The 51,793-nt window shown below is 50.4% G+C and overlaps 3 protein-coding genes across 4 annotated transcripts; 2 read left to right on the forward strand and 1 right to left on the reverse strand.

The window, feature by feature from the left end:
• Positions 1 to 471: 471 nt before the first annotated feature.
• BSDC1 (BSD domain containing 1) lies at positions 472 to 33,138 on the forward strand. 2 transcript variants are annotated; one of them, XM_084787885.1, is made up of 11 exons: positions 472 to 495; positions 890 to 950; positions 4,465 to 4,581; positions 10,575 to 10,742; positions 12,917 to 12,971; positions 15,283 to 15,398; positions 15,789 to 15,857; positions 16,049 to 16,127; positions 17,380 to 17,850; positions 27,779 to 27,882; positions 31,782 to 33,138. In XM_084787885.1, coding segments are annotated over exons 1-11 (1,275 nt in total). In that variant the 5' UTR covers positions 472 to 493; the 3' UTR covers positions 31,815 to 33,138. The 2 variants fall into 2 exon arrangements, with proteins under 2 accessions (XP_084644011.1, XP_084644010.1); XM_084787884.1 differs by lacking the exon at positions 472 to 495 and adding an exon at positions 558 to 629.
• Positions 33,139 to 33,482: 344 nt separating this feature from the next.
• On the reverse strand, positions 33,483 to 34,972 carry TSSK3 (testis specific serine kinase 3). The gene is made up of 2 exons (XM_084787887.1): positions 34,826 to 34,972; positions 33,483 to 34,308 (listed from the first exon to the last, which is right to left on the reverse strand). The coding sequence occupies exons 1-2, from the start codon at positions 34,968 to 34,970 to the stop codon at positions 33,647 to 33,649; spliced, it is 807 nt and encodes a 268-aa protein (XP_084644013.1). The 5' UTR covers positions 34,971 to 34,972; the 3' UTR covers positions 33,483 to 33,646.
• Positions 34,973 to 35,533: 561 nt separating this feature from the next.
• Positions 35,534 to 36,336, forward strand: FAM229A (family with sequence similarity 229 member A). Its single transcript, XM_084787892.1, has 3 exons — positions 35,534 to 35,687; positions 35,767 to 35,913; positions 36,072 to 36,336. The coding sequence occupies exons 1-3, from the start codon at positions 35,551 to 35,553 to the stop codon at positions 36,172 to 36,174; spliced, it is 387 nt and encodes a 128-aa protein (XP_084644018.1). The 5' UTR covers positions 35,534 to 35,550; the 3' UTR covers positions 36,175 to 36,336.
• The last annotated feature ends 15,457 nt before the right edge of the window (positions 36,337 to 51,793 follow it).

Consider the following 51,793-nt stretch of genomic DNA (forward strand, 5'->3'; position numbering starts at 1 on the left):
AGCTCATGTCACATCTAAGCTTAAGCTGGGCCACCGAGTAGTGATGACTGAATGCGCCTCTCCAAAAGATTACTTGGGAGTGGTGGCGGTTGTCACAACAAAGCTTGAAGCGGCCTCTGAATTTTCCCCACAACCCTCCAAACTGTGGCTCAGAGGCCCGCGGTCTGAGCTTGCTGAGTCAGCCCGATAGAGAAGACCCAGCAGCTGTTACACAGCTGGTTTCACAAAGGGGGGAGGTCCTTGCCTTGCGTTCGAGCTTGACGCTCGAGCTTGACGTTCGAGCCCAGCCAGCTCCCTCCTTTTCTCGCCTCACTGCCAAGCTTGGCCCAGAGAGGCCACTGTAGTCAGGGGCTACCAGGAAAGCTAGTGGTTAGTAGGTGGGACCTGAGGACAATCTTGAACAGGATTGGATCCGAAAGTTTAGAGGCGGAACTAAAAAAAAAAAAAAAGAATCAAAATCGGAACTCGGATTGGACAAAGGAGGGCATATTTGATGTAAGGGGCGGGGATTGGGCGGAGGGCTAGGATCGGGACGCGCTTTTGGGGGCGGAGCCTGAGGGGGCGGCTCCGTGTCGGAAGTCAAAGGTCGGTAAATAGTGGTGATGTCATGCGGGCAAGATGGCGGAAGGGTGAGCCTGTCGTTCCGCTCTCTGGCGTTGGGGCCTGGGTTCTCCCAGGGTTGGGGTACTGAGCCAAGGTGTCCCTGTTGGGGACAGGTTACCAGCGCGGGTGCGGATCGAGCTGAAAGGGCAGAATGGAGGCGTGGTGCGAGGGGGTGGGGGTGGGGAAGCGGCCGGCGAAGCCTCCCTCCCTCCCCCGCCGGCCGCAGCGGAGGCTTGGGCTGGAGTCGCACGGCTGGGCAGCCAGAGATGTATCTTGTCTTCCACAGGGAGGACGTGGGGTGGTGGCGGAGCTGGCTGCAGCAGAGCTACCAGGCAGTCAAAGAGAAGGTAAGCCGGCGCAGCACCCGGTCTTCTCTCGACAGGGCCGACTTCCTTGCAGCCAAGTCTGCCTGGCCTTGCCAGGACATCTTGAGCTTCCGTGAGGCCGTTTGAGAGAAAAGGGCAAAACGCCATCACTGGACAGCACCTTGCTCTCTCAGCAGTCGGTACTCTCAGACAGGTTGGGAGGATACAGACCTTCCTTAGCCTGGCAGTCAGTCAGTCTCGGGCCTCATAAAACTCAGTCTGCTTGCGGGAGGCAGTCAAACAAAATAGCTGCTTAGTTACTGTCGGAAATCCTGCGAAAGGAGAGTACCTGACGTCTGTTCTTAGCCCAGGGAGTCATGAGCCGGCGGGGAGGGTATAGCAAGGAAGGTGAAAAACAAGAATCTAAGTAGAGATTAGGATCGCCGTACACACTGGTGCCTGGTGCCTATCTGAGTGATTTGCAAAGGGACCGGGGCCGGTGGCCAGAAAGTGGAGACTTGGGGGGAAATGGCTGGCTGAGTAATTCCTGATGCTTGACGCTGTAGTAGGCGGCGCCAGTTGCGCGTTCTTGTTTTCTCCCACATTACCTTGTTTTTAAAACCAACTCAGCTAAGTCGTGGAAAAACTAATTACTATTTACCACCTCAAGCAAAAGAAGTGAGTCCTGCTTCAGGGCAGACTCCAAGAGGCTTCTGATCCCAAAGCAGCCCAGTCCTTTAGGTGCAGGTTTGTTGTTGTTGTTGTTGTTGTTGTTTTTGTTTTTCCCTCCCCCTGGCCTGGGTATCCCTGGAGAGCACCCCCCCTCAAGCTACAGCCCAATACAGTGAGAATTCGCTGAGCTGTTTGTTTTGTTAAAGGAGGAGACTTTATGCTAAGGTTTAATATGAGATCTCACAGTAACATGCTTCCCAGAAGGAAGGTATGGAGGTCATGTCAGCAGGTGCCACACAAGGGCTTCCTGGGTCAGCGTCAGTAAGAGAAGACGTAACTCTCACCCGTTCGTTATTTACACGTATGGGAACCGGGGCAAGTTATTCTTCTTCTTTTTTTTTTTTTGTCGGTTTGTTTTGTTTTGAGACAGTGTCTCATTGTGTGTGTGGCCCTTGGCTGCTCTGGAACTCATATGTGTAGACCAGGCTGGTCTCAGACTCACAGCGATCCGCCTGCCTCTGCCTCCCCAAGTGCTGGGATTACAAGTGGACGCCACCACCTTTGACTCGGGCAAGTTCCTTTTTATGCTTCCTAGGCCTCATTTCATCACCTGCAAAGTGAAATAATACTCCCTAGCTAGCGGGATGTCCCGAGCATTAGACGTGATCTGTAGAGCGCTGTGGCCGTGGATAGCACTGAGAGTACTGTACGAGCATCCACCCTCTTTATCAGGTGCTATAGGTAAAGTCTGGTCACCATTTTTTCCTTCTGCGTTTCTCTTGCTCTCTTGCTGCTCTCCTTACCGTTGCTTCCCGTCCTGGAGCCTCTCGGATCAGTCACTTCCCTGCTCCCTCAGCCTGTATTGCCCCTGCCACTGTGAGAGGACGGTGTACCTGGCCTTCCTCTGCCTCCTGCCTGCTCCTGCCCTGAGCCTCCTGTACATCCATCTATCCTACGCCCCCAAGTGCAAGCGCAGACGCAGGGTTAGAGAAGGCACCGTTGCTTCTTGTCTTCACCACAGATGCCCTGGTCCCTCCGAGTCTGGGCACACCATTTTCCCTCCTCTTATTTCTTTTCTTCCCCTTGATTTCAGAAACTCTTCTCTCAAGTCTTTTTTTCAACAGCCTCAGATACTTTAAAAAAAAAAAATGAAGTCAATAATCTTGATCTCGCCTCCCTTGCTCCCTGCCTCTGAAGCCACCACCTATACACTTATCTGTAATGACACTCGCCAGCTCCACTGGGTAGTTTTTAGCCCTTATCTTTCTGGAACTTTCTGCAGCAGTTGACACTAACGTGCTCCCTACCCCACCCCATCACCCCCCCCTTTTTTTTTTTTAATTCACTCTTCTGACTTTTGTGATGTAATTCTTTCAGTTCTCCACACACTCATCCGGGGTTTCCTTTACTGACTGTCAGGCTCATGTTTCTCCCCCTGCCCTTTTAAAAATGGGGCTCTGGGGATCTTTGTCCTCAGCTCACAGCTGTGTGGACTCGGCAGACTCTTACTGTGCACCTCTCCTTAGGGGCGATTCCTGTTTCTATTCCTAGAGCCTTTGGTGCTTAAGGATAGGTCTCACCTGACAACTACCCAGATATCCCATGGCCTCCTTGACTCTGAGTGCCTAAAACTATGCCAGTCATTAGAGTGACATATTAAAAATGAAAATTTCGCCAGGCGTGGTGGCACTTGCTTATAATCCCAGCACTTGGGGAGGCAGATGCAGGTGAGTCTCTGAGTGTGAGGCCAGCCTGGTCTACAAAGTGAATGCAGGACAGCCAAGGCTACACAGAGAAACCCTATCTCAAAAAACAGAACAAAACCAAAAAAATGTCATTGTGTCCCATCTGCTTCAGCCTTTTGGTGGGTTCCTCATGGTCCCGCTCAGTCATGCCAGGGCAGTAAAAAGTAGGCAGACCCATCCTAGGAAAAACAAAAACACGAGGACTCAAAAACATGTTTTGGCTGGGCATGATTGTGCAGATCTGTAATCTCAGCACTCGGGAGGGAGGCAGAGGCAGAAGGTCCAGCCTACATAGTGAGCCTTCTCAGAACAAAATGAGAAAGTTCAGATGGCTGATCCCAGGTAAAATGAGAGGACGTGCGAGGTGGAGTGAGCACTGATGCTCCAGGAAGTCATTTTTGAGTTGGTGAGCATGACATAAGCAAGGCAGACACAGAAGGCAGCAGAGGACCAGCTGGCTCAGGCTAGCTTTCAAACACAGTCTATTCTTCCTTGGATTCAAAAAAACAAAAGCCAAAAAAAGCCTTTAATCCCAGCATTTAAGAGGCCGAGGCAGAGCCGGGCGTGGTGGCGCACGCCTTTAATCCCAGCACTCGGGAGGCAGAGGCAGGCGGATCGCTGTGAGTTCGAGGCCAGCCTGGTCTACAAAGTGAGTCCAGGACAGCCAAGGCTACACCCTGTCTCGAAAAACAAAACAAAACAAGGCCGAGGCAGAGGCAGGTGACTCTCCAAGTTCAAGGCCAGCCTGGTCTACAGAGTTGAGTTCCAGGACAGCCAGAAAAACCCTCTCGTGTGATGGGGAGACATATCAAAGCAAGTTTTCATTCACGTGTATGTTCATAATGCCATTCTGCATTTGAGATCATTTGACAGGAGAGAAACAGGGACTCAGTGAGAATCCCCCTGCGCACACTTCTGAGATCCAGGGCTGAGTCTTAGTTTGTAGGCTAAATAACAGGCGTTTTCCTCTCTGTTGACAGGTAATCCCAGGTTACGGAATTGGAACAACTCAGCATTATTTTCCAGCCTTGGCTCTTACGTCCCTTGGCATCTCCATCTACCTGTTTGGTGCTGAAGAAGCCCAGACACATGGAGTGATGGAGCCTGCCAGCTTTGTCATTTTTCTCTGTCTTCCATAGTCCACCGAGGCTCTGGAGTTCATGAAGCGGGACCTGACAGAATTTACCCAGGTGGTACAGCATGACACAGCCTGCACCATAGCCGCCACGGCCAGTGTGGTCAAGGAGAAGCTAGCCGTGAGTATGGCCCACACCTTGCCTGACCGCCCTCACAGTCAGGTCTGCCCTGGGAACCTAGTGGGGGCGTCCCGCTTTTCTTTCATTAAGTGATTATATTTTTCTGTTGGTGGGGAAGGGATATTTTTCCTTCTACTTTTTGAAGGAATTGTTTGTCAAGCAAACAAGCTATAGAGTAATAATTTCCCACTTCTATATTGTTTTAGCAAACGTTTTCCATTAGCAAATCATGTATTGTAGAAAATGTAGGTAAACTGTGGTGTATGTGTGTATAAAAGAAACCGTTCCCATGACGGTAACTATTGTTAATATTTGGGTGATAGCTCCTGTGTATACTTTCTTTAGGAAAAAAAAAACTGGGGCCAACTAAATACAATTAAAAAAAATCGTATTCATAAATATGTATGTTCTTGTGTGTATATACATGTGTGCCAGGTTAGAAGGCAACGTGTGGAGTCAGTTTTCCCCTGATTCCAGGCTGTCAGGGTTAGCACAATGTGTCTTTACCGCCCACTGGGCCTTTTTGCCAGCCCTGAATACTAATATATTTCTTTTTTTTTTTTCCCCGAGACAGAGTTTCTCTGTGTAGTCTTGGCTGTCCTGGACTCATTTTGTAGACCAGGCTGGCCTCGAACTCACAGAGATCCACCTGCCTCTGCTTCCCAAGTGCTGGGATTAAAGGCGTGGGCCACCACACTTGGCCACTAGTATATTTAACTTATATTTACCCCTTTGTTTTCTTTTGTTTCCCTCTCCCGACTCACATTTCAAATGTCCTAGAGTAGTCTCACACTGGTTGTGTATCAGCGAATGGCCTTAAACTCCTGATTTCTCCCGACCCTAGCTCCAAAGGCTAGGATTACATGCATGTACTAACACACCTGGCTCTTGACTTAGTTAAAAATGTGTGTATGTAGCCGGGTGTGGTGGTGCACACCTGTAATCCCAGCACTCGGGAAGCAGAGGCAGGCGGATCGCTGTGAGTTCGAGGCCAGCCTGGTCTACAAAGCAAATCCAGGACAGCCAAGGCTACACAGAGAAACCTTGTCTTGAAAACCTAAAGAAAAAGTGTGTATGTGTGTGTGTGTGTGTGTGTGTGTGTGTGTGTATACATATATAATGTGTGTGTGTATGTATCTATTTAAAAAATATGTAGGTATTTTGCACGTATGTATACCTGTACACCACATGCCTATGGAGGGCAGAAGAAGGTGTGAGATCTTTTGGAACTGAGTTACAGATGGTTGTAAATCACCATGTGGGTGCTGGGAAGGGAACCCAGGTTCTCTGGAAAAGGACTACTTGACTCCTGAGCCAGCTCTCCAGCACCTTAAGTTAACGGTTTTACTTAAATCATTGCAGGCCTCATTCTACAGTGTCCTAGACGTCAGTTAGGTAAAATTTAAAAGCCCTCAGTTGTCTATTGCACTTCTGGTATTGTGTACAGATCTTCAGTAATGTTATTCTTGTTAAGATTTTTGCCTATTGGGGCTGGAGATGGAGCACTGTCTGCTCTTCAGAGGTCCTGACTTCAATTCCCAGCAACCACATGGTGGCTCACAACCATCTATAATGAGATCTAGTGCCTTCTTCTGGTGTGCAGGTGTACATGCAGAATACTGTATACATAATAAATAAATCTTTAAAAAGAAAAAAGAAAAAAGATTTTGCCTATTGCCATATGTTGGAAAGAGTCAAGGATAAGTATAGTTTTTGGCTTTTAATATCTTTTTATTTTTTGTTTTTGTTTTGTTTTGTTTTGTAAAGAAAGAGAAGAGAGAAGTGCTAGTGTGTTGCTTCCTTGTCTCATTACTGTGATCAGATGCCTGAGAAGAGCAGTTTAAAAAGGGTTATTCTGGCTCACAGTTGGAGGCTGCAGCTCATTGTGAGGGGGTCATGACAGCAGGAGCGTGAGGAGGAAGCCGGTCACATCACTGTTGCAGTCAGGAAGAGAGGGATGGACACTGGTCTCGGCTCAGTGTCTCCCTTTACTCAGTCCAGGACCCCAGCTCCCAGCGCAAATCTCAGCTACGATGTTCTTCCTGCAGGCCTAGCGTCCAGCCTAGTTCAGATAATCCCTCCCGGGTGTGACCAGAAGCTTGCCACCTGGGTGATTTTAGGTCTCTTCAAGTTGGCTGTCCATAGTAACAAGACAAACTAGGCATGGTGGCTCATATCTGTGGTTTCAGCACTGCACTGTAGTGAGTTTGAGGCCAACCTGAGCTATATGAGACACTGCCGCCCAAAATAATTAATTTTTAAAACACAGACACAGATGTGTGTGTTTGTATGTGTGCCAACAAGATGGTTTAGCAGGTTAAGAACTTGTCACTGAAGCCTGACAACCTGAGTTGATTATCCAAAGCTCATGTAAAAGTCGGAGAACCAAGCCTCTGACCTCTGACCTCTGACCTCCACATGTTCATCATGCTACATACAAAAATCCCCCCCACATCACACACAATAAAATTTTTTAAATTGAGTGTATTATAGGTTTCAAGTATGCGTATTTTGTGCCAATTTATCTTCTCATGGCTCTGTTTTGTTAATCTGAGATGTACAATGAAATCTTCTGTAGGCGTTAGATTTTAAAGTCAGTATGTGTTTTTATTACTGTGATAAAACAGTATGACACCAGGCAGTGGTGGTGCAAACCTTTAGTCCCAGCACTCAGGAGGCAGAGGCAGACAGATCTCTGAGTTTTAAGGACAGCCTGGTGTACAGATTGAGTTTCAGGACAGCCAGGGCTACATACACAGAGAAATCTTGTTTTCACAAAACAAAACAAAAAACCGCTATGATACCAAAAACAACTTAGGCAAAAAAGGGTTTGTTGTTGTTGTTGTTGTGTGTTTGTTTTGTTGTTGTTGTTTTGGTTTTCTTTGGGACATGCCCAGCTCAGCCTGCTTTCTTATGGAACCCAGGACCACCAGCCCAGGGGTGACCCCACTCACAGTGGGCTGGGCCTGCTCCCTTACTGGCTTTCTCTGATCATACAGAATCATTTTTTCAATTGAAGCTCTCTTCTCTCAAATGACATTCTTGAGTCAGGTTGACGTAAAACTAGGCATCAGAGTATAAAAAGCAAAAATACTGTAGGAGCAAAGATAACCTTGTAGTTTGTCTAATTGTCTAGGTGTGTGTGTGTGTGTGTGTGTGTGTGTGTGTGTGTGTGTTGGTGGTGGTGGTTTGGAGGCCTCATCTCACTATATAGCCCAGTCTGGCTTCAAGCACATGGCAATGCTCCTGCCTCAGCCTTCCAAGTACTGGGACTACAGATATGACCCACTATTTCTAGCTAACATGCTGCCTTTTATATACAGTTTACAGTTTTTCCATTAGTCTAGAAACAAACTAGTTTCTTCATTTGATCTCTGTCTAAATCATCGCCCTGAGACCAGTAGAGGCCATGTTATAACAAATTGAGCTGGATCTGGCTGTGTGGTTGTTTTCCCTGTACAAGAGGCTGAGGTGAATCTCCTGCACCTAGACACTCAGACCAGCTGGGGCAACATACATAAAGCCCCTCTCATATGTCAGAGAAGGAGAAGGGGATTAAGAATGGAAACAGGTGTGGTGGCGCCTTTGATCCCTGCACTCGGGAGGCGGAGGCAGGTGGATCACTGTGAGTTCGAGGTCAGCCTGGTCTACAAAGTGAGTCCAAGACAGCCAAGGCTACACAGAGAGACCCTGTCTCGAAAAACCAAAAAGAGGGCTGGAGAGATGGCTCAGAGGTTAAGGACACTGACTGCTCTTCCAGAGGTCCTGAGTTCAATTCCCAGCAACCACGTGTGGCTCACAACCATCTATAACGAGGTCTGGTGCCCTCTTCAGGTGTACATGCAGGCAAAACATTGTATACATAATAAATAAATAATTTTTTTTTAAATTTGTAATTTGTAAAGAAAAACCAAAAGGGGGGGGGGAACAGGAAAAGAAAGAAAGAGGGCAAGTTTGGGGGCTTTATTTATAAAGTCCTCCTTGCTTACTGTCGCTGTTGACAGTCACAGATGACACAGTGGGTGTGGTGGCACATGCCTGTAATTCTAGCACACAGGAGACTGGGACATGAGGTTTGGACATTCAGACCAGCCTGAGCTGTGAAACAACAACCAGGCCAAAAGCGTGAATGACAGTTTGTAACTTGATGAACTCCTGAGTCTAGCCAGCAACAAGCACCGCTTAATTCATTTACTTATTTATTTTCCATTCAACAAATATGATTGTACCCTTCTGTCAGCATGTGTGGTAGGCACCACGATCGATTGATTCTAGGTTGGAGATGCCTAAATACTGCTAGCAGCTGGAGAGACAGCTCTTCCAGGGAACCTAAGTTCAGTGCCCAGCACCCGTCCTGCAGCCCAAGTCCAGGGCCTTCTGACCTCTTCTGGCCTCTGTGGAGGACACCTACACACACACACACACACACACACACACACACACACACACACACACACACACACACAATCTTTTTTAAAAGGAGAGAAAATGTCAATGTAATCCCAACACTTGGGAGGTTGAGGCTGGAAGACTTTAAATGTTAGGCCAGCCTTGGTTACATGGGAAGTTTTAGGTCAGCCTGAGCTACATAGCCCTGAAGACATAGCAGAATCCTGTCTCAACAAAGCAAAGTCAATATTATGGTTTTGCATGAGATTTTTGGAGTCTGGCCTGCTTCTGAGTTCATCAACCATGCCAAGCAGAGGCGTACTGACCCATGATGTGACGTATTGTTTGTGTCACCTGACAAGCCAAGGCTGGCTGTCCTCATCCTGCTTATTTTCCCCAACATCTGCACAGAATCTGCTTCCTTAGCAATAATGCAAGGTTGCGTTACAGTGCTGCTCTTTGTTTGTGTCAGGGTTGGCTGTGTCTTATTCATCCACATTTCACAGAAGACAGACTCAGAATACTGTGGTCTCATAGCCCACCAGTGTGAGACCTGAGATTCAAAACCACCACCTATTTCCAGGCCTGCTAAAACGACATGGATCTTCCTTTGACTGTGTGTGTGTGTGTGTGCGCGCGCACATGCATACATGTTCATTGTGGGCTGGGCAGTATGTGTGGGTTGGGTTCACACAAACATGCTTGGCGGTTCACATGCATCTAGAAGCCAAAGGAACAGTCTCAGGTGTCGTAAGCATCCACCGTGTTTCTTTTTTTTTTTTTTTTTAAGATTTATTTATTATCATGTATACAGTGTTTTGCCTGCTTGTACACCTGCAGGCCAGAAGAGGGCACCAGATCTCATTATAGACGGTTGTGAGCCACCATGTGGTTGCTGGGAATTGAACTCAGGACCTTTGGAAGAACAGTTAGTGCTCTTAACCTCTGAGCCATCTCTCCAGCCCCCACCGTGTTTCTTGAGACAGCACCTTTCACTGGGCCTAAAGCCTGTCATTTGGCTTGACTGTGCCCTCTCCCAGCAAGCACCAGGCTCTGTCTGTCTGCCTCCTTGCCTCTGTCTCCACACCTTGCTCTTTACACGAGTGCATGGGATTGAACCCGGGTCCTCATGCTTGCACAGTGAGCACTTCTTCCCACTGAGCCATCTCCCTGGCCCTCCTACCTTTTTTTTTTTTTTTTTTGCCCCCCACCCCCAAGACAGGTTTTCTCTCTGTAGCTCTGGCTATCCTGTACTCACTCTGTAGACCAGGTTAGCCTCAAACTCAGAGACCCGCCTGTCTCTGCCTCCAGAGTACTGGGGTTAAAGGCATGCACCACCACACCTGGCCCCTCCTGCCAATTTTTGATCATCCTAGATTACCTTGCTGTTTTGATGTACTGACCAATGGAAGCTCTCCTCAGGTCCACCTTGGCCCTGTTCTGCATCCACACCTGGGGCAGGAGGGCTCTGCCTACCTCTGTCTCCAGTCTGAGATGCGGAGAGGGATTTTCGCATGTGTCTCATCCTGGCATGTAGTCTACCCCTCTCCTGATTGCACCCTGCTCCTAGGACACTGTCTTCCTTTCTTTGGTTTTCTCTGCAGACCGAAGGCTCCTCAGGGGCAACAGAAAAAATGAAGAAGGGATTATCTGACTTCTTAGGGGTGATCTCAGACACCTTTGCCCCCTCACCAGACAAAACCATCGACTGTGATGTCATCACCCTGATGGGCACACCCTCTGGCACAGCTGAGCCATATGATGGCACCAAGGTATTTGCTGGCAGCCTTTGCTAGAGATTCAAAGCTTTACCTACCAACCTTTAATCACAAAAGCCATATGTGTTTAGGCTAAAAATATAGACAAATTTGTATAATTAGGGAACATCAATAAAAAGTAGATAATTACTATGTTTCTCTCTCTCTCTTTCTTTTTGAGCCAGGGTTTCTCTGTGTTCCTCTAGACCAGGCTGGCTTGGAACTCACAGAGCTCCTTGTACCTCTGCCGCTGAGTGCTGGGATTAAAGACTCCCCACCGTTGCCCGGCTGCTGTGTTTCTAATCCTGTGACCTCATTACCCAGAGATACCTCTGGTTCCTTCTTGTCTCATAGCCTTCCATATTGTTGCTGTTGTTGTTCACAAACTTGAGTAAAGATAGTTTGAGCTTTTTCCTTTTAAACAAACAGACATTTGTGTGTATTGTTTCAAAGAGCTATATAACAAACTGTCAGCATCTTTCCTAACCGCTTTCCTGCAAATGAGCACAGATGGAATCATTTGTTCAGTCACGTTCTGGTGCTACACATTTGGGTCCCTTTCCACTTTGAACATGTTTGGCACGCCTGTAATCCCAGCACTTGGGAGGTAGAGGCAGGTGGATCTCTGTGAGTTCTAGGCCAACCTGGTCTACAGAGTGCATCCAGGACAGCCAAGGCTACACAGAGAAACCCTGTCTCGAAAAACCAAAAAAAAAAGAAAAGAAAAGAAAGAAAAAGGAAAACAAAAGTACTAATTTCTGCTAGAAGTAAATGCACCCATCCGAACCCGTGAGCAGCAACCAGAGCAGTATGTTTGTGCGGCTCTCCTGTCCGGTGGTCAGTCTCTCTTGAATTCACATGGGCATATCATGGCATTTGGGCCTTCTTATCATCGGATTTCCATCCCAAACTTTGATCACTGGCACCTTTTACCAACATGTGCCAGAGCGTTGAGGTATTAAGTGAATAGAGTCTAAGTTATCAACCCCCACGCTCCCGTGCAGCCGTTCCCGTGCGGGCAGCCGTGCTGTGCGGGGTGGGGTTGACCGGCTGAAGTCTAGCTTCTGTGGCCCCAGTAAAGCATAGCTTTACAGTGCATTTGGTAGACTGGCTCTAAAATTGATTTTGTCTTTTCTCTTTTGCTGGGCCTAACTTTGTTCCCTGCTGTATTGGCCTTATAGATGCTAAGCAAGTGTCCTACCACTGAATTGCCTCCCCACTTAAGATATGGTTGATGAAATAATCATTCTTATATTTTTACATTACAAGTTAATTAATCATTATAATTATGTAATATTAACATTTTTAATTATATAAAATAATTATGGCCTGGAGGGATGGCTCAGAGGTTAAGAGCACTGATCTTCCAGAGGTCCTGAGTTTACAACCAGGACAAGATAAACCTTGTCTCGAAAAGCAAAACAAAGACAAACAAACAAAATAAATAAATAAATCTTATTTTTAAAAAAAATCTCATTTTTAAATTATGCTATTATTGTTATTATTATTTGGTTTATCAAGACAGAGTTTCTCTATGTAGCTTTGGCTGTCCTGAAACTCGTTTTGTAGATCAGGCTGGCCTCAAACTCTGAGATCTGTCTGCCTCTGCCTCCCAGGTGTTGGAATTAAAAGCCTGTGCTACCACTGTCTAGCATTGTTGATGGGCTTTTAAATTTTTTTGCTGGGGGGAGGGGTTAGGCATTAAATTACTTTTATTTTGAGACAATCTCACTGTATAGTATTGGTTGACCTGGAACTCAGTGTCTAGATCAGGCTGGCCTTAAACTTAAATAGATCTGCCTGCCTCTGTTTCTCAAGTGCTGACATTAATAAAGGTGTGCACGACCACTCAGCCTTGTTGGATTTTAATTTGGGGATAATTACATTATCACAATTTGCCCTTAAGTTTGGACTTTATTAGCATTAATTGCAGTTGACATTTTCTAAATCTCCCATATTTCAGAAGGAGTTCTACATACAGTTTTACACCCCGCTTGCTATAGTTTCTTAGTTCTCAGGGTGGGAACATGGGGTAAGAGACTGCTTTGCCGAGTGCCACTCTAGTCACCAATAAGTGCCCTGTGGGCTTTGCAACCAACAAGGGTGGTAACTGATTTGATATACATGAGGGGATTTTCTCTGCATCCACCTCCCCAGAATTTCTGTTCTCTTTTCTCTGTTGCTTACAGGCTCGCCTCTACAGTCTGCAGTCAGACCCAGCAACGTACTGCAATGAACCAGATGGTGAGGGGCAGCAGTGGGGCAGTTTGTGGGGCACGTAGATGGAGAGGATGTGGATCATAGGTGTCGCAGACCAAGCAGCTCCTGCATCCCGGGGACAGAGTAGTGTCTGAACATACTCCTTGTATCTGTAAAGCAGACTCATGGTGCCTCTTCCCCACTGAACCTCAAGTATCTGCCCTAACTCTGTTTCTTGAAGAGGCTTTGCTCTTATTATGGTCTCTCTGCTCTGTTTAGCTTGTCTGCCACCCCTGCTGCTCCCCCACCCCACCCCACCCCACCCCACCCCCATTCCTGTCCACTATGCCCAATTCTGGAAACTAGAGACCAGAAATTAGTTAAGCCGTGAAACTCTCCATTCCTTCAGAACCAGGTGCAAAGAGAAATGGGAGACAAGGAATCAAACAGAGGTAGCAAAGAATGGATTGATTCTTTCTGTAGAAAGGTGGGCAGTGGGCGTCCAGAACAGTGCACCTCACAGAGCCTGTGGAGCCAGAAGCAGTGCTCAGGAGTGGAAGGTCGTTCAGGCAAGGGCCAGTGTATATCTGAAAATCAGAAAGAACAGGGAACCCCTGTTTGGTGACACTAAATTAGAGTTGATGAGGAAGTGAAGGCAGCCCAGAAGCAGCTTATGTTTGGTCGTGAGGGGCTCGTGGTAATGGTTCTGAACTTTTCCTTAGTCATTAGAGGCCTTTAAAACTCTGTGAACAGGGCCGGGCATGGTGGCACACGCCTTTAATCCCAGCACTCAGGAGGCAGAGTCAGACAAATCACTGATTTCGAGGCTCACCTGGCATGCTCTATAAGGTAGTCAGGATAGCCGAGGCTGCACAGAGAAACTCTCTTGAAAAAGCCAAAAAAAAGGGGGGGAGGGGTGGAATCCTGTTGATGGACAGGTTCTTATAACACCAGCTATTTGGAGGATGAGGCAGGAGAATTGAAAGGTTGGGACTAGGCTAAGCAATATAATGCGTTCAGAGCCAACCTGCACAATTTAGCAAAACCTTGTATCTAAGTAAAAATAAAAAGGACTTGGCATATATTTGCCTAGCCGACACAGGCCCTAGGTTCAATGTCCAGTACCAGAAAAAGAAAAAAACCAAAACCAAAACTAACAAAAAACCTGATCAAAATGATGAGCCTGGTTTTGGCACACGCCTTTAATCCCAGCACTCCCGGAGACAGAGGCAGGGGGATCTCTCTGAGTTTGAGTCCAGCCTGGTCTACAGAGTAAGTTCCAGGACAACCAAACCTACACAGAGAAAGCTTGTCTTAGAGGGAGAAAAAAAGATGAGTCTTCTATAAAATGTTATGTGCAAGGCCAGGTGTCCTAGTGCATGCCTTTATTAATCCCATGACCTGGGCAGCAGATGTGAGCATCTCTATGAGTTTGAGGCTGGCATGGTTTACATAGCAAGTCCAGGCTAGCCAGGGTCATATAGCAAGATACTAGCTACGTATGTATGTATGTATGTATGTATGTATGTATGTATGTATGTATGTATATTGATATACTGTGAACCCTAGCTTTAAAAGCTCACATTGTAGAGAAGCTCACATTGATCAAGTTTTGCATTTTGTAAAGTAGCTGTGAGGCCATGTTATAGTGGATGAGAGAAACGGAAGGTGCTGTAGGGCTGCCTAGGGATCCCATGTCAGAGATACGGCCAGAGCCTAGGGAGAGGCAGGCTGCTTGAAGAGGAGAGTATGCAGCAGGGAGGCTGAAGAAGTAGAGCCAGAGCGGGTGGGTGAGGAGGGAGCTGGCATGGCGTCTGGGTCTCTAGCCGCAACTGAGTGGGTCCCGAAAGAGCTTGTGTTAACGACAGCAGCTGGGTCTGGAGCCCAGGGTGGGCTCTGGGTGGCAAAGAAAGAGGAAAGGTCAGAAGAGGAAGCTAAAATGATTGAGGAGAGACTCATGAGGAAAAACAGAGTGAGGAAAGGAGAGGAAAAGGAGCAGCCCAGGCAGATCTAAAGTGTTGGAACGTTCAGAGGAGGAGGAAAGGGCAGAGACACCCGTGGGCTCTGACAGTGTGGGTCCACATTGAGCAGAGCTGTTTCAGTAGCCGGGTACAGAGGACTGCAGTGGCAGCAGAGATAGACTTGGAAGACTGTAGTCCTTTCTAGAGAGCCTGATCCTGGACGAGCCCCCCCAGTCCTTTACCTTGCCTGATTCTTTCCCCCTTAGATGAAATGGCTTTGAAAAGAACCCTTAAGCTTTCTTTACTATTCAGGTCCAGGCTTAAGTGTTTTCTCTAGACCCAGTGTTCTTTCCCTAGACACAGGGAACTGACCGTCAGTGTCTGTCCCTCTGCAGGGCCCCCGGAATTGTTTGACGCCTGGCTTTCCCAGTTCTGCTTGGAGGAGAAGAAGGGGGAGATCTCAGAGCTCCTTGTAGGCAGCCCCTCCATCCGGGCCCTCTACACCAAGATGGTGAGGGCCCAGCCAGCAGGACCTCAGCTGGTTCTGAGCCTGAGGTGTTGGGGAGTGGGAGGGACGTGTGTACTGGGAGATCCTGCAGAGCCAGATGGGCTATGTGCTGGACCAAGAAGCTACCAGAAAGAAGCTGCTCTGCCAGGCTCTGGCTGTCAGAGTGGTGGGAAATGTAGATACCAGCAAAGTCCTTATGGGAGTTCTGTTCCCCTTTCTTGGCCACGCTGGGCCTGGAAGATGGGTCTGGTTGAAATTAAAGTGGGTGGAACGGCTTTGATAATTAATGTAAAGCCACTTCCTGTGCCGAGATTCTGGTGTGGCTGGGAACAGACTGATGCAGACTCCACATGTCGTTCCCAAATTTTAACCGCCATTTTCGCCTCCCTCCAGGTTCCAGCAGCTGTTTCCCACTCAGAATTCTGGCACCGGTATTTCTATAAAGTCCACCAACTTGAACAGGTATGCTGGTCTAGCCTGAGAAGACAGCTCCATCACCCCACCTTACCCCAGCGTTGGGGGAAACTGGCTAAATTTTTGTCAAGGCAAGCAAGAGTTGAAGATTGTAGTGCTTTCTGGGTATGCTGAGGGTTCTAAGGTCAGGACCAGTGGAGGGTAGCCTAATTTCCTGGTCATCACTCTCCCACCCTCAGGAGCAGGCCCGGAGAGACGCCCTGAAGCAGCGGGCAGACCAGAGCATCTCTGAAGAGCCTGGCTGGGAGGAGGAGGAAGGTAAGAGGTGTTGAAATGAGATGGGGATGGACTTGTTTGTGGTATTCTAGAAGGGCTGGAGAGATGTGCTGTGCCTGGGAGAAGTAGGAGTGGGCGCCATGTGTGCGCTGAGCACTTAGAAATGACAAGGAGCCCGTCACGCAGGGCTCGTAGGACCCAGAGTTTGGGTCCAGGAGTCACATGTGCCAGTTGGAGCAGATTGCCATGTTACACGTGAGCTGCTTTTATATAGTTACAGAGGAGCACACTAAAATCTAGATTCTTGTCGCGCAGTGCCCTTCTCTATGGGACTACAGGATTGTGGCTCAAGGGCCTGGCACTGGAGAGGCAGACAGGTAGATCTCTGTGATTGGAGGGCAGCCTGGTCTACATCGTGAGTTCTAGGTCAGCCAGGGCTACATAAAGAGACTCTATCGCAAAATAAAATTGAAAAGAGAAAAGGCAGGACTGTAGCTCAGGCTATGTTAAATACTTATGCTGTGTGTCCAGTCTTGTTGGCACACGCCTTTAATCCCAGCACTCGGGAAGCAGAGGCAGGCAGATCTCTGTGAGTTCAGAACCTGCATGATCTGCAAAGCGAGTCCTATTGAAAGAATCTCTTATGTACTGTGTGGAAGCATCACCTGTTAATAAAAAGCTGATGGCCTGTTAGCTGAGGCAGGAAACAAGGGGTGGGAGTTCCAGGAGAGAAAGATGAACTCTGAGATAGAGTCAGAGGGGAGATTCATGCAGAATGTGAGGATGACAGGATGACAGACACATGAAACTGAGGATCGGTGAGCAGCCATGTGGCACATAGGATAGAATAAACAGGGAAAGTAAATTAAGAGTGAGCCAGAGCTTATAGCCTAGGCATTTATTCATAAATAATACAGTATCAGAGTCATTCTTTCAGGAGCTGGGGTATGGGTGGGAAAGCCTGAGATTTCAGTGGGCAGCCCTTAGCAGAATCCAAAGAGGTAGCAAGTTGAAAGTAAGTACTGCCTTGCATAGGATGGAACTTCAGCCAGACCAAGTCTTGGCTTTCCTGTGGTTTACAGTGTCTCAGGCTGTTGTTAGCGGTCTAGCTTAGCCTCTGGAGGTGAGACCAACTAGCAGGGAATGTCTGCAAAAAACGTGTGCTGGAGAAGCAGGGAGGGACACAGGCTAGTCTTCACTGTAGTGAGCACAGCAGGATGTGCACGTCACAGGGCTGTCTTGTCTTGATGCTAAGGAGGGCTGCACTCTTTTCGCCCCACTTTTCTCTCCACAGAGGAGCTTGAAGGCATTGCGCCATCTCCAGAAGAGACAAAGATTCCAAAAGAGACCAAAACTTCCACGTCCCCTAAAGATGGGCCTGGGCCCCAGAGCCCTTGTGAAGAGACTCCATTGGAGCCCCCTGCAGAGGTGACCCCATCAGAGAGCAGCGAGAGCATCTCCCTCGTGACACAGATTGCCAACCCTGCTGCTGCACCCGAGGCACCAGTGTTGCCCAAAGACCTGTCCCAAAAGCTGCTTGAGGCATCTTTGGAAGAACAGAGTCTGCCTGAGGATGAGGGTGAAACTGGACCCCCACCCCCAGTTCCCTCCAAGCCACTAACTCCTGCAGGCCGAGCCAGTGGCCCAGAGCCCAGGCCTCCAGCCAGAGTAGAGACCCTGAGAGAGGAGGTGCCCACAGACTTACGGGTGTTCGAGCTGAACTCAGATAGTGGGAAGTCTACACCCTCCAACAATGGCAAGAAAGGTAGGTCTGAAGACCTGAGTGCAAGGGGCTGTGTGAGCAGGGCAAGCAAGAGCTGCCACCTTGTGTGTAGATGTATCTTGTCCTTCAAGAAGATCCTGGGACCAGATAGCCTTCACCTGGGGTGACGGGAGGAGAGCTGCGTATATATTCCCACACTTTATTAGTTAACATTGACATGGTCTTTGCCTGAAGGATGAAGCATTGGGAGATTGTTGGGGTCTTCTTGTTTGCCTTGGTTTTGCTTTTTGTTGTTCGGGTTTTTTCCATTTATGTTTTATCTGTGTGTACTGTGTGCATGTAGTATCCACGGAATCCAGGAAGGGCCATTGGATCTCTCCTGGGACTGCAGTTACAGGCCATTTTGAGCCACACTGTAGGTGCTGAGAATCAAACCCAGGTCCTTTGTTAAGAGCAGCCAATGTTCTTAACTTCTGAGCCATGTCTCTAGCCCCTGGCATTGGGTTTTTAAGACAGGACCTCACTATATAGCTCAAGCTGGCCTTAAGCTATGTAGCCTAGGCTGGCCTTTAACTCGTGGATCCTTACCTTCCCAAGTGGTGGAACCACAGGAACGGATCACTGTGCAGCATGGTAGGTTTCTTAAAATCAACAAAATGGCCGGGCAGTGGTGGTGCATGCCTTTAATCCCAGCACTCGGGAGGCAGAGGCAGATGGATCTCTGTGAGTTAAAGGCTGTGAGTTCAAGGCCAGCCTGGTCTACAAAGATAGTTCCGGATAGCCAAGGTTACACAGAGAAACCCTGTTTCAACAAAATGGAGCCAGGCATGGTGGCACACGCCTTTAACCCCAGCACTTGCAAGTTTGAAGACAGCCTAGTTTACACAGAGAAAGCCTGTCTCAAAAAACAAAAACAAACAAACAAAGCAACAAAACGAAGCTCATGAGAGGTCCTATTCCAAATGTCACAGGGTTTTCTTTATCTCACATGCCTCAGGTCCATATTATTGTCTCTTTACAGATGAGAAAAATGTCTAGAAATGTTAAGTAACTTTTTCAAATTAATCTGACTGAAAAGTGGAAAGCCTCACCTCAGACCCAGGCCTGTGTGCCTTGAGCCCACTGCCATGCCCTTTACTTTTGGCCCATTTGGAGCCTTTTCAACTTTGCCCATGTCGGGGATCCCTGTGGCGCTGCTGTTAGAGGTCTTCCCCCTTGTGGAGCCCTGGGAAAGTCAGCTTCTCTAAGCCTTGTTATTATGAACCATGGAGACAAACCCTGGACCTGGCTCCAGGGGTGGTAGGGGTGCCTGTGAACTGGGTGGCCAGCTTCAGCCGCGGGGCTCCAGCCCTGTCTATGCGATGGAGGCTTAGGCTGGAGACTGTTCATGTGAAAGAGCAGGAGGAGTTAAAGACAAGGGTAGATCTGTCAGCTTTCAGTGTCTCCCAAGATCCTGCCGCAGATTGCCAGCCCTTCACAGATATGCTGCCGTAGAGCGTGCCCTGCAGGTGAGGCCTGGCCTGCAGCTTCATGACAGTTTGCTGCAGGAGAAAATGGGCTTGCCACAGCCTCTGTCAGGTAGCGCAGGTGTCAGCTCCCTGACGGAAACTTCCACATTCCCAGGTTCTAACATGGTGCTTCTGTTCTCCTTTGTTCAGTGAGGTCATCCGTTGAGCTCCTGCCTGCTCTTTCTGAGACACTGAGGAGGGTGGGGCAGAAGGACAGTCTCTGTGATGAAACTTGAGCGGTGTGGGGCAGGTCTGACCCTGGAGGCACTCAGAGAAAGGAGGGCTGTGATGCGATGACAGCAGTGATTCCCCAAGGACAGAGAGGCAGAGAGTTGGGGCAGGCGCTGGGGAGGTCAGAGCAGCTTCAGGGCCATGTTTATGGGCTTGTGACTAAAGCCCCCTTCCCATAGTTCTCTGGGGTAAGAGGCACAGAATAGTGGAAAAATTGGTTCTCTTTTTGTTTGTTTGTTTCGAGACACGGTCCTGGCTGTCCTGGAACTTACTACACAGACCAGCCTGATCTGGAATTTACAGAGAGCCATCTGCCTCTTCCTTCTACGTGCTAGGATTAAAAGTGTGCGCCACCCCGTCCAGCCTGAGTGGGTTCCTACATAGCAGTTGAGAACTTAGGGTCTTGAGCTGGACTCCAGGATTGACTGAGTGCCCAAAGCAGCAGAGAACCAAAGCTCAGGACTGGGGACACACCCCAGCTCACTCATAAGCCATGTGACTCTAGAAAGGTCACTGCACTTCTCTTCCATGAATGAAAGTGTTTCATGCTAGCCCTCCCTTGGGGGAGCAACTTTGGTAGAGCCCCACTTTGGGGAGGTGGTGGGTTCTCATGGCATCTCTGTTGCTGTGAGAAACATGACCAAAAGCAGCTTGGCGGGGGAGGCTTTATTTTATTTACACTTCTGGGTGACAGTGCACCACTGAGGAGAGCGATGCTCATTACAGAGGAGGTGCTCAGGGTGGGAACCTGGAAGCAGGAGTTGACGCAGAGGCCATGGAAGAGTGCTGCTTCCTGGCCTGCTCCCCATGGCCTGCTCAGCCTGCTTTCTTGTAGAACCCAGAACCACCTGCCCAGAGGTAACACCATCCACAGTGGCCAGGCCCTCCCACATCAATCATCAACCAAGAAAATGCCCCACAGAGTGGCCAGTCTGAGAGGCAGTTCTTCCATTGTGGTTCCCTTCCCCACGTGACCCTGACACTAGCTGTGTCAAGTTGACCAAACAAAGCAAAGCCGAACCAACATAGTACTAATTAATGATAGTAATAGTCTCTAGTTATTTTCTGTGTCCAGGCCTGTGCTGTGCACCAGATATGCCTATCACTAGAGTCTCACAAAGCCCTCTAAGATCTGTGCAGTTCCCTATTTTTCTACTGGTAAAAAATGACAGGTGTGGTGGCGCACGCCTTTAATCCCAGCACTCGGGAGGCAGAGGCAGGCGGATCGCTGTGAGTTCGAGGCCAGCCTCGTCTACAAAGTGAGTCCAGGACAGCCAAGGCTACCCAGAGAAACCCTGTCTCGAAAAAACAAAACAAAAAAAAACAAAAAAAAAAAAAAGAAAAAAAGAAAAAGAAAAGAAAAGAAAAAACTTAACAAAGGTGGAAAGGAGGCTCAACAGTTAAAAACACTTGCTGTTCTTCTAGAGAGCATGAGTTTAGTTCCCGGCATCTACTCAGGCCTCAAAACTACCTGTAGTTTTAGTTCTAAGGGATTTGAAACCCTCTCTGCCCTCGGGACACCTGCACTCACATGTACAGATGCCTATTAAACATACATAGGCATAAAATACTAAAAAGAAAAAACAATGAAATGAAAAAGAAAAAGCAGTCAGCTCCCTGAAAGCAGGAAGATCACTTTGAAGACTGTGGAATAGTAGAGGGGTGGACCTGATAGGTATGGGGTGGCCTGGCCATTTAAGGTCGGTATCACGAATTTAACGTGAGACACATCATCTCTATTGTGTCTCCCCACCCCCCATTGTGGGTGTTTGTTTGTTTGTTTGTGACAGGCTCTCACTATGGGCCTCAGCCTCAGCCTGGCCTCAAGTCCCCCTCCCTTTAGTCTTTGTTTATATCTGTGTAAGCTTGCATGTATTCAGGTGTCCATGGAGACCAGAAGATGGATTGATATCCCATGCATCGAAGTCACCGGTGTTTGAGAACCACCTGGGCTGGGTGCTGGGATCTGAGCTCTGATAGAGCAGCCCTCACAACCACTGAGCCCTCCATAGCCCTGGCCTTGAGCACATGATCCTCTTGCCTCTGCCTCCTAAGCGATGGGGTTACAGCTATATGCCAGCAGGCCTGGCAACCCTTGGACTTGTGTCCAGCCACATCTGCTTGCTTATGTTAAAAAGGTTGGGATTACTTTCAAGTTGAGCCAGGTAAAATAAAAAGAAAAACATTCAGGTATATGAAAAACAAACACCAAGCCTGCTGGTGCACTTCTGTAAGCCTGGTTTTAAGGAGGCAGAGGCACGAGAACAAGGAGTTGAGTTTCATCTTGGCTACATGAGACCCTGTATGGGGGGAGGGGTGCTGGGGGCGTGGTCAGAACAGTAGTTTGTCAAATCTTACCAGGCTAAGGGAAGGGATAATGGGTAGGATTGACTCCTGGCACCCACATAGTGCCTCAAAACCATCCCGAACCCAGGTCCAGAGATGCCGTGGGCACCAGGCATACATGTGATACACATACATACATACATACACATACATACATGCAAAACATTCACACACATAAAGTGTACAAATAAATGAATAAATCTTTTTTAAAAATAGATAAAATGGCCGGGTGTGGTGGCGCACCCCTTTAATCCCAGCACTCTGGAGACAGAGGCAGGCAGATATCTGTGAGTTTGAGACCAGCCTGGTCTACAAAGCAAGTCCAGACCAGCCAGAGCTACACAGAGAAACCCTGTCTTGGAAACAAACAAGCAAACAAAAAATAAGAAATAACTCTTTGGAAAAATAAGGTTATCCTCTGGTCTACACTCACATGCACACATGTACATGTGCATGCATGCACACACACAAAGAATCCCGGTTCCATTAGGAATTGCGCTGCAAGGCAGGTAATGTGAAAGACAGTAGTTGGAGGCTGTACAGAATTACTATTACATGGCTAATTCTCTTACCCACCCTGATTTGCTACCTTCCACACACTCACCCTGGGGACAGGATACACCTATAGGAAACGAGTGTGAGTGGAAGCCAGGGTCTTGGACTAGACTGGGATGATGGAAGCAGCACAGAGAGGAGGGAGTTTGTGTGTGTGAACTAGAGACTGAACCAGGCCCTCACAGATGCTAGGTGCTCTTTTTCTCATCCAGGCTAACCTCGAGCTTGCCAGATAGCTGAGGCTAACCTCGAGCTTCTGAGCCTTCTGCTTCTCCCTCCTTCCCAAATGCTGGGATTAGAAGGGAATGACATCATGAGCAGTTTACACGGTGCTGGGCTCCAACCAAGAGCCTCGTGCACACTAAGCAGGCTTTGAATTGACTGAGCTATAGCCTCACTCCTTTTGTTTTAACAAAGTGTCTCGCCAGGCGTGGTGGCCTTTAGTCCCAGCACTCAGGAGGCAGAGGCAGGCAGATCTTTGTGAGTTCAAGGCCAGCCTGGTCTACAGAGAGAGTTCCCGACACACACACACACACACACACACACACACACACACACACACCTCAAGTTAAGTAGTGGTGGTGGTGGCAGCAGCCATAGCTACTGAGAAACCCTGTTTCAGAAAACAACAACAGAGGTCTCGTTGCCCAGGCTGGCCTTAAAATGTTTGTTCGTTTGTTTCTTGAGTCAGGGTTTCTCTGTGTAACCCTGGCTGTACTGGAACTCACTCTGTAGACCAGGCTGGCCTTGAACTCACAGAGATCCACCTGCCTCTGCCTCCCTGTTCCTGGGATTAAAGACATGCACCACCACCACCTGGCCTTAAGATTTTTTAAAATTGTGTTTTAGATTTATTTATATTTCATGTCTATGAGTGTTTGCCTGTGTGTATGTCTGTGTACCCCATGTGTGCCTGGTGCCGGCAGAGGCCGGAATAATACCTTGAATCTCCTGGAGCTGAAATTATAGATGGCATGAGCCATTCATTATGTGGGAACTGGCATCTGAGCCCAGGTCCTGTGCAAGAGCCACAAGTGTGTTTTGTTTTGTTTTGTTTTGTTTTTTGTTTTTCTGAGGCAAGGTTTCTCTGTGTAGCCTTTCCTATTCTGGAATCGATCCGCCTGCCTCTGCCTCCTGAGTGCTGGGATTAAAGGCGTACACCACCACACCCCCAGCAACATTCTTAAACATCTTGTAACACGCCCGTTGTGTGACGAGACAAGATAGTGATTCACATCTATGCCATTAAAGCCCTTATTCTGTCATGTGTAAATTGGGACTGTTGCTACCCAGCATAGAAGATAGATGTGAAATGCTCTCAAATACTAGTTGATGGATGCGTCTGCTTTTGGAAGAGTCTGCCCTGCATTTAAACCTGAAGAGAGTTTTGAGTTCCAGAGGAAGCTGTCATGGACACAGCCACACAAGGACTTAGCCAAGAGGCTGCCTTCTGACCCCCAGGAAGGCACACGGGTGGATAAGCAGATGAGTGTGCTGAAGGCAGAGCACAAGGACACTTTCCAGACAGTCTCAGAGCTTGAGTCTTGGTCATAGGTCTGGTCTGACTTGCAGGCCTGCCTACTTCACCACGTGTAAAAATTACTTAGCTCTACTGCAAGGCTTTTGAAAGAAGTACGGCCCTGCTTCTCCGTTTGTTACATGACCATTACATTCAGCCTGTAATTGGCACTTGACACTCATACCGCTAATACGCTTGTTTCTCAAACAGCAGGCTCATTTCTTGTATAGAGTTAACCAGCCTAATACAGAACCCTGGGCTACACCCGACCTGCTGAGTCAGAACGCAGGGGTCGGGAGGAACCTGTGTTCTACAGTCTCCCCCAGTGGTCTTTGCAAAGTGGGTGGTTTACCCTTAACCACATTTTTTTTTTTTCGAGACAGGGTCTCTCTGTGTAGCCTTGACTGTCCTGGACTCGCTTTGTAGCCCAGGCTGGCCTCAAACTGAGCGATCCACCTGCCTCTGCCTCCCAAGTGCTGGGGTTAAAGGCGTGCGCCACCACTGCCTGGCTCCTTAACCACATTTTTGATGTTTGTTTTTAAGACTGGATCTCATGTATCCTAGGCTGGCTTTGAACTCACCTGTTCTGCACTTTGTTGTTTTGTTGAGTTTTGTATTTCATGTGCTGGAGATTGAACCTAGGACTCTGTACATGCTAAGTAAGTGCTTTACCGACTGAGCTACATCCCTAGCCCTTTTTTCAGCATAAATTGAATAATTTGCAGTTCAGAATAATTTGCCCAGTACTACACAGTGGGTGTAATGGTCAGCCCAGGTCTGCCAAGCTCCCGAGGGAAGAGAGGACCGTGCAAGATCTAGAAGAAAACATGTCCAAGTATGTTCAAAGCAGTTATCACACTATCAGAATTGCACAAAACATGAAGTGAAAAGCTTTGTGTGAGCTGGAACAGTTCATCAATAGGGCATAGAACCCCTACTGCCACCATGGGAGTACTCACAGGCAACATGTAAACAAGGGACGCAGACTCTAATTTTTTTATTTTTATTTATTTATTTATTTTGTTTTTGGTTTTCCGAGACAGGGTCTCTCTGTGTAGCCTTGGCTGGCCTGGACTCACTTTGTTGACCAGGCTGGCCTTGAACTCACATTGATTGATCCACCTGCCTCTGCCTCCCAAGTGCTGGGATTAAAGGCGTGCGCCACCACGCTCAGCTTTATTTTGTTTTTCAAGACAAAGTTTCTCTGTGTAGTCCTGGCTGTCCTGAAACTCACTCTGTAGACCAGACTGGCCTCACAATCAGAGATCTGCCTGCCTCTGCCTCCTGAGTGCTGGGATTACAGGCGTGCACAACAACCCTCTGGTGACTTTAGTGTGGTTTTTTGTTTTTTTGGTTTTTTTTTGGTTTTTTGGGACAAGGTCTCTCTGTGTAGCCTTGGCCTTCCTGGACTCACTGTGTAGACCAGGCTGGCCTCGAACTCACAGTGATCCGCCCGCCTCTGCCTCCCGAGTGCTGGGATTAAAGGCCACCACGCCCAGCTCAAGTTTTTGTTTCTTTATAGACCAGGCTGGTCTTGAACTCACAGAAATCCACCTACTGAGACTAAAGGCCACCATGCCCCGGCAAGACACTTTAAAGGAGTAGGATTAAAGTCTGGGGTTAAAGGCGTGTGCCACGGTGCCCAGCTTTCTTTAAAATCTTTTAACTTGATTTTATATGTATGAATGTTTTGTCTGTATGTGTGTCAATGTGCCACGTGCATGTCTGATGCCCTCAGAGATCAGAACCGGAATTATGAACTCTGTGTGTGTGTGTGTGTGTGTGTGTGTGTGTGTGTGTGTGTGTGTGTGAGAGAGAGAGAGAGAGAGGGGGGGGGGGAGGGGAGGGAGGAAGAAAAGAGTTGTGTTTGTGCATGAGTGCAGCCCTCTTAGACTAGAAGGCTAGGCTGATCTCCTGAAGCTACAGTTACTGGCAGTTGTGAGATGCTCAACTTGGGTGCTGGAAACTGAACTCTGTCCCTCTGCAAGAGCAGTACACTTATTTTTTATTTTGGGGGGTTTTGTTTTTTTTATCGAGACAGGGTTTCTCTGTCCTGGACTCCCATAGTACACCAGGCTGGCCTCAAATTCACAGCGATCCGCCTGCCTCTGCCTCCCGAGTGCTGGGATTAAAGGCGTGCCCACCACCGCCCCTGGCTTAGTACACATTCTTAACCACTGAGTTATCTCTCCAGCGCCCCTCTTTTACGTTGTGTGAGGATGCGTCTGTTTTGTTCACACCTGTGCACGCACGTGCTTGGAGTGAGAGAACAGCTTGTGAGTTGGTTCTCTCTTTTCATCATGTGTGTTTTGTAGATCAGTCTAGGGTTTTTGGATTAACAAGCATCTTTCCAGCTGAGCCATCCTGCAGGCCCCTGGGTTCCACAGAAACAGCAGATAGTATTCAATCCATGAGCAATAGTTGTCCAACTGCTGACTTAGACAAAGGTCTCTGACTATTAGGTATAACTTCATATTCTAGGCAAAAGGGACAATAAATAAATAAATAAATAAATAAATGGAAAGAAAGAAAAGAAAAGGAAAAGGAAAAAAGAAGAAAAAGAAATTCCTGTCGTTGGAGCTCATGTTATCCATCCTCTGTTGCTGGATAGTGTACTAGCCTGACTATATGCTAGAAAATAATAAATGCAGGGGAGAAGCAGAGTGAAAGGAGAAGGTTGTGATTTAAAACGAGGCAGAAAGTTAGCCTAGATCAAGGAAGCCTTGGGTTGAGCAGCATAACCTAGCAGAGCAGTACATACTGGAACCCGTCACTTAGAAAGTGGCAGAGTGAGAATCCTTAAGTATATGGTGAGTTGAGACCTATCTCGGACACGTAAGACCCTGTCTCAAAGAATTGTAGCTAGGGTAAAATAGATCTGTCAGCTTCCGGGCCTGTCCCGTCAGCTCCTGAGAGGCTGAGGCAGCCGGTTAGGTGACCTGTTGCAGAGAACTACGCAGGACATGTGGCTCGTGCTTGTAATCCCAGCACTCGGAAGAACGAGGAGACTGCTGCTACTAGGAATTTTCATGCATATATACAGTGTATTTTATTCATGGTCACCTGTCATTACCTTTTTTTTCCCCATAAAGTAAATCCAAGCCAGACAGGGCTAAAATTTCTCAGGGAGAGGCAAGTGAATTGTTTTCACACTTAGAATACACTTGCGCCAAGTCATGCATGTGAAAGTCAAAACAACTTCTCTCCTCCTGAGCCAAAAAAAGACAGGGCCCCATCCCTGCATGTGGGAAGCAGGGGTAGGTGGGTCTGTAAGTTCAAGGACAGCCTGGACTACAGACAAGCAGGGCTGTATAGTGAGATCTGGTCTCATGTACCCCAGGTTAGCCTAGAGAAATCTATGTAGTCAAAGCTACTTTTGGACTCCTGATCCTCCTGCCTCTGCCTGCCAAGCCTATAAAGAACAGCATACATCCCATACCTGGTTTCATGCGGGCCTGGGGATAGAACCCATGGCCTTGTTCATGTAGGCAAACACTGAGCTACATCCCCAGCCCTAACTGTGTAAGAGCATGTGTGTTGCTGGCATCTAACTAGGCCTTGGATGTGTAACGCGTTTTACTACTCAGCTGTGTCCCTTACAAAGCTAAATATTCTACTGCTTCTGAGATTTGTCCTTAGATTTAGACAAGTAAGATCATTGAGTGCAGCTCAAAATTATTATGATGATGTTGTATGTTGTCATCCCCTTTAAAGATCACACGCGTGTACACACGCACGCGCACGCCTTGAACACTATCTTAGACATTCCTTCTCGTTACATGCTGCTTACCCCATGTGGCTCGTGTTTCAGGCTCCAGCACGGACATCAGTGAGGACTGGGAGAAGGACTTTGACCTGGACATGACTGAAGAGGAAGTGCAGATGGCACTTTCCAAAGTGGACGCCTCCGGTGAGGTGAGTAGGTTGAGTCAGGACAAGCTAGCCTAGTGATGTCAGGGTAGAAGTCCTTTGCCAACGAACCCTACTGCCTACATGCAGCTAAGCTAATGCCTGCAGGAAGGGAGATGAAGCCTTGCCATCAAGCGCATGACAGTTGTCACTGGGCTCTGCGCTGCTTAGTTCTAGGGTGGATGCGTGGACCTCTCATCTCCATCACAGTCACCCAAGGAACGAGGAGGGGAAAAAAGATGCTGAGCAGGGCATGGTAGCTGTTACTCCCAGTATAATCCCAGTACTCAGGGAGAGGCACAGGGAGGTTACTGCTTAGAATACAGAGCAAATTCAGCCTAACCCAGATCTGGATTAAAATATACATATATAGATGCTAAACTCTGGCCCTGGCCTTGTGACTTATGAGACCGTAGCAGGTTCCTGGCCTCTGATTGAGACCAAGTATTTACCCTCTGTTTCCTCATCTAAATACAAGGTAGCTGGCTCAGAAGCTATAGTGAGGTAAACCATGTAAACACTAGGTGGGATCCCTTTCATGTGGCGGCATTCAGTAGACATTAGTGACAAGCACCACGAAACCCATTCTGCTATTAGGTTTAAATGGGCCTTTTATTTTTATTCTTTACTACTTCCCCAAAGCAAGAGTTGGCCCATTTTGGCCAGAAACAATGGCACACACCTTTAATCATACCAGTCAGGAGACAGGGGCAGACAGGTCTCCCTGAGTTGTCGTTCAAGACCATGCTGGTCCACGTACCGAGGTCTAGGACAACTAGGGCTACACAAGAGACCCAGTCTCAAAACAAAACCAAAAGTCAGCAATTTAGAGAATTAGACACATAGGGTCTGTGTCTGTCTCTCTCTCTCTGTCTCCCTCTCTTCTCCTTTTTCTCTCTTATTCTCTTCTTTTCTTCTTTCCCCACATCTCTCTTCCTTTCTCTACCCCTGGGGGTAGATATCAGTGACTCACTATATAGCCTAGCTTGGCCATGAATTTGCATCAGTCCTCTTGCCTCAGCCTCCTGAGTTCTGGGGTTACAGGAATGGACCACCAGACTCAATGACAAGGATCTGAGTTTTCATATTGAAAAGCTGGGGAAATCAATGAACCATTCAAGAGTGTGTTGTACATGTGGCCTCACTGTTACAGAGGATCCCACCCCATGCTATATGCCTTAAGAATTTGCTAGCTTATGTTTCTTAGCTCTCTTTAAAACCCAATATGTGAGCCAGGGGTGGTGGCTTACATCTTTAATCCCAGCACTCTGGAGGCAGAGGCAGGCAGATCACTGGGAGTTTGAGGCCAGCCTGGTCTACAAAGTGAGTCGAGGACAGTCAAGGCTACACAGAGAAATCCTATCTTGAAAAAACAAACAAGGGGCTGGAGAGATGGCTCAGTGGTTAAGAGCACTGGCTGCTCTTCCAAAGGTCTCAAGTTCAGTTCCCAATCAAACACATGGTGACTCACAACCATCTATAATGAGATCTGGTGCCCTCTTCTGGTGTACATGCAGACAAAACACTGTACATATATGATAAATAAATAAATTTTAAAAAGAAAAAACAAAAAACAAGCCGGGTGTGGTGGTGCACACCTTTAATCCCAGCACTTGAGGCAGAGGCAGGTGGATCTCTCTGAGTTCGAGACCAGCCTGGTCTACAGAGTCCAGGACAGCCAAGGCTATACAAAGAAACCCTGTCTCGAATAAAAAGAAAAAGCTAATATGCTTGGTTGGGAGTATGGCTCTGCAGTAGAGCACTTGCCAAAGCATTCAGGAAGTCCTGAGTTTTATCCCGAACTCTGAAAGAATACTCAAACATACAACAAAATCTGACAGTCCACCTCAGTCCCACTGCAGTAGGAGTCAGTGAAAATAGGCCAAAAGTGCCAAGGCAAGAAAAAGATTTGGAAGTTAGGGTACAGAACCCTTGGAGAAGAACTTTACAGATGGAGTCAAGTCCAGACTCCCTAAAGCTCCCTAAAGTGTGACCCCCTTAAAATTGACAAAAGAGGTAAAGGTTTCAGCCAGCAGGTGATGGTGCACACCTTTAATCCCAGCACTTGAGAGGCAGTGGCAGGCGGATCTCTGAGTTCAAGACCAGCCTGGTGTACATAGTGAGTTGCAGGAAAGGCAGGGCTACACAGAGGGAAAAAAACCAAAAACCTTTAAAAGACTCAAAAATCTGAAACTTAAACCTTTTTTTCCTCTAAGTTTTAGATGTGTCAGCCCTTGCAGCACTCTGCCACCCTGTCCTTGTCATAGTGTCACTCTCAGTTCTTGGCTTCTCTGGCACATGGCCTCTGCCCAGCCGGAAACAGGCTTTCCTTTAGGGACCGGCTCCTCAGGGAGGCCATCTCGTGCACATGGGTTTAGTTGGTGGATCTGAAGCATTGAAAGCAGCAACCGTCTCTCAGGCATCATACATCTGCCTCGCCAGCACAGACCCTAAAGCCAGGGAATGCTTGTGCAGTGGTAGCCCTGCTGGGCACGGAGAGGGCGGCCCTGTGCAGTGGTAGCCCTGCTGGGCACGGGGAGGCGGCCCTGGGCAGTGGTAGCCCTGCTGGGCACGGGGAGGTGGCCCTGCGCAGTGGTAGCCCTGCTGGGCACGGAGAGGGCGGCCCTGTGCAGTGGTAGCCCTGCTGGGCACGGAGAGGGCGGCCCTGTGCAGTGGTAGCCCTGCTGGGCACGGGGAGGCGGCCCTGGGCAGTGGTAGCCCTGCTGGGCACGGGGAGGAGGGCCCTGTGCAGTGGTAGCCCTGCTGGGCACGGGGAGGAGGGCCCTGTGCAGTGGTAGCCCTGCTGGGCACGGGGAGGCGGCCCTGGGCAGTAGTAGCCGTGCTGGGCCCGGGAGGCGGCCCTGGGTAGTGGTAGCCCTGCTGGGCACGGAGAGGGTGGCCCTGCACAGTGGTAGCCCTGCTTGGCACGGGGAGGGTGGCCCTGCACAGTGGTAGCCCTGCTGAGCACGGGGAGGCGGCCCTGGGCAGTGGTAGCCCTGCTGGGCCCGGGAGGCGGCCCTGGGCAGTGGTAGCCCTGCTGGGCACGGGGAGGGTGGCCCTGCACAGTGGTAGCCCTGCTGAGCACGGGGAGGCGGCCCTGGGCAGTGGTAGCCCTGCTGGGCACGGGGAGGGTGGCCCTGCACAGTGGTAGCCCTGCTGGGCACGGGGAGGCGGCCCTGGGCAGTGGTAGCCCTGCTGGGCACGGGGAGGCGGCCCTGGGCAGTGGTAGCCCTGCTGGGCACGGGGAGGCGGCCCTGGGCAGTGGTAGCCCTGCTGGGCACGGGGCGGCGGCGGCCCTGGGCAGTGGTAGCCCTGCTGGGCACGGGGAGGCGGCCCTGGGCAGTGGTAGCCCTGCTGGGCACGGGGAGGCGGCCCTGGGCAGTGGTAGCCCTGCTGGGCACGGGGAGGGTGGCCTTGTGCAGTGGTAGCCCTGCTGGGCACGGGGAGGCGGCCCTGGGCAGTGGTAGCCCTGCTGGGCACGGGGAGGCGGCCCTGGGCAGTGGTAGCCCTGCTGGGCACGGGGAGGCGGCCCTGGGCAGTGGTAGCCCTGCTGGGCACGGGGAGGCGGCCCTGGGCAGTGGTAGCCCTGCTGGGCACGGGGAGGCGGCCCTGGGCAGTGGTAGCCCTGCTGGGCACGGGGAGGCGGCCCTGGGCAGTGGTAGCCCTGCTGGGCACGGGGAGGGTGGCCTTGTGCAGTGGTAGCCCTGCTGGGCACGGGGAGGGTGGCCTTGTGCAGTGGTAGCCCTGCTGGGCACGGGGAGGCGGCCCTGGGCAGTGGCAGCCCTGCTGGGCACGGGGCGGCAGCCCTGGGCAGTGGTAGCCCTGCTGGGCACGGGGAGGCGGCCCTGGGGCTTGATCAGACGAGTCAGTGTGATCCTGCTCTCATTGTCTCCTCTCCTTTGCAGCTGGAAGATGCGGAGTGGGAGGACTGGGAATGAGGGAGCCAGAGCGAGCAGCTCCCTCACCCACAGCACACCCACCTCCCTCGCTCGCTAGCCTCAACCGGCCCTAGAAGACACTGAGAATGTCCCCCCAAATGGCCTCTACCATCCTGAACTCGGTACATATTCTGGTGGCTCCCTGCTGGCCCTCTGCTCACACCTTGGAAGAGCCTTTCTAAATACAAATCCAGAAGCCTGACTTGTGCCAACCTTAGGGTGACCTAAAGGGAGGACTGTACCCCACCATCGGAGAGCCTGCATTTCTCTGCTGCTGTAGAGGTCCTTCTGGGACACCTCCTGGAGTGGCTGTCTTCTGCACAGGGACAGGAGCTGGAGCGCTGGTGTCTCTGGAGGCTTGAGACAACACTCTGCCCCATAAGCTAGTAAACCAGCAAGGAAGACCATGCCACCTGTCCTTGGCCACACAGGGACATGGTTCCTGTCACAATAGTAAGAGGCAATCATCTCTGGGAAATTTGTCTCTCTCTGGAATCTCTATCCCAAGCATTTTCCACTCCTGGAAAGGTCCTATGGGGTTCAGAATCTAAAACCAAACCTTTTAACTGTCCTTCAGCCCACACCGGGACGTCACTACACATTCCCAGGGCTTCTATCAGATGCACCCACGTCCTTAGCCCAGCCGTGCCACTTCAAGAATCTGCTCTTGTATTTCTTTCCCTCCCCAAGAAGGGAGGGAGCCACTTTGAGGCCCTTCTGTGGATTGCCTGGTAGGACTCCTGCTCCACACAGCTGCCTACCTTGACTCCTTAGCTTAGGACACAAGCCAGCTGGGAGCTGTGTCAAGTGGTGGGCAGAGGCGACTCTCACGGTCCGTCACCAGGCCAGCTTCTCCTCAGCCCTCTGCTCCTAAGACTCCTGTCTCCTGCAGAGGCCCCTCCTTCCTGAAGACAGCCTGGGGCTCTTCCCCTCATGAGACGGGGCCACATGGAGACCTGGTGCTGCAGGATGCTGCCCTGGTGGTCCACCAGTGACTTAAAGGTCAGGGTCGCCGTGAGTGGTGGGCACTTCACTTCAGACCTTCAGTGAAGGGGGCAGGATGGAGAGAATGCTAAATTTTTTTTTTGATGGGATGGGTTTTTCTCTTTGTAATTATTTTAGTTTAATTAACCTTTTGGTTGTTTGTGCAATATTATATATTTTAAATTATAATGCATCTCCCCAGAGTATTTTGTAGCTGGGAACACAAAAAACAAAAAACATTCTAACAGCTGTTAGTTTTGTAATTAAAAAGGAACAAAAAAAAGTTTGTCCCAAACCTTTTACAGATTTGCCGTAACAGCATTAAAGTGATTGAACAGAAGTGTCTGGGGATGGTTCTGTCCCCCTTGGCAGAGGCTTGCACAGTTGCTACCGTGACTTCCTGTCTAGAGCCGGGAGCATAGGCAGGTACAGGGATGCGTCCAGCCAGCGTCTCCGGGGACCATTTCTGCACCCCAAATGCTTTTGCTTTTATCTGGAAAGCAAGTAGAGCACCTGAGTGGTCCCAGTGGGTTGCGTCTCCTCTCTTCTCCCTGCCCATTGGTGGTGTACTTGACTAACTTAATGCGCTCTAGCTAAACACCTATGACATGTGAAAATCCTGCGAGAGCCATTAATAAAAGAAAAATCCAAATAAGGTCCTTAGTTCCAGGAAGATCTTTAGAGGGAAGGATGTCTTGGTAAGAGGCCTGTGGGGCCCACTGGGGAGGCAGAAGGAGCTATGGGATAAGTGAACTTAGAGTGTAAAATATATATCACCATTTTAGAAGCGGGTTTTTGGGTTTGCTTTCTCCCCCTACTTTATTGGGGAGGACTTGCCATTGCTTTTATCAAGTGCTTGCTAGCCATGGGTGCCAACTAACTTCTTCGATTGAAGGCCGGAGTATCATATCTGGTTCCAGGAGCCGCTTGAGCAGGTCCTGGCATTCGGTTGAGATGCCCAGGTGCGCGGGGAAGGACACCCCCTTCTGTTGCTGCCACAGCATCTTGGGGATATCTGTGTCATCAAAAGGTAGGCTCGCGCAGAGCATTACGTACAGGACCACACCCATGCTCCACACATCCCCTTTCTTGCTATCGTGGGGTATGCCCTGCAGCACCTCGGGAGCGGCATAAGCTGTGCTGCCACAGAAGGTCTGGCTGAGCTCCCTGCGTGTCTTGGGCAGCACCTTGGCAAAGCCAAAGTCGGTCAGCTTCAGGTTGAAGCCCTGCAGCAAGGCGTTCTCACACTTAAGGTCCCGGTGGGCCACGCCACAGCCATGGCAGTAGCGAAGAGCCTCAACCATCTGGCGGAAAAGGGCCTTGGCCCGGCTCTCAGGAAGTGGCCCTCCGTTGAGCACGCAGTCAAAGACATCCCCTCCCTCAGCCAGTTCCATCACCAGGTAGATTTTTCCATCTGCCGACTCCAGCATCTCATACACCCGGATGATGTTTTTGTGGTCCAGAGTACGGACAATCTGGAGCTCCCGAGGCAGGAATCTCTGGATAAACTCTGAGGGAAAAGTGGGGAGACAAAATGGGCTATCAGGATGAGAAGGGCCTAAATCCTCATGCCTGACCCCTGCTTTCCGGCTCCTGGACTCCCTGAATAGCCTCAGGTGTCTCTGGCAGCAGGTAATTCCCTTTTATTTACAATTAGCTCCTCTTTGGCGTCCTCCCTGCAGCCTGTGGTGAGACCATCGGTAAGGGGGTGCTTGGGAACTTGGAAGCTATTGAATCCCAGCATTCTTTCCAGGAGCAGCGCCTTCCTGTCCCTTTCCACCTGTCTGGGCAGCAGTTTCTGCGACCTTCTGCCCAGCACTTCTTGAGGAAACTGAGGACCCCTTTGCCTTGTGCTTTAAACTGTAGATCTGGAAAGATGCAAGGTTCCTGGAGCCCCCACATCCCTCTATTTAGGGCAGCAATCTGGCTTCCTGTTGTTCTGACTAGAAGGGAGGAAGAACACTTCTGAGGGAAGCGCCTACCCATGTTGGCTAGCCCACCCCTCCTCCAAAGGGCCCCCAGCTCACCTTCTGGCCCTCCCATCTTGTCTATAATTTTAATTGCCACTTTTCTTTGATGTTTTTTGGAAAATGCTTCTTTGACTTTTGAGTAGGTCCCTTCCCCAATGGTCTTGCCCAGCTGGTACCCATTGGAGAGTAGAAAGTCCTCCATGCTGTGTAGCGCCGCCTAGTCACCCTCTCAGCTCATGCTGCCTCCGTGAGGCAGCTCTACTCCACCATCGCCCTTGGCCTGCTTCTTTTCCTCCCAAGGACTTCATCCACAGCTGCCCCCAGGGCTAGAACATTCTCCGTCTGGACACAGCCACAGGTGGTGGGGAGGGACCAGACATTTTTAAACTCCTACCCGATTGTGATGTAAATGCTGTATGACCCTCAGACAACATGGGCAGTGTCCCTACTTTCCCCTCACCACCAGTAGCAAAGCCAGCATAGATAGGTTAAGTCATCCTTGAGTAATGCACCAAGTGGTAGCAGTGCCTGGGTGGCTGCACAGGCCAGGGACGCGGGGCTTCTCCATGTGGGTTCCGCATCCAGGCAGGTCACCCTTGCCTCCAAAGTCCCCATCTAGCTAGCTGTTGGGGCACAGTGAAAACCGGTCACCAAGTTGTAGTCGCCAGATCACTCTGGCTTCAAGCCCGGGTCATCACTAAGTGCCCGAACGCTCTGGGACTGCCTAGAATTCCAGCGAGGAACAGGCTGTGTGAGGTCAGCACGCAGAGACCCGGGTCACAATGCAGTCTTCCCCTTCGACGCTGGGGCCCGGGCGCGCAGCAGACACCTGCCAGGCTCCGCCTGGACCGGAGCGTCCTCCCGTGGCCAAGGCTCGGGCAGTTGCTTCCAGCCTGGGACCGGCCTCGGCCTCCGGCAGGTAAGCCACGACACAGGAGGCGGGCACGGGCAGAGAGCACCCAGAGGCCCAGAGCTGCCTGACTGCCACTCCCACACAGAGTGCCCCGGGGCCTGGACATGAGTGCCCAGGAGACCCCACAGGGTCGAAGATTCCCCATTGAGGCCGGAGACTCCCCTGGCCTTGCCTCCGCCCCTGAGTCCCAGGACAGCCCTGAGCCTGTTGCTACGGATCAAAACCCTGTCAGGTGAGACCGACACCCCCGCCCCATACCCATACCCATCCCCATCTCCAGGGCCCTACCCTAAAGAACCCAGGCACACTACCCCACTCCACCCCACCCTACCCCTACCCCCGGGTGCGCCATAACACTATAAGCCCCCTGTCGCCTGCCACTTTCGCCAGGCCGCTCCGACGCTGCCCTGGCTGCCACTGTCTGACGCTGCTGCACGTGCCCATCGACGTCTACCTGGCCATGGGCGGGAGCCCCCGGGCCCGTGCTACCTGAGTGCGCCTGCGCACGGCAGCTCCGCAGGAGCCAGGAGGGACGAGGCCAGCCGCGGGCCACCACGCTGAGGTCGCACGCGCCGAGCACGAGACAATGATGCACATTTTAAAATAAAAGAATGATGCACATTTTAATAAAGCACAGCATAAACTGTTCTTTCCACTCCGGGCTGGCCGTGTATGTGTATCCGTCGGATCGGGCCCACCAGCCCCTCTGCTCCTATCTGTCCCTTTTCCCTCCCACCTTCCCTGCCAGCACTTCCCAGGCCACCTCCCTCTAGGGGGTCGTCACCCCCTTCCAGGCATTTCTTGCCCTTTTCCCTTCACCTGCAGAACCCTCCAGTTGTCAGTGTCTCTTCCCTGTCCTGGGTTAGCCAATCAAATCTTCGTTTCTCTGCGGGACCACTGGCTGCTCAGAGCACCCTCGACTGATGCAAGGGAAGGAAAGATGAGCAGACGATGTAGAAAGAAAAAAGGGCGCTGGAGAGATAGCTCAGCGTTTAAGAGCACTGTCTGTTCTTCCAGAGGTCCTGAGTTCAATTCCCAGCAACCACATGGTGTCTCACAACCATCTATACTGGGATCTGACACCCTCTTCTAGCATGCTGATAAAGCACTCTACATTAAAAATAAAAATAAGCTGGGCGGTGGTGGCACACGCCTTTAATCCCAGCACTTGGGAAACAGAGGCAAGCTGATCTCTGTGAGTTCGAGACCAGGCTAGTATACAAAAAGTCCAGGACAGTCAAGGCTGTTACACAGAGAAACCCTGTCACAAACAAGAAGAAGAAGAAGAAGAAGAAGAAGAAGAAGAAGAAGAAGAAGAAGAAGAAGAAGAAGAAGAAGAAGAAGAAGAAGAAGAAGAAGAAAACATATATAAGGTCTCATATAGCCCAGTCTGACTTCAAATTCACCAGGTCGCTAAGGCTGGCCATAGGCTTGTGCCATAGACTGGTACCACCATGCCTGCTCTTATTTGGCCCATGTCTTTGTACCTGCTAAATAAGTACTCTACCAACCCCAGCCTTTTAAAAGGGTTTGTTGAGCCGAGCATGGTGGCACACGCCTGTAATCCCAGCACTCAGGAAGCAGAGGTAGGTGGATCTCTGTGAGTTCCAGGGTATCCTGGTCTACAAAGCGACTCCAGGACAGCCAAGGCTACACAGAGAAACCCTGTCTCAAAAAAAAAACAAATAAACAAAAAAAGGGTTTGTTTCTTTGGTTTTTCAAGACAGGCTTTCTCTGTGTAGCCTTGGCTGTTCTGGACTCGATTTATAGACTAAGCTGGCCTCGAACTCACAACAATCCACCTGCCTCTGCCTCCTGAGTGCTGGGATTAAAAGGTGTGCAACCACGCCCGGCTTTTAAATGTGGTTTTTGTTTGTTTGGGGTTTTTGTTTTGTTTCTCTTTTTTATTATTTATTTATTACATACACAGTGTTTGCCTGCATATACACCTGCACACCAGAAGAGAGCACCAGATCTCATTATAGATGGTTGTGAGCCACCATGTGGTTGCTGGGAATTGAATTCAAGACCCCTGGAAGAGCAGACTGCTCCTAACGTCTGAGCCACCTCTCCAGACCACTTTTGTTTTGTTTTGTTTTTTGAGACAAGGTTTCTTGCTAGGTATAGTGGTGCACGCCTTTAGTCCCAGCACTTGGGAGGCAGAGGCAGGCGGATCTCTGTGAGTTTGAGGCCAGCCTGGTCTACAAAGCAAGTCCAGGACAGTCAAGGCTACACAAAGAAACACTGTCTAGAAAACAGAAAGAAAAAAGAAGAGACAGGGTTCCTCTGTGTAGCCTTGGCTGTCCTGGACTCGCATTGTAGAACAGGCTGGCTTCAAACTCACAGGGATCCACCTGCCTCTGCCTCCTGAGGGCTGGGATTAAAGGTGTGTGCCACCACCACCCGGCTAAAAGTGTTTTTTAAAGACTGATTATTTCTTTATTTTTGTTTTGTTTCTTTCGAGATAGGGTTTCTCTGTGTAGCCTTGGCTGTTCTAGACTCAATTTGTAGACCAGGCTGGCATTGAACTCACAGTGATTCACCTGCCTCTGCCTCCCAAGTGCTGGAATTAAAGACATACACCACCACGCCCGGCAAGACTGATTTATTTTTATTTTATATGTACAGATGATGTTTTGTCAGCTTGCCTGTCTGCTCACTGAGTGCATGCACTGTCCACAGAGGCCAGAAGAGGGCGTTAGATCCTCGAACTGGAGTCAGAGGCAGTTGTGAGCCACTGAGTAGATGCCAAGTGTCAAGCCCAGGACCTTGGGAAGAGCCAGTGCTCACAACTGCAACTGCTGAGCCATCTTTTTAAGGCAGGTTTTCTATGCAGTACAGAATATCTCTACACTTGACATCTACCGCCTTCTGAAAGCTGGGATTACTGTGCAGCGCCACACCCTGCTAAAGTACCCTGTTGGTTTCCACACAAAAAGCTCTCCCAGGTGGTCCTAAAATGCTATGCTCTGTGGACACATCCAGCCCTGAAACGCTGAATCCTTTCCATCCTCCCTTTTCCTTCCCATCTCTGGCACTTCCTTCCCTGCTCCACCCTCTTCTCAGCCTTTCTTTTCTTTAAAAAGACCACACACACACACACACACACACACACACACACACACACACACACACCAACCTATAAAATAGACAGTCCCTGACACTTCCTATGAGCCTGGTTGGCCAGGGAGGCTGACTTCAGGAATGGATCTTGCCAGTCAGACCTGGGAGCTAGCTAGCTACCTCTAGAATGTCAGTGAGCCAGAGCAATGCTCCAGAGAGGAAGCCTTGAGGCCCAAGTTGAGAGGTGTGAACTTTGCAGACAACAGACTAAGCCAGGCTCCACTCTCCTTTCCTTGTTTTCCTTTCTCTCTGTGTAGCTGGCCTGGCTGGCCTGGAACCCGCTCGGTAGACCAGGCTGGCCTCGAACTCAGAGAGATCCGCCTGCCTCTGCCTCCCAAGTGCTGGGACCACAGGCGTGCGCCACCAGGCCTGACTTCCATCATGCATTCTACTCTGACCCTTTCTGCTTCCGCCTAGAAAAACCTTTGGCTTCAACTCCAATCCTGAGGTTCGAGTCCTGCCCCTGCCCATTCTCTGACTGTACAACCTTGGGCTGATATCTAAGCCTCTCTGAACTCCCATGTCCATATCTGGAAGGGGGCGGGGTTGTGTCACCTTCTGCAAGGCTTTTTGGTAAGGTCTTGTCTATGAAGTTCCAGGCAGGAGGCCAGACTCAGCTAGCCCTTAAAAACGTGAGGCTGAAATTGATGCTACTCTGACCTTTTGACTCCAAGGGGCAACAGACACCCGGGCAGCCAAGGACGCTGTCACCACACTGCAGAGGGATAGATCTAGAATCCAGGGAATGAGGGAAAGAACAGCTTTTCAAAGAGTCCCTAGTTAGAAAGGTGATGCTGCACCCTGCACGCAAGGGTAGAGCTGGCCAGAGACTCCAAGCAGGACCTCTTGGTCCTAAGCCTCATTCTCTGGGCTTAAGCAATGAGAAGGGACAGAGAAAAAGATGTGGAAATCAACTGCCTTCTCCGACTTCTCTCTCACATACCTATTAGCTGGCCCCTCCCGAAGGGACCCCCTTTTAGAAGGAGGGGGCGAATCGAAGTACAGATGGACCCCCCAGGTTTCCATGGAGACGGCAGGGAAAGGGTTGCTGTATCACCATGGCAACAATTGACGTCAGCACTATTTCCCATCTCTTGATATGAGAGGGGGGCAGCCACCCCAACCACGAGCAAATCCCCCACAAAGCCTCCTCCCCTTGCCGAGCCAATCAACTGAAGGGTGGACAGGCTTAATATAGCCCGGGAGGTAAGAGGCACAGGCTCTGATGTCAAACCTCAGTTCAAATCCTCACTCTGCCTCCTCCTAGCTGGGTAACTCTGAGCAGGCTCCTTAACCCCTTCAGCCCTCATAGGTACAACCCGGGTAAGCCATCCTCCCCCTCCAAGGGGTGCAGGGGGTGCAGGTTACACATTGGGACCAGACCATGGGAGGGACCCAGCTACAGTTTCTCATCTTAGGCTCTGTCAGGGACTTGTGGCCTTGAAGACACAGACTCTGTCAACCCCCTACTGGGGATCCCCTAGAGGGGGCCCCAGGATGGTCATGGACTGGACCCCAGGATGTGAGCTAGTGGAATTTCCAGCTCCGAGGAAAACACAGACGTCACCCACAGTCCCTGAAGTCCATCACATCCTGGCTCTGACCCAGCTTCCTCTTTCTTCCCCTCCCCTATGCCCAGTACAAAGCCCTGTCAGCGCCCTTTGACTTCCTGAGCCTCTGTCTGCTCCTAGAGGAAAATAGATGAACGGGAGAGCACAGGAAGACAGGGGCCAACCCTGCAGCAGGTAGAACAGACTGGACAGCGCGGAGAAATGGTCTTCTACACCCACTGCCCCTTCCCCAGCTACTGCTGAGGACTGTGCCTCACGGGTACTCTGTGCTTGCCCGTTTCCTCCAACCTCCAGGCCGGGCAAGCACGTCTTGTCCAGGTTCCCCTGGCGCCAATCTCAAAGCCTGACAGACAGCCATCCAGACTCCACAAGCAGCCCCTAACTGTTCGCAGCTTCCTCGTGGCTTGCTGCTTGTCTACAGCCCCAGCAGAGTCACTTCTGCTTAACTCTTTTTTTTTTTTTTTTAATGTTTAACTCTCATCAGTGCCTTTATGTCACTTGTCCAGCAACATTAAATGCCAGGAAGCTCCTCACGAAGCAATTTTTTTTTTTTGAGAGAGAGAGAGAGAGAGAGAGAGAGAGAGAGAGAGAGAGAGGGAGGGAGGGAGGTTTCTCTCAGTAGACCAGGCTGGCCTTGAACTCAGAGATCCACCTGCCTCTACCCCCTGAGTGCTGGGATTATAGGCGTGCGCCACTGCGTCCAGGCTGCTCTGTGCTTCTTTGTTTCACCTTCCCACCTTTAAGCACGTGTACCCTAGGCCTGAAATGGTTTCTCTCCCCTCCCCACTAACCCCTCAGGTCTTCACCAGTTTTTACTTCTCAGGAAAGGCTACCCTGCCAGCCTTTTCTTGTTCGGTTAAGGGCCTGTGTGTGCACTCACTGAGGCACAGAGCTCTGCAGGGCTCGTTCTAACATTGCTGGGGCCTAGGGTGGGAAGGGCTCTTAAGTCTGCAGATTACGGCAGCCAGTGAATGACTGCTTGATGAAGTCCATCAACGCCAGCGAGGCTAACACAACTAAGGGGCCTGGATGGGATCAGGAATGACACATAAGGAAAAGACACTTGAACAAGCAAGTCATGGAGGCGGGAAAACGCCCAGGCACTAGAATTGTGTGTGTGAATTTACGGCTGAAGAGACCATGGGGAAGACACACAGGATGCAGGCATGCCTTGGAAGAACAATCCTGGCTGCTCTACGGGGACAGATCCTGTAAGGGATGGAGGCTGGAAGCAAAGACAAGACTGTTGAGGCCGCCTCCCACCAGGCGATGCACCCTTGGGCCAAGTATAGATAGAGGCTAGAGACACAAGTCTTTCTAAGTTGCTTGAATATTTAAAATAGAGAGAAGCCAGGTGGTGGTGGTGGTGGTGGTGCACACATTTAACCCCAGGACTCCAGAGGCAGAGGCAGGTGGATCTGTGAGTTCCAGGTCAGCCTGGTCTACAAAGTGAGTTCCCAGACAGCCAGGGCTACACAGAGAAACCCTGTCTTGAAAAAGCAAAACCAACCAAACAAAAAATAGTCAAGTGTGATGGTACACACTTTTAATCCCCAAATCCTGTCAATAGATAGATAAACAGACAGACAGACAGATGAATATCACTCGTCTGCGCTTTATACTTTTCTTTTAAGGTGCAGGGCTGGCTGGAGGGAGGGCTCGGCAGTTAAGAGCACTGGCTACTCTTCCAGAGGACCCAGGTTTAATTCCCAGCACACACACAGAAGCCACAGTTACAGGGCACCCAATATCATCTTCTGGCCTCTATGGGCACCAAGCAGACAATGGAACACGGATATACAGACAGGCAAAACACCATATGCATTGTATAAATTAATCATAATCATAATAGCCAGGGCTGGAGAGATGGCTCAGTGGTTAAGAGCACTAACTATTCTTCCAGAGGACCTGGGTTCAATTCCCAGCACCCACACGGCAGCTCACAATTGTCTATAACTCCGAGATGTGACATCCATAGACATACATGCAGGCAAGACACCTGTGTCTCTGTGTAGCCTTGGCTGTCCAGGACTTACTTTGTAGACCAGGCTGGCCTCGAACTCAAAGATCCACCTGCCTCTGCTTCCCTGAGTGCTGGGATTAACAGGCGTGTACCGCTGTGCCGGGCTAATTTATTTTACAAAATAATTTAAAAAAAAATAAAAAGGACCAAGCCTAGATTTCTGGTTCAAGCAAGTATTTTTTTTTCTAAACGGAGGCCATGACTAGTGTGATGTGGGAACATGCCTCCAGGAGGCAGGCAGGGTGGGGCGAGGACACCCTGAAAGACAGCAGGGTCTCTGACACACACTAAAGGCATGGGAACCTAGGCTCGGGCTCCTCGTGGCCGGAAATGCCCCCAATGAGGGGGTAGGCAAAAGCTGCAGAGATAGCAAGAAAAGGAGTGCACGGTGTCCCCCAAACAAGGGAAGGGCCCCGAAGTATCTCAAGCCGGGAGGGAGGGCTGACTGCTTAAGTGTCCAGTCAGCCCCTGCTGTAGGGTCAAGTAAGATAACGACCTGACGCATCCCTGGACGCATCCCTCAGATTTAGCAACAAGGAGGTTAGAGTTGACCTTCAGGAGCTGTTCCCATGGACCGGGCCAGGAGGAAACCAGATTGTGGCGGGGGGCTGCCGGGGGGAAGTGGCAACACAAGCCAAGTCCACTTCTCCAAGAATGCTGGCCTGAGAGGGAGCTGGAGGGGAGGAGAGGCACAAGGGAAGCCTTTTGTTCTTTCAGAGCTAGGCAAAGCCCAGAGCCTGTTTGCTGATGGGAAGGAGCGCTATCCTGGACGGAGAGGCCGAAGGGGGCGGGGCGGGACTGAGGGAGGGACTGGACCAGGGAGACTGTCCAGGAAGAGGAAAGAGATCCCTAAATATGGCTGCACAGTTGTGGGGGACAAGTCAGGGCCTGTGCTCTGACTCTGGGGGCTCGAAACAGCTGCCCACTCTCCTCTGAAGCCTGTGTGAGTCACTAGGGGTTAAGTAGCCCAAACTGGCAGTGTGGGAAAGGGAGGGAGGCCAGGACGTTCCCCCAAGGTCTCCATGTCAGGGCTCAGAGCCCTGAGGACCATACTTCAGACAGGAGAAGAACACATAGGCAAATAAATAAATAAATAAACAAATAAATAAATAAATAAAATAAAATAACCACACACACACCACATAGGCTTGGCTCAGCCTTTGGGTCTTTTGGGTTTGGTTTGGGTTTTTTTTTTTTTTTCAAGACAGGGTTTCTTTTGTAGTCCTGGCTGTCTTGGACTTGCTCTGTAGACCAGGCTGGCCTTGAACTCACAGAGATCTGCCTGCCTCTGCCTCCTGAGTGCTAGGATTAAAGGCATGTGCCACCACCGCCCGGTGGATAGAGAATTTTTAATGATTGGGAGTGCCAGGGAAGAGAGGTAGCATAGTCTTTCTATTTCTCAGCCTTCGTATGCGTTTGGACCCATGCCAAGAAAGCCTGTGAGATGTGGGTCTCAGAAACCACACCTAAAGGATTGTGGGCATAGAGGCTGAAGGCTTCTGGGTAGAGGGTGTGGGGGGGGGGGCGCGTCTATCAGAAGTAGCTGGCTTCCCAGCCCTTGACCCCACCCTTCCTTCAGGCCCCTGGCCTAAGGGGCTGGAGATCATATCTCGAAGGCAATTGAAGACACTGGTGGGGACAAGGTGTTAGGACTGTGCCCCAGTCTGCCTAGCAACCTGTGATGTCGTTGCCTACCTGCCACTGGGCGTGGCCTTACCCAGGACTGTATAAAAGGCCAAACTCACCCACCTCTCTCTTGTTCTCCCTCCACTCTTCCTCTCTTCCTCTGTCTCTGTCTCTCTCTGGGGACCCCCTTTGCCTTCTCTCCCCACGATCATTTAATAAACCTCTCCATGCCAGGCATAGTGGCGCACACCCTCAATGCCAGTGCTGGGGAGGCAGAGGCAGGCGGATCGCTGTGAGTTCGAGGCCAGCTTGGTTTACAAAGCGAGTCCAGGACAGCCAAAGCTACACAGAGAGACCCTGTCTACAAAAAACAAAAACAAAACAAAACAAAACAAAAACAAACCCTGACCTGGCAGCCCCAGGTCTAGGAGTAGGAGAGAGGTCCCTGGGAAGACGCAGGTGGGAACTGGGGAAGCCCGAGCTTCCAATCCCCCTCCCCGAGTCCCCATCTCTCTAGTGACCTCGACTATGGGGGCTCCTTTCTCCCCTGGGGTCGTACTTTCCTAAAAATGACCGATCCTGCACCGCCTGGACTATTAGCTGTTATTTCTGTGGCTATCGCGGCGGGGCCTCGTTGGAGCGCGCCGAAGCCTGGGACACTACTGCCTGAGCCCGCAGCGCCAGCGCCTGCCGGGTGTTACCAGGCACTGCCGGCCTGGCGACCTGCCGTCGGTGCAGCGGCCCACCGGGTAGCCGGTAGGGAGAGAAGGCGGGGCCCGGGCCGAGCGGGGCGCGGCTCCGGGTAGAGCAGCCCGGGCCGGATCGGGGCGGAGCTCTAGAGGATGAAGGACAGCCAGGGCAGGGAGTGGTGCCCTGGAAGGGACCGGGCGGGGGAGATTCGAGCCCTTCGCGAAGGGCTCGGCCTGAGCTGAGTGTCCTCGAGGAAAGGGGCGGGGCCTAAGCAGGGGGCGGGGCCAGGGTGGGAGGCGGGGGAAGGGCAAGGCAGAAAACATCGAGCCTCTGGAGTTTTGACCTCTACAGAGTTTTAAGAAGTAATTTCACTTTTTTTTTTTTTTTTTAAATAAAGGAGAGACCTTTGTGTAGAGGTCAAAGAACAACATGCGTGAGTCACTTCTGTCCTTCTGCCATTTGGATTTTGGGGATCGAATTTCAGTCGGCTGGCCCTGTTAGCAAATGCCCCTACCCTCTGAGCCATCTTGCCTGGCCACGAACAGAAAGGTTGGCAAATATGGCTACCCTGAAGTGTCTATTCACCGCAAAAAAAGGAGCTCTACACAGTTAATTGGCTGGAGATAAGCTCGGCAGTTAACAGCGTTTGCTGCTCTCCAGAGGACCTGGGTTTAGGCCCCAGCACCTATGTTTGTGGCTCACAACCTCCTGTGACTATAGCTCTAAGAAAATAAATTTCTTCTGACCTCTGGGGGCATCTTCACCCAGTGGTACACACACAGATACACATTTAAAAAAAATTTTTTTTTAATTTAAAAAAGCCAGGCGTGGTGGCACATACCTTTAATCCCAGCACGCCAGGAGGCAAATGCTAGTTTTGTGGCCAGCACAAGGAATTTAAAGACCAAATCATCCTCAACTTTTTGCTTGTTTGGTTTGGTTTGGTTGTGGTTTTTCTTTTTCTTTTTCTTTCTTTCTTTCTTTTTTCTTTTTTTTGTTTTTTGTTTTTGTTTTTTTTTTTGTTTTTTTGGTTTTTGGTTTTTTTGGGGTTTTTTTGGTTTTTCAAAACAAAAATCTCTGTGTAGCCCTAGCTGTACTGAACTCGCTTGGTAAACCAGGCGGGCCTCGAACTCACAGAGATCCATCCACTCGCCTCTGTCTGCCTCTGCCTCTGCCTCCCAAGTGCTAGGCTTAAAGGCATGTGCCACCACCACCTGGCTGGTTTGTGTATTTTTTCTGAGACAGGATTTCTCTGTGTAGCCTTGGTTGCCGTGGACTCGATTTGTAGACCAGGCTGGCCTCACAGAGATCTATCTGCCTGCCTCTGCTTCCCGGAGTGCTGGGATTACAGGTGTACACCACGGCTCATCCTCAACTTTTATCTAGGTAGGCTTCAGAGCAAGAGTGACCTCAGCCCAGAGGCTAGTGGGCAAGTAACTGGTCAGAGAAAAAGAGCAGCTCAGCTGGCTTGAAGGACACCGTGGAGGCCACAGTCCTGTGTATGTGTCCGTGTGCTTCCTGGCTCCATGCAGCGCTGAAGTCTGTGTGTCTGGCCTGCCTCTGCTCTCTATGCCCACTTAGTTATCAGTCCTGTTTTGGTGGCCTGCCAGGTTTTTTTTTCTCCACTGAGTTCCTGGGCATCACACTGGTGAGACAGTTGAGGCCCGTGTTGCCCTGGAGCTTATACTCACGGGGGAAGTAGGCATCAGAGATAAGCAACGTTGTGTGTTTGAGAACAGGGATGGGCCAGGTGCTGCTTCCTATGGCATGGGCAGGGACCGTCTTGCTCACTGGTCTAGACAGTGCCTGACACATAGTCCACTCAGTAATGGTGAATCGGTTGGTCGGGAAGTTCTGTCTGCTTGGAGGCTGATGGGACCAGCCATTTCTAGCCCCTAGGAAGTGTTCCAGATGAAGGTGACAACGTATGTATGTCTCTGGTTGCTGCTTGCTGGTCCGTATTCTCTGGCTCGGTGGTGCTGGAGACTTTTGTGGCTGTGACTCTGTGCCCGTTCGCTGTCTCTGTGATTTCAGGGGTCCTGGATGGGCTTTAGTTAGGAGCCAGGGCGTCCTCAGGATAACTGGCCCACTGATTCACTCCAGCAGAAAGGAGGACTGGTCTAGCAGGACAGACCTCCCTCCAAGCAGCTCTTCCAGGAAGTCCATCTGTCCTAGGACGACTCTGGCTGGTTTCCAGTAAGTAGTGAAGTCCCGTCGTTGTAGTCCTGCCGAACCCCAACCCCTGCGGAGGCAACCCCTGCCCTTCCTGTCCTGTTGCCTTGTGGGCAAAGGGGAGGAGATGGGCTGGCCTCCCTACCAGGTTCAGTCTAGACAGAAAGGTCAGGGGAAGAGGCAGGGAGTGGTGGCACCCGCACACTCCTTTAATCCAAGCACTAGGGAGGCAGAGGCAGGTGAATCGCTGTGAGTTCGAGGCCAGCCTGGACTACAACAGGGAATCCAGGACAGCCAGGACTGTTACACAGAGAAACCCTGTGTTGAAAAAAAAACCTTAAAAAAAAAAAAAGGCCAGGATAGACCTAACAAGCACAGGGAGTGAGAATTGCCTGAAACTCTTGGAGGGGGGGGGCGGTTAAATCTCAAAGGACAGAGACAATTGATCACATAAGCACCCCTTGTGCCCAAAGACCTCACTGTGCAAAAACTCTGGGCAGGCGCAGAGGGAGACAGTAACAGGACTGAGAAACCTTGGCAACAGCCAAGTTAATTGAGAGTTAGTTTCGTTTTGCACCTGTTTTCTCTTTAAGCCTCTCTCCACCTGTGGAGGGGGGAACGATCCAGACCTAAATTGTGCCCAGAAGAGGAGCCCGAGGCCCACTAACACTAAATGAGTCATCCAGAGATATTTGGGGCGGGGCTGATTGCACTGCTGTCACCTGGAATGCTCGGTTAGACTCCCCAGGGCCTGGCAGTGCCAGAGGAGTGTCACAGGTGTCTGTTTTCTAGGAATGTGGGGATACAGACTTCAGGCTGTTTGTGTGACGATCCCAAGGCAGACCTGTGCCAAACCAAAGATGAGCAAAGGTGGCCTAGGAACACCGCACACTCCGGTATCCCCTCTCTGCGATGAAGATTACCACTGCCGCCGCCACCACCACCACCACAACCACCACAACCACAACCACTTCCTTCCTGATGGCTCTGGGGTTTTACCCTTCATGTCCTGGTTAAATAGCCCGTGTTTCAGGCCGGGCGTGGTGGCGCACACCTTTAATCCCAGCACTTGGGAGGCAGAGGCAGGCGGATCGCTGTGAGTTCGAGGCTAGCCTGGTCTACAAAGCAAGTCCAGGGCAGCCAAGGCTACACAGCGAGACCCTGTTCAAAAAAAAAAAAAAAGCCTGTGTTTCCCTTGGGCTGTCTCCACTTTGTTGCAGAGGAGGGAAGTGAGGGTGGGGGGAGGGGTGGAGGGGTGGGGGGGGGCGGTTCTCACTTCTTCCCATTGATATATAACATGTGGACTGCTATACTCCCACGGCGGCCCGCCCACCTCACCTATCTCATCTGTGAACACCCAGCAAGGCAGGCAGGATGTGCCAGAAAAGAAAGGTCTCTACACAGGCCAGCTGAGTGAAAGGGTCTCCGGAGGGGAGGGTGACAAAGCTTGTGTGGGGCACAGCAGGTCCTCTGAAGGGTCAGGAAGGCTCCAGAGATCCGTTGAGCTGTGGTTCTTGATAGCTGAGAAGCCCTTGGGGGTAGGGGGTGGGGTGTGCACAGAGAGCATTCTGGGAAGGAGAGATGACGGGTTCACCTCAGTCAGTGAGGGGCCATCAGACATGCAACTAGGTTTGCCTTCCAGCTAAGGTCAGCTGAGAGTCAGAGCCGTGGAGAGCACGGGGTTGGACTTAATGCAGGAGGAAACTGAGAGCCATGAGCAGGCTGTAAAGTAGGGAGGGCCATGGCCTTCAGGCACCTGTCTGGGCTTTCTCAGACACATTCTCCCGGCTTCTATGTGGTACCGAGGCCAGCAGCGGTTCTGCTCACACCTTCCCCGTGAAGGTGTTGCTGCGAGGACCCATGGCAAGAAGAAAAGACTTAGGGCTGCCATCCTGATAAAGACACTCAGTGGTACAAAGGGAGTCCAGGATAGCCAAGGCTACACAGAGAAACCCTGTTTCAAAAAATAAAAAAATTACAAAAATTTAAAAAAGGAGACACTCAGTCGGTGCCAGGCATGGTGGTGCATGCCTTTAATCCTAGAACTCAGATGGCAGAGGCAGGGGGATCTCTGTGTGTCTGAGGCCAGGTGGGTCTATATAAGTAAGCTCCAGGCTGGCTGGCAAAGGCCAAAAAGAAAGTAATGACAGAGGCAGTGCCCACCTCCTGAGACCAGCAAAGTCCAGGCCACATGCTTCACTTGTCACCACCTACTAGCTTTCTCTAGTCTAGACTTAATGGTCCTTCCCTCAGCCAGAGCCAGCTGCCCTTCTTTTCTTATTTATTTGTTTATTTATTATTTATTTATTTATGGGTTTTTGTGACAGGATTTCTCTGTGTAGCCTTGGCTGTCCTGGACTCACTTTGTAGACCAGGCTGGCCTCGAACTCACAGCGATCCGCCTGCTTCTGCCTCTCGAGTGCTGGGATTAAAGGCATGCGCCACAATGCCTGACTTCGCCCTGCTTTTCTTTAGACCGCTGCAACCCTTCTCTGGCTTTCTTGTTTCTCACTGTCCTTTCCAATCTGTTTACCCTGGGCCTGTTTGTCTGTGCCCTATAGATCTCTACGGGGACATCCAGAGTGACCTTTAAAAGGCACCAGAGTCCAGGACAGAGGTCTGGGCTGGGGACAGAAATCTCAGTCACCATCGTGCCTGCCTGGCGCAGTGGCACACACCTATAATTCCAGAACGCAGGGAAGCAAACAGATCTCTGTGAGTTCAAGGCCAGCCTAGTCTACAAAGCAAGTCTAGGACAGCTAGGGCTATACAGAGAAACCTTGCCTCAAAAACACCAAACCAAACCAAACCAAAACAAAAAAAAACACAACAATCTCAGTTAGCACCACACAGTCTCTCATAAACATAGGACAGGTGAGAGGAGACACAGATTCTCCCTCTCTCCCTCTCCATATTTTTACTCCAAACTTGAAGATCCTAGTGATGTCCCAAAGGCACTTCAAGTCCTTGTGACCTAGACGGTCTTGCTTCCACACACAGTCCCTTGCTCTGCTGGAGGCTTTGCCCTTTGTCACATTTCAACCCTTAACCCAGTGGCCCAAGCCAGACCCTCAGCCACATCCTCAACCTCCCTCCTCCGTTGACCTTTCCCACGGCCTGTCATCGCATTTGCCAAGTGGATAGATCGTTCATTCTTTCCAGAAACTGTTTCTTCCCTCAGCCTTGAGGCTACCCTACTCCAGGGTCCGTCCTTCCTCACTGACTCGCCCTCCAGGTGTGCCTTGTCCAGCGTCATGCTTGGAGTCCCTGGCTCTGCCTTCTCGATTCATACTTTGTCTCTAATGGGTCCCTCTGTGTCCTGGTACTTGTGGCATTGTTAGAGAAGAGCGTAGTATCTCCTGTTCTTTCTTTTTTATTTTATTTTTTATTATTTATTTGGTTTTTTGAGACAAGGTCATGGGTGTATCTCAGTGGGCTGGGGTGCATCTCAGTGGGTTGGGGTGCATCTTCAGGGGCTGCGGTGCATCTCAGAGGCTGAGGTGCATCTCAGTGGGGTAGGGTGCATTTCAGGGACCTGGGGTGCATCTCAAGGAGCTGGGGTGCATCTCAGAGGCTGAGGTGCATCTCAGGGGGCTGGGGTGCATCTCAGTGGGCTGGGGTACATCTCAGTGGGCTGGGGTGTATCTCAGGGAGCTGGGGTGCATCTCAGGGAGCTGGGGTGCATTTCAGGGAGCTGGGGTGCGTCGCAGTGCTGGTGTAAATACCTTGTCTACATGACAATGGCTTAGGCTGGCTCAGATAACTGGGTTCCATCCCAAACTCTGTTCTTGCTTTGGTTTGTTTTATGAGACAGGGCTTCTTTGTGTAGCCCTGGCTATCCTGGACTGACTTTGTAGACCAGGCTGGCCTCATAGAGATATGCCTGCCTCTGCCTCCCAGATTACATGCCAGACTTTGAAATAGCAAAAGTTGAGCAAGCTGCATTAGAAAGTAGCCCTGGGCCGGGCGGTGGTGGCGCACATCTTTAATCCCAGCACTCGGGAGGCAGAGGCAGGCAGTGAGTTCGAGGCCAGCCTGGTCTACAAGTCGAGTCTAGGACAACCAAGGCTACACAGGGATTCCCTGTCTTGACAAAACGAAACAAAACAAAACAAAACAACAATAACAACAAGTAGAGGACCAGGGAGATGGCTTAGCAGATGAAGTCGCTTTCCATGAAAGCCTGACAGCCTGAGTTCCATCCTGGGGACTCATACTCTGAACTCCACATGCATATGTCACACACAGACACACACCCACACAAGCACACACACACACACACACACACACACACACAAACAGAGACACCTATAAATACAGAGACACACAGTAGCACACACACACAGACACATGCATACACTATAAAACAGAGAAAAGTGGAAAGTCAGAGGTTTTCTCTGCAGAGGGAAGGGGCGTGTGTTCAGATGCTCTGAGGTGGGAGGAAGCTCAGCTGTGAGGGAATAGCCGTGAGCTGAAGCTCAATGGGTCTAGGGGAGAAGGGAACCTCCCAGAAAGCCTCCAGGATATGAATGCTGGCGTTGCAGGCTTCCCCCGGCTCTCACAGCTGCCCTGGCTCATCTAACTCACAGTAGATAGCGCTAAGGGTTGGGTACCGCCCTAGTCCCATTTCACAGATGTGGATGTAGAGACCCTAGAGCTACCTGATGCTGGAGCACCACACCTTGTGGCGACCTGAGTGGCTCCCAGGGTCCTCATTTGACAGAGCTAGCAGAACATGGCTTTAGGGGAGGAAACTTGCCTACAGTTACAAAACTGGAAGGCAGCTTGGCTTGTGGCTTAGATCCACCTGGGGGCAGAGTCTGACTGGAGGAGGAGAGGGGAAAGGCCGGCAAGGGGACTATAGAGAGGAAACGGCAGGACTGGAGAGGGACTGCGAGTTTCAGTTT

This window comes from Acomys minous (assembly GCF_964271855.1).
Source record: "Acomys minous genome assembly, chromosome: 6".
Taxonomy (NCBI): domain Eukaryota; kingdom Metazoa; phylum Chordata; class Mammalia; order Rodentia; family Muridae; genus Acomys; species Acomys minous.

What these genes read in the sequence shown, in the direction of transcription:
- BSDC1 (XM_084787884.1), top strand. An exon ending in GGGCCCTCTACACCAAGATG is followed by an intron (nt 15,399 to 15,788) that starts GTGAGGGCCCAG and finishes GCCTCCCTCCAG; the next exon opens with GTTCCAGCAGCTGTTTCCCA. An exon ending in CTCCAACAATGGCAAGAAAG is followed by an intron (nt 17,851 to 27,778) that starts GTAGGTCTGAAG and finishes CTCGTGTTTCAG; the next exon opens with GCTCCAGCACGGACATCAGT.
- TSSK3 (XM_084787887.1), bottom strand. Translation starts at nt 34,970, where the DNA reads ATGGAGGACTTTCTACTCTCCAATGGGTACCAGCTGGGCAAGACCATT. An exon ending in CAAGATGGGAGGGCCAGAAG is followed by an intron (nt 34,309 to 34,825) that starts GTGAGCTGGGGG and finishes CTTTTCCCTCAG; the next exon opens with AGTTTATCCAGAGATTCCTG.
- FAM229A (XM_084787892.1), top strand. Translation starts at nt 35,551, where the DNA reads ATGCAGTCTTCCCCTTCGACGCTGGGGCCCGGGCGCGCAGCAGACACC. An exon ending in CCGGCCTCGGCCTCCGGCAG is followed by an intron (nt 35,688 to 35,766) that starts GTAAGCCACGAC and finishes ACTCCCACACAG; the next exon opens with AGTGCCCCGGGGCCTGGACA. An exon ending in ACGGATCAAAACCCTGTCAG is followed by an intron (nt 35,914 to 36,071) that starts GTGAGACCGACA and finishes CACTTTCGCCAG; the next exon opens with GCCGCTCCGACGCTGCCCTG.